Source organism: Coptis chinensis, chromosome 5 (assembly GCF_015680905.1).
Source record: "Coptis chinensis isolate HL-2020 chromosome 5, ASM1568090v1, whole genome shotgun sequence".
Classification (NCBI taxonomy): Eukaryota; Viridiplantae; Streptophyta; class Magnoliopsida; order Ranunculales; family Ranunculaceae; genus Coptis; species Coptis chinensis.
The window spans coordinates 49,390,116-49,462,204 of record NC_141460.1 but is presented as its reverse complement, the minus strand read 5'-3'; the positions used below and the strand labels follow the sequence as shown (position 1 = coordinate 49,462,204).

The window sequence follows — 72,089 nt, the reverse complement described above, 5'->3', positions numbered from 1 at the left end:
GGAGTGAAATGCCAACAATTGGGGGAGGCTGCAATACGTTTAACGCCCAAAAGTTTCTCCATCTCATTAGTATTGAGTGTTTTCATACCACTGGTGTTGCCTAAACTAAGCAATGAACAAAAACAACGATCAATTTCATGGCCGTACAAAAAGCCTTAGGCATTCGTGCCAAGCAAACAACCTTTGGTTACTTTCTTTTCATAATCTTCACCTCTGTCTATAACTTCCACCGTCGCATCCTTTTTGAACCAGTTTTTTTATTATTCTTCACCACAAGAAACTAGTTCCATCCGGCAAAGAGGGGGAGGTGTATGTGCCACCATATCTGCACCCCTATAAACAACCATCGTTGGGTACCATTATAGCACCACTCACTACTAGGCATGATGCCCAAAATTATGGCATGCCAGTGCCACCCAAAATTATGGTATGCTTGCACTGCCCAAAATTATGGCGTGCCTGCACTGCCCAAAATTATGGCGTGCCTGCCCTTCCTAAAATTATGGCGTGCCTACCTCCCCAAAATTATGACACCATAAGCTAGATATAGCAGGTTCAGATTTAGAAAATATATTTGTCAAGATATGCTTCCATATTAAGACTTTACATAATTAGGCGTGCACTCGTCTTTTAAAAATTATGGGTGTGCTGCTTATTTGCCCAAAAAATTATGGCATGCCCCTTTCGCCTAAAATTATGGCGTGGCCTCGCCTACCAAAATTATGGCACCATAAGCTAGATATAGCAGGTTCAGATTTAGAAAACATATTTGTCAAGATATGCTTCCATATTAAGACTTTACATAATTACATAAGATTTTCTAACAATTAAGGAAATGATATTTCTCATTATTATCCTATAAATACCCCATTCCTTTGAAACAAAGAACTACGTTCATTTGAGAGACTTGATTCCAAAGAATGATTTGGATACGTAGGCAGCCATTGAAGGTACAGTCTCAACAATTCTACAACAATCTCCCTAACAAGATCGTTAGTGTGTTCGGGTGAGTTTTTACCCAAACACCACCATCTCGGCTGGAGTGACTGCTTCCATACCATAAACTAGAGTGAATGACTACTCCCTAGTAGCTACCCTTAGAGTTGTTTGATATGCCCATAGCACACTGTTTAATTCATCGGCCCATAAGACTTTCTTGTCCTTTAGTTTCTCTTTGACATTATCCATAATAGTCTTATTTGTCGCCTCAGCTTGCCCATTACTCTGAGCATAATAAGGTGCCGATGTGAAGTGTTTAATCTTATATGATTCTAGAAAAAAATTCACCTTGCCTCCAATTAATTGATGACCATTATCCAATATGATGGGATACGGTAGACTGTATCGACACACCACTCTTTCAAACAGAAAACTGATAATATCTTGTTCTTTGATATGTTGCAAAGCTATCGCCTCTACCCATTTAGTAAAGTAGTCAGTCACAGCAAGCATGAATCTTTTCTTACCTCTTCCAGGTATTAGTGGTCCAACAATATTCATCCCCCATAAAGCAAACGGCCATGGGTTCAATACACAGTGCAGCTCTTCTGCTGGAACATGAATTGCATGTCCATGCTTCTGACACTGGATACACTTCTTTGCATATTGAAGGCAATCTCTTCGCATATGTGGCCAGAAGTATCCTTGCCTCGCTATCTTGTTAGCCAATGATCTCCCCGCCAAATGATTTCCACACTCCCCTTCGTGCATCTCCGCAATAATTTGGCTAGCCTCGGCCGTCGATCTACATTTTAAATGTGGTCCACCACGATTTTTCTGATACAATCCATCCTCAATTAGTAGATATCTTTCAGCTCCTACTTCTACCTTTCTAGCCTCATTTTTATCCTCTGGTAATTCACCTTTAGACAAAAATGAAACATAGCTGCTTAACCATGACGCCCCCAGCGATATCTACTTCCATAACCTCTGAATGTTTTGTATCGATACTTGGGTTTTGCTGAACTCCAATGTGCAACAGACGTCCTTCTATATTTTCAAGCATAGCTGGGACATATGCCAGCACATCTGCATGTCGATTTTCTCCTCGATCGAGGTGCTAAAATTTAATCTTGCTAAAGTTTTTGAGCTTTAATCTAAGAAAGTTCAAATAATCGATCATGTTTTCGCATTTTGCTGAATATCCTCCATTGATATGGCTTACCACTAATTGAGAATCACTTAACATAGATAATTCTTTGACATTTAGTGATTTAGCCATTTCCAATCCTGTTAGAAAAAATTATTGACATGGGTATTGAACTATAGTGGATTTTACATTATGGGTACTGTATTATTTTTTTTGCAAAATAGGGTACTGTATATTTCAAATATTGCTAATATGGGTATCGTATATGTATAATGTGAAGTATGTATATGTATTTGATGATTTGGCAAACAGAATGCGTACACATAGCAAGTCAGTGTCCACGTAAGTAGCGCATGCGCAAAGCATGTGACGTGAGTATCCATCTAATAGACATACTCAATACTCACTACGGCCTAATGAGTCCTCAATTCGGGCCCATTGATTGCACCCATTATCAATTCAGGCCCATTAATTGCACTCAAAATCCCATCTTCATTACCTTCTTCTACATATCAAGATCAGCTATGTATCTCACTTACACCCCAAGCTTCACTTCTTTTTGCTCAAGAGTTGAGTTTAAAACACACCATTTTGAATGCTTTAGCTATTTAGCTTCAAAAGTTTATTATGTTATCTTGTCATAGAAGGATTTTACTTTCTAAGCTTGTTCATTTAGCTACTGATCTTGGGCTGCCACCAAATTTTCGTTCTAGGGTTTTTTTGTAATGATTATCCAGAGATGTTTAAAACTATTGAAACGTCGTATGGTTACGCTCTCGAGCTCGTTTCTTGGGACCCCGACCTTGTGAATCCACTTCCAATGGCTTCAAGTGCAAATCTGCTTCCAATGGCTTCGAGTAATCGTGATTTGATTGTGGACAAGCCATTAAAGTTTAAGCAGTTGAGATTGAGGAAAGGATTGAATGTGAAGAGGAAACATAAGGAGTTTTTGATAAAGTTTGGGTTGTTCAGGCTTCTTCTTCCTCTGCTATTAGTGAAGGTGAATCAGTGTCATTGGAGAGGAATTGTGTCCGAGTGGGCTTTTGGGTTTTATGGAGAGCTCATTGAAATGAGATATAATAAGTGATTTTGTTGTTAAACCTGCTGCTGTTACTACTGCCATTAAAGCCAGACAACAGCTTATTCTTCTGTTTTCTCTCTCTTCTGAAATCTAATCTTTGTGGTGGATTTTGAGGTTGGGTCTAATTTTGTGGTGGATTTTGTTTTTTTGGACATGGACCACTTTATAGGTGCAATCAATGGGCCCAAATTGAGGCCTCATTAGGCCGTATGTGTGTGCATTTTGTTTGCCAAATCATCAAATACGTATACATACTTCACAATATACATATACGGTACCCATATTATCAATATTTAAAATCTACGGTACCCTATTTTGCAAAAATAATAATACAATACCCATAATATAAAATCCCCTATAGTTCAGTACCCATATTAATTTTTTTTTTTTTCATGATGTTTGTCAATGCCTCATATTCTGCTTCGTTGTTCGATGCGTGAAAGCCCAGAGTAACTGCTGACTCCAGTCTCTGATTTTCAGGGGTTATTATAACAGCTCCGATACTACACCCCTTTTGTCCTGATGATCCATCGACAAAAAGTCTCCACCCTTTTGTTCCAACCCATGGATCATCTTCATCCATCACATCATCAGGTTCTTGCAAATTTAAGTAACCATATATCTTCTTCAATCTTCCAATTTTCATCTTCAGCAGGAAAATCCGCAAAGAAATCTGCCAAGACTTGCCTTTTTTCTGAAAACCTATTCCTATATTCAATCCCAAACTCATCAATAAGCACTGACCAGTTCGCCATTCTTCCCGACTTGGCTGTCTTGGCTAAAGTTTGCTTTAAAGGAAGATTCGTCATGACAATTGATAATCATAAAATAAAAGTTTTTACCTAATCTTAACTAATTATGCTAGGAAGAAGTAAACTATACTATTCTATGTTTAGATTAAAGTTATACTCTCGATTATTATGCAAAAACTTGAGTAATAATTCGTTCCACTCCTAGTTGCTTAGAACGTAACAATTTTACTAATTTAAACAATTCAACAATATGATGAGAGTAATAATTCTAATAGAACTAATATGGTGAGAACTAATATTAAAGATATTCTAAATTAAACTATGGCAATTTAATACTAAGATGTGAATATAAAGAAGGAATTATGGAGATAGATTTGATATCCACCTTGAATAATCCCTAACATGCTAGTATAGATTTTCATTGCAACCCTAATCTTTATGTTTTCACACAAGGTTCAATATAAATGTTAGGTCTTTTTATCCCTAATTATTCATGGCATCTCTAACCAACTAATTATTAGCATGAGAGGAAGTTTAAACCCATTCTCATGGTGAATGACCCTACCCTCTAGAATTGAAACTCTTAAATACAATGATTCTATACTAACACATCAAGTATTCATCAAAGCTTCAATCAAACCCCTCTAAGAAAGGTTTAACTATGAATCATGAGACTATCATGGAATAAATAATAGAAAGAAGAAGACATAATGAAAGAACTACTTTATTAAAAATAACTTGAATTGAATTGATGGTGGCTAGGCTAATAAAACATAAACTAGGTTTACTAAAGAGAAAAACTAAGAGACAAAAGGTAGGAGAGGGGAGCTAATTAAAATTAAATTAGTGAGGGTTAGAGGTTAGAGTTTTGCCTTAGTCCTCTTTATATAAGAGAGGGCTAGGTTTACAATTTCGTGCATGGGCTTTGAAGCTATGTTTTGGGCCACTAAATCAAGTCCAAAACCTAATTACTTAAGTCTAAAAAGGGATTCTTTGCTGGAACTTACTGAAACAACATTTTAGTCTATGTTTACTCTTTTGATTGGATCAAGACCTGGACCATTAAAAAGCTCTTTCCGAGCCGGTCATTTTGACATATAGTAGGCCCAATTCTGAGTTATGAGTCCAAAGATACGGTCTACGGAAGTTTTGTTGACTTTTATGCTCTATTTCTACCCGTGTTGACTTTAACTTTTCAGCTTTAACTGAGCTTTAAAAATGCTTTTTCTCCTTAAAACTTGGGCTTTAACCATATAACTTCTTAACAACCAACATTTGCTCCTTTCTTTTGCAAAAGTCCATATTTCTTCACATAATTGATTCCAAAACCTGAAATACACAAAAGTACGTAAACAGTACAAATTCTTATTTATTATCTTATATATAAAGCGGATACCAGATTTTCCAATTAGTTCACATATTCCCGATTTTACACCAAAGTTTTTAATCCAAAGGGTACCGGAAAGTTGGACAACCACTTTTTTTTTATCTTCGCAGAAAGGGTAAAATCATATATACACTTCTCCCTTCCATCACTTAACTTACAATGGAAAAAATACCCAAACAGACGCACCTTTCCATCACTCCATAAATCACAACTCTCCTCATTCAGACTCTAAAAACTAATCTTCGCAGAACAGACACACCATTTGGCCAATTAAAACCCGTTCCTCTTCTTCTCCAAAAAATAAATTAATTATAATAACATTCTGAAACTCTCAGCCATCAATCTATTTTTGGGTTTTCCACCATATTTTCCCAAAAAATTAATAATGATGTTCATTTCTCTCGAACACAACTCTATTCAATCTCGCTTTCCTCATAAAGGTATTTCACTGCTCGATTTTTTTTTTTCTTTTCGGTTTTATTTTTGGTTTCTTTTCCCTCTTTAAGTATTCGCTACTCTGCATGTTACAAGCTTATTGTGTATGGTTGCACGCTTTATTTTCAGTATCATACTCAGAGGTGCGCATTTTTTTTTAAGGGATTGTTTTAATTTAAATAATGCTACAGTTTATCCTAGACTGGCAATCCGCAACTTACTGTTTCAATCTCAGAGTCAAGGTCTTCTCAAGAGTTTAGCATTTAAATGTTGTAGTGTTCTTATTTTTTTAGGGTGTTATTTGGTTGTCATGTGGATACTGACTAATCATAAATTGTGTTTTGATTTTTTTTTTGGGTGTTATTTGGTCGTCATGTGGATTAAAAATAATTGTATTCTCTATAATGGTTCTATGTAATTTTTCTCAAGAGTTGATTTGGGTTTTTGTACCAATTCATTAGGTCCTCACTAACCAAAAGACCAAAATAGGGAAAGGAAAACCTCATTAAAATGAATCATGCCTCACGAACGTGCTATGTGTTGTCCATTACTAATCGATCCATATTAGTAACAACAGTAAGTGGAGAACAACGATCATCAGCAGTTATAGACACTTAGTTTACACTTTTAGGCTATTCTTTATGTTTAATATTCTTTAGTTTCCGCTTAGTTTCCAAATCTTATGTGCAACCGTGGTTTATCGATATGAAGCCCACATAGGTGATGTCACTGCTGTATGATTGAATCAAATTCCTTCATCATGTCTTACCAACTTTTGGTGATGATGTCATTTGATATGCAAGTTTGAAAGTAAATGTTTAATATGGAACACATTTCTTGTAATTTCCTTTTGAGCCGAGAGAGGGAGTGCTAATTGAGTTATTTGCTAATTAGAACTCGCTCACCGGGTTAACCTTTGCTGACTCTCTTTGTGGCTTTAAAAGACATTCAATGAGCAGAATGTCCATATGATATCTTTACAATTTGTTGGGACTAGATTATGAAGCTAAGAAGAATTAAATCAAGTCTTATATATTAAATCAAGTCTTATTGTTCTATTCTAATATATTGGTTGCAATTAGTTTTTTGGTATTATTTTTGTCGTGCTTTGAATTCGTTCTCATAAAGGTTTGGCTTTCTTATTAACAGAGTACCAGAGAACAAGAAATAAGCAAAAGCAGACGATAACGAACGATGCATGATGCTCAACAAGAACAGAATCTTAGGGGATAATCACTATTAAAGAAGAACCTATCAATACATTGTCAATGATCAAGTACAAGTACAAATTTTCTCACCTTATCAATACTTAGTTTACCTTCTTGGTTTTTTTCATTTCCTAAACAAATTCAAGGGTATACTACCCTTGCGAAGACTGAATCAGTAGATGATTAAGAAAGAAAAATGAGTAAGTAGTGACTACTTAAATTCAATTCAATATTCAATTCGATCGATTCCACCTACCATATGCTGATATGCTAATGTATAGGTGTAATAGGAACTAAAACTTTTGTGTAGCAGTTTTGGTAAGCTTTAGAGACTATGCTTAAAAGTTAAGAGCGTTGTGGTACATATTCTTCAGCATGCCTTTCCTTTTTTCCTATATTTCCACACGCCCTGTTGACAAAGTGTGGGGCAATGTATTCGATGCAAATTGGGCATGTATTCTGTTTTTCTTTTTTTGTTTGTCTAAACGAAGCTAACATTGGTCCTTGAGCATTTCCTTATACTGACTTTTTTCAAAAGGTTTGCAGACAGTGAAAGAAAAGTTCATTCGTTGTCTGAAGCGATCAATCAATGGAGACTACTTCATCAGCTTCAGTTTTCAATCCAGCACCAACTTCAAATAAGCACCCGAAAGAACCATTGCATGTCGCAAGCTTGGATCTCATGCCCTCATTGGTCTTCCCTCTACTTATGAAACTCGATTCATTGAAACAGGTGAAGTCCAATCTAAATTTGAGGAGAAAATTTTAGTTGTGGGTCATCGAGGGAACATGCCCCTGTTGCACTTGGTGCTGCATGGGTCAAGTCGGCTGTGGAGGAATCTTATGCACATTGTCACCAAATTCGGCATTTTTTTTTTAAAAAAACGCGTTTAAAACCCAAGATATTGGCAAGGCGTCTGGTTCCAGTTTAAAATTCCATTTTTTCAAAAAAAAAACCCGTTTTAAACGCGTTTTAAACTTAAAAAACGTTTAAAACCCGAGATTTTGAAAATCTCCCGTTTAAAACTTTTTTTTTTTTTTTAATCTAAAAGAAAACACGAGAAGAAAAAGGGGTTTTGGAGTTTACCTTTTTGAAGAGTGGGCGTTAGATTGAGTTATTGAGACAGCTCTATTTTGCTTTGGACTATTAATAGTTAATTGGAAATTTTAAAGTTATTAACTTATTTGTAGAACTTGATTATGCCATTATGGTTGGTAATTAGTAGTATCTTATTTAGAGTCGTGTTTTGGTACTGAATCTAAAACTTCTAGTATTTGGATGAGTAATAATAATTTGATACTTTCATGTATTTGAATTTTCTTTCATTTGTATTATTTTTATTTTTAGTTTATGTGTCTATTCTTTTTTCTACTCTTATAAAAAATCAAATTTCTTATCTATTATATTATTTATCATCGGTTTTTACCATTTATTTTACGTATTATACATTTTAAACCCGTTTTAAATCCGTTTTTTATGCCCACATATTTTTACGTTTTTTTTTCCGTTTTTTAACTAAGTTTTTTTCAAATACACCGTTTTAAACCCGTACCATACTTGGTGACAATGCTTATGCAAGGATATTCTTTAGAAATTCAGTTGCGACTGGTGAAGTCTACCCATTAGAAACAGAGGGGAGGTTGCGGAGAACCTTCTGATTAATCATACTACTGGAAAGGAATATAAGTTGAAGCCCATCGGAGATGCAGGGTCTATTATTGATGCTGGTGGGATTTTTGCTTATGCTAGGAAGACTGGGATGATTTCTTCTGCAGCACCTTCTTAAGATTTTACTAAAGCCCACTGTCTTTGGTTTCTATGGATGTTTACTAATGAGCATGGAAAATATTGGGTTCTATTACTTGCTCATTTTGGTGATGTTCTTTGTTACTCTTTTTAAGCTTTTGTTTAGAGACTCCAAGGGTCATACTTTTTGTAATACTAAGTGTCTTTCATTTCAAAATACAATTTGTTTGTGTTTTTGTATTTTTGGAGTAGATGCATATAATAAATGCATTGGTTTGTATTTGTTCTACCTATGCATTTTTTGGATTACAATTTCTTTGTCTATGTATGTTCTGCGTGTGCATGCATTGTTTCTTCACATTCTTGCCTCTGGGTACTTGGGCTACATATATAAATTATTTCAAGTTTGGGGGATGCAGCTCTTAGTCTATTATTGTTCTGTTGAATATATCAAAATATATTGCCTTAAGTTATCAACATTGTTTAATGATGGAGCAACAATTATACAAATTTTCATTCGATAATATAGAGTAGTTGGAGGTAAAAATAACTCAACTAAGGAGTTCACGTTGGAAATGGAAAACTCAGTTAGGTGAAGTAGTGAATATGTCAATCATTAAGTGAAGTGTCACCCTGTTTCAATTGTGATTCTCTTTGTAATCTTTAACCTGAGTGAAGTTGCATACCTATGCTTTTTGGAATAGAAGTCAATAGGAGCTTAGGATCTCTCCCCATGATGAGTGCAATTCCCTTTCCCTACTGGCCTACCGCCTTACCATACAAAAATCAGATTATGTCCGAGTTGGTGGAGTTTTGGAAGCCTTTGTCAAATAACACGGCTCAGCTGATCCTGCAACTGTCTGTCTGTTTTAGTCAATAATATTTATGAACAAAACCATGCATGATCTTTATGCGTTTTTGCACTCTATACTTCAAAGTCAAACCAATAAGTGGAGTCTCCAGTATTTATATTTCATGCCTCATAAATCTACCTGTCAATATCAGAAGGCATGTCAAAGTTTATGATGAAATTCATTTTGTTCAAAAAATCCCAACCAACAATAAATTCCATAATTGGTGCTCACATCACCCAAAATTGCATACTTTAATTACTAATATTTGTACTCCAAACTGGGGATATAAGGCTATGGAACACACACATCCTCAACAGTTGCAGATAAATCTGTAATCACTGCAGCACATCCCGCATATGCCATGGGAACATTAAGAGGAGTCGCCCCAGGCGCACTCCTTCGACTTGATGTTGGTTTCTTAGCCAACTGGTTTTACAAAATAAACAAAACAAAGCCGGTGAAAAGAAATTATAGAGAGGAAGTATTTAAGAGAAATTTCACAGAAAGAACGACTCTGGAACACATTGTTGAAAAAGGTATGGTGGTTGCCATGTTGCTGGATGGCTGAACTTGGTGGATGAGTACTGGGAGGGAGGGAATCTGTTCGAGAGTCCCAACTCTAGAATTTTATCAATTCGATAATGATAGAATGTAAGTAAGTTTTAAAAAGGATCAAATATGGATGTTACTAAAGTTGATCTCCAAGTACTCGAAGCCTTTTGTTCCAGTTTGGTCAGATGGTGACGCCCCTTGGTTCATTATAGAACTGCCCAGTTTAGCTTCAGCGGAAGCTTACACATTGTAGATGTCAACTGATTTCTGATTCACTTTCAATTTAGAACGGATATGACGTCAACTGCTATTTATCACTGCAAGGATCCAGATTCGGATTGAGGAAAGTACCCTTAGCGTTTTAAACTGCTATGGATGTCACTTAAATTGATCTCCACATCTCTATAATAAATTTGTTTGTCAACCACGTGCAGAGCATTCAATTCACTCCACATATTGTAATATATTCCATAATTTGTTTGTACCACATAGACATCTTCCAGAAAGCTTTTACTTACACATTCAATTAACTCCACATAATATCCGACTTAATAGCTCTATAGAACAACTATCAACAGAGGCCAATGTATTTTTTTCTAATTGTTTCTCAATGTGATCATTTCTCTAAAAAAATTAAAATTAAAATAAAAATAAATGGCATTTGTTAGCTAGCTAGCTACAACTTCTTTCTCTGTCTAAGCTACCTACTTATTTAAACCGACCAAAATATATTATATTTAAAGCTTTTAAATGGTAATCTTGCCACATAGCCATCTTCCGGAAAGCATTTATTTACACATTCAATTCACTCCACATATTATATCCGCCTTAATAGATCTATATATAGAACAAATATTTACAGTGTCCAATGTATTTTTCCTAATTGTTTCTCAATGTTATCATTTCTAAATAAATAAATTGCTTTTGTTAGCTAGCTACAATTTCTTTCTCTGTCCAACCTACCTGCTTATTTAAACTGACCAAAATATTTAAAACAACAAAAAAAAAAAGTTGATGGATTCGCTAGATCATTCTAAAGACAATGATAAAAAAAAGGTTATTCTTCTTGCATTTTTTTTTAGATATTTTATTCTCCAGTGTAGAATAACAATTATGTTGCACACCATGATATAATATTCTTATATCTTACAAATAGTATACTCATATGAATCCAACAATATTCCTCAATCACATATAAATGCTCGACAAGATAATTACACAACCAACAGCACAAAGGTTAACTTCATCAACATAATACCTATTTTTTTGGTAAATTAGTTTGTGGCATATGCACTGATATTGACTAAATTATAAGCGGTTAAATACCTCTTCGAATATATTTATTTGCACCATGGAAGAGCAGCAAAAAACAAATCGGACAAAGAACACAACTAAACTAGCGTATTGAAGTGCTCTTTTCTTATTGAAGTTTTTTGTAAGGCCTCGACCTGTATTAATCTAAAACATATTACATAATATATCCATTCAAACAAATGTAATATGTTACTATTCTAATTTACATGCGTTCATTCCATTGATTTTCTTCACCCCAATTTCCTTTTCTAAAACGTGCAACGCACGTACCCGTTTACTACTAAACATAATTGGTCTATATATAATGTTATTAAGGGGTTAAAACTACAGTTTTGGGTTCTTATCAACAATCACTGAGTGGGATTGGAAATAAGATTTCAACCTTTGAGTATAATAGAAGAGAGCTAATGCATATTTTTCTAGCATCGAATATCGAGTTTCAGCCTCGAGGATGGTTTTGGATTGAAAATAGACAGGTCACTCAACTCCATCTTCTACTTTTACTAGTACTGAACTAATAACAAAGTCAGATACTGCTAGATATAAAAATAAAGTATCACCTTCCTCTGGCTTCATCAAAGTTGGCCCTTCTTGAAGATACTTTTTTAATTCTGAGAATACCAATTCACATTCTTCATCCTATATGAACTTTGTATTATTTTTCAGCAACTTGAATAAGGGTTTGCATCTGTAAGAAGTTCTTGATAGGAACCTAGTCAAAGCTGCAATTCTTCCTGTTAATTTTTGTATCTTCTTCCTAGTATTTGGAGAAGGCATTTGTTGAAAAGCTTAAATTTGATCTGGATTCACATCAATACCTCGATCTCTTTGTGACTATATACCTAAGAATTTCCCTGAACTTACTCCAAAAGTACACTTCTCTGGGTTGAGCTTCATGTTGAATTGTCTGAATATTTGGAACACCGTATCGAGGTCTTTAACATGATCATCTGCCTTCTTTGATTTTATCACCATATCATCGATATATACTTCCACAATATGCTTGATCAAATTTCTGAACATCTTCTCTACTAACCTCTGATACGTTGCTCCTGCATTTTTTAGGCCGAATGACATTCTGATGAAATAGTAAAGACCTCCTTCTACAACGAACGTTGTTTTTAGTTGGTTTAATACTACCATTATAACTTGAAAATATCCTGAATGACCATCACAAAACTTAACAACTCGAACCCAGCTGTTCGATCGACCAACTCATCAATCCTTGGCATCGGATAGTAATCTTTGGGACATTCCTTGTTAACATCTGTAAAATCCACACAGATTCTAACCTTGCCATTCTTCTTTGGGACAAAAACAATATTTGATACCCATTCAGAATTATCGATTTCCCTTATGATTCCACATTTCAGCATCTTCTGAATTTCCTCTTGTACCGCATTCTCATATATCGACCTGATCCTCCTATGTTTCTGATGCACTGGAATTGCTCCTTCTTGCATATTCAGCTTATGAGAACATATAATAGGATTGATACCCGAAAGATCAGCCATCAACCAAGCAAATACATCTTTATTTGTCCTTAGGAATTCTATCAAATCTTGCCTAATTTTTGAACTCATCTCTGTACCAATAAAAGTAAAGCAACTTTCATTATTCTGATCGATATTTACTTTATGTACTTCTTCCATTGTCTTGCTCGGAACCATTTCCACCTCTTTTTTCATCTCCGAGGTGAACCTATAATCCTCTGGTTGTTTACTGGTATCAGATTTTGGAGATGAACTTTCTGCTAGTTGCTATTTGGTGCTCTCCGAGACGCCCCCAGTGTCTACTTTTTTCTCCTTCATCATGCCCTTGACAGTAACAAAATTACATTTCTCAAATTCTGACTGATCACCTCTTATCTCATGTGGCCCATAAACAGTCGGAAATCTGATAACCTAGTAAAACGTACTCGGAACTGCTCTCATAGCATGTATCCACTTTCTTCCCAAAATAGCATTATGATCTGAATGATGCTTTATGACTATAAATTTAGTCATAATTGTCTGTGGACCTACTCTTACTGTCAATTTAATTTCCCCAGCTGGCCTAGTAGAGCTTCCGTTGAAACCAAACAGATTAAACTGTGGTTCTTTCAGATGTGACTTATCAAATCTGATACCCGTATATGCTTTCCAAAATAGAATATTAACTGAACTTCCACAATCAACCAGCACCTTTTGCACATCGATATCCTTAATGTAATCAACAAATCATTATCATGAGGCAACATTACCTTTGATAGATCTTCAGGAACAAACATAATAGCTCCATGTAAGCTTGCTAATACTAGTGAAGGATTCACTGGTATCGGCTCCACGTTCACTTCTAGTACCTCTTTCACTGTTGATATCTTTCGATTTTATCCCTTATAATCTTTTTCTGTGAGATAACCCTCTTATATATCATATTGATTACCCCTAAGGGCTTATCATTTACCATAGCTGTTACTTCCGGTCTAGCATAAGCTCTGAACTCCCGTAGCTTTCCATCTCGCATTAATCTGTCTATTTCTCTGAGCAGTTGCAGACACTTATTTGTCTCATGATTCTTTGCCTTATGGAAATTGCAGAAAGGTTTATCTGCTATTTCCTGAAATTTGTAAGTCAGATACTGAAAATAAGGTTCTTTCCCTACCCTTCTTAAAATGTCTTCCACTGTAGTATTGATGGCGATATAATTACTTGGATCTAACTCCTCTTTCAGTGATCTTTCAAACCTCTTTTTCTATGAAGGTTGATTTTTTGATTTCGGATAAAGATCATCCGACTTCCTCTTATCGGATTTGCTATAGTTCTCCTCCTTGGTAGATTTATTTGATTTCAACACCTGCAACACTGGTTGAACCAATGCTGCTAGAATACCTTCTTCCACTTGCACATCTTTCTCAGTTTTATCATACAACTCTCCCAGAGTTTTAATATCCTTCCGAAGCATATACTTATGCATATCTGAACCTGGAATAAGCCCTGTTTGAAATGCCATCACCGCTATCATTTCTGATTCATATCTAAATGCTTTACGAGCTGCGCCTCTGCCTTGAAATGCGACATGAAGGTTTTAAAAGATTCCTTCATTCCTTGCTTGAGTTGGAACAAAACCGATACTTGCTTTGGTTTTACTCGCTGATGACCATAATTGGTCAGAAACTTTTCCTCAATCTCCCTGAAACATGATATAGATTCGTCTTGCAGAGAACATAACCACTTCAACACCTTCCCCTTCAGACTTGAAGAGAAGGACTTGCATAATAATGAATCTAGATAGGTTATTCCTTGGTATATCCAAAATTGGTGTCGATATCCAAATAGATGATCCATCGGATCCGATGTCCCATCATATTGAGTATATTTAGGAATCTTGAACTTAGGTGGAATGAGCATCATCTCGACATTTTGATGTATCAGATTCCTACTGATATCATCTACCAATTTTCTTATCGATTCTGAAGTTTTTTCAAGAAGCTGGTTCCCTAACTGCTTCTGCATCATCTCTTGTATCATCTCTTTGGTGATGGGTTGTGGTATCGGAATTATAGGTATCGGCAATGCTTCTCTAATTCTTTCGTTTCTTGTCGATATCTTTTCTGTATAGTGACTAACTGACTTTGAACTACAAGCCTCCTCCTTTTCCACATGGAGATCTTTTAAAACCTGACTTGGACTTGCATTCTGATATCCACTTTTTACTACATTAGAGATTGTCTCTCTAATTTGACAAAAGTGCAAATTCAAAGTTTCCTTACTCACAAAATTTCGTGTTCATATAGTTAGAGTAAAGATTCGATCTAACCTAAAGTCTAGGACAACTACAACTTGGTTTTTACTCTTAGGGAACTAGTGAGTAAGTTTAAATATTAATACTAGGTTTCTTTTCTACACAAACATAAAAAAATTAAGTTTCAAGTGAATGCAACTAAAACACAATACGATTTACTAAAAGAAAATATGGAGAGTTAATCCTCCTCATGTGAAGTTAACTTTTGTTGTTGATTTTAATAAGTTTATTTTATTCTTCCTAGAACTCATAGACAATTCTAATAGAAGAAAACTTGATCCCTAACATGAATGGCTCATCTCTAAGCTCATACATGCTAGCAAGTGGAACCAAAGCAATGACTTATCTCTAAGCTCATCACTTTGATCCCTAACTAGACACTACACCAACTATCATTTTGGGATAGGGTGTAGGTCTAGTTGTTCTTCCTAAACAACCCACCAAACCAACAACAAAGATTTTTCCCTCACATGAGTTTGATTAACTCCCCAAGGGGAAGTTAGCTCATGATCCTTGAGATGAAGGATTACAAGTTAGAAAGTACAAAAAGAGAGAGAAAAAGGAAAAAGAAGACTAATTATCTAACTCACTTGCTTTTGATTTTTTTTCAACTAGAAGAAAACCAAAATTTCCTCCATTAAAACTATTACAAGCTTTTCTTACCAAAACAAAACTAAATAATCCAAATGACTAAAGAACTAAAATAATACAAGGTAAGGAAAAAAAGGTCAAGGGAGTAAATGGAGTGTCCCCCCCCCCCCTGTTTTGTTTTCTTCTCCATTTGAGAGGCATCTCATTTCCTCCCATGTGAAACATCAAACCACAGTTACTTCATTTTTATCCACCACATTAAAACAAAGTGACACCTTGCCTTTTTTTTCACTATTAACACCTAATCTAATTAATTACATGCAAGGTGTCAACTTTGTACCAATAATTTGTCATTTTTGTCTTGACATGCTCAATGATTGATGACTCATCCAATCTTGTGGGCCCGCATAGTGGGTCCTTTGTGCAGTCCGGTCTTTGGGCAATTTTACAACTTTCCGCCTATGCTTAAAGTTCATCACCTTGATTGTCTGAGCAGCTCACTTGTCGCATTCGGAGTCCTGGTTCAAGAGGTAGGAGCTTCGAAAGTTTGATGCTTCTATGCAGATTTGGAAAAATTCATATATATGTCGTTCCTCGTGCTTTATCGCATGTTTAAATAATATTTCCATGTTTACTGCGAATACCTACAAAAGTATAAAAACATATTTATTTCATGATTATTAAACACATAATTAACCAAATTTATATGTCTCAATGCCATAATACACTTTTGGATGCTTATCACACTACCCCCAAACAGCACTTTGCTTGTCCTCAAGCAAAGAAGAGACATTAAAACAGATAAGTGGCCAAAAATGTGTAGTCCTAACTAATTCTCATTTTGCAGAGTGCGGTTGCATTGACCATATGCAACAAGGCCTTAAACTACTAGAAATTCCCTAGTGGACGAGTTATAGCCTCGTGAGAGTTTTCCAAAGAAGATACTCACAAACTTCATTTATACTACAAACGACTTCGATGTAAACTTCGTTTCCTAAATTAATCTCAGATATCCATACATCTCCTTAGCAGGGAACGAGGATTGATTTCTTTGAAAGTTAAGTTAATATGTATTCAATAATTAAAACATCTATATATGATCATGCATGCAGTGAACTTTTCATTGAAATGTACTAGCAGTGTTGTTTCTGAATCCTTTGGAGAGTGTACCTAAATAGGTTCTCACAGGTATGTGTCAAAACACAATTTCACTCAAAAAAATTCCAATGAGGTTTTGTTAACTCCGATTAATGCGGTGGGCACACGTTTCCTCACATCTCAATAACGGTCGAGGAGGAGCCGATGTCGATCAATCAATCACTACTACTTATTATCACACACCACCCTACTCCTAATTAAGCTAGAGGTTTTTATTAGGTATTGTGGGACTTAGGTGATAGTGTACAAGAAAATGGAAATGGATAATCAAAATTCTGAGCATGAGAGAATAGGGTCTTCATATATTTACACTAGAGAAATCCTTGAAATCCTTGTTTTCTTTCCCTTGTTCTTAAGCCTCTAATAGATTTATATATTGTTATATATATATATATATATATATATATATATATATATATATATATATATATATATATATATAAGAACATGAACATGATTCTATTTTTCTTTCTCACGAAGCAAATGGCCGACTTTTATTTGGGACAAGTCTTTCTCTTTATTCTTTCCACATTTCATCCTATTTCTCATACTCATCACATAGGTAGGTTCTTTTATTTGGTTTAATAGATGGGTAAGGATTTTTTTTTTTTTTTTTTTTTTGAAAAGTGAAAGGTTTGATGAAAGGTTCAGTGGAGTGACTAGCGGTAAAATTTGTAACAGATAAGAATTTTTAGCTATGTCGATCTAAAGATGGCCTAAATTCTCGCCTTGGGTTCGGGTGGTGATCAAGTAAGTAGATGCGTGATTTTCTCTAATCGGAAAAACTACTCCTCTGTGTCATCACACACAAATCACTCATGTCAAGGTTTTTGGCTAGATTCTCACAGGATTTATAGTTTAAGTAACTAACCGTTGGTTCCAGAAACTTACTGCTATGTACAATCGATGATACTCAATACATGAATGTTCATGAAAAGATGTATAAACTATTGCATACGTATTATTTTAAGTTTCTTAAAAACAAATCCTAATTCGGATACTAATGTGAGATTTCTAGACAATTTTCATCATTGAAAAGGAAACAAGACTTTGTCACTAAGTATAATTATTAACATGAAAATAAAAACTATATACAGGTTACAATTTGCCTAATCTTTGCTACAGGGTTAAAGCACCCCCAACAGAATAATGCTTAGTCCTCGAAGTATCAATAATTAAAGAGAGAAAGTACCTGAGAACCGTGAGCAAAATTAGGGCTAGATTGTTGGAACAGAAAGGTTGGAGAACATAATATATTATTTAAAAAGAACAATAAAATGTTCAATAGCACACTAAACATAGCACACGAAATAATGAAAAACAATAGCATACGAAACATGAAAAACAATAGCACCCCAAACATAAGGTTTAGCTAGATATATGTATAATGGCAAGCTCAAGTTTACCATCCAGCAGGATGTGAAGGTCTGGCGTCCTCTTTAAGGAAATGCATTTCCTTAGCATCGCGCCAAAAGATAATAGTCTGCCAAATTTCTGCCCATTCTTCATCTCCAGATTTCCTCAAATGTTTCTTCATATTTTCATCCTTCGGGTAACAACGAACATGCCTTAAGTACTGAGCGGGACGCTTCCATTGCCGAAACCTCAATGAACGAATGATTCTATTTGCCGGGCACATAGAATCTACCTTGACCCGATCATGAAAAGTAGCCGCAAACCGTGGGAAATGTGTCTTCATGATTCGCAAGCGGTGACCGATAAAAGTATATACCGATCCCGAAAAGTCGCGAGCTCGTTTCAGGTTGGAGATAACACAACCTAAGATGTTAAATAATGTATAACCTTGAGCCCGATTCACTATAATCTGACGGCAGCCTCATTGGCGATGAAAAATGCCAATCTCCCATAATGTTCGAGTACAAATAACATTGCAGATCCCCATGTTCATGGTCATGCTTGCTAATGGAATGGTGATGTCGCCCATGGCACATGGCCATTACCTTCTCGTTTAATCTCAAGACCATCACCATAAGAGTCGCATGGCAGCTTGCCACTAAAAGGAACGGTAAAATTATGATAGATGTAATGCCATGATGCAAAGCCGGGTTAGGTGGTATGGAAGATCCAAAGTTAGGGCAAGTTGTTGTTCGAGAAAAAGATGTGAGATGTGTCACCAACTAGGATTGTGAACCCGTGTAAGTAGAAACCATGCGCATGGTTGAATCTTTGTGTCTTCCATATTAGCATAAAAGTATGCAGCCAAACTCGGAGAATAATAAGTTTGGTCGGGGTTGAAGAATTAGGGAAGACCACCCAATATTTGTAATGTAGTCACGAAAAAGATGGCCATAGGTATTGGAATCCATCATAGACTGAAAGGATTGCTCAGGAATGAGTTTGGGATATACCATGTTTGATGAAGATGTAATTGATAAAGATGCCATAGTGGATGAATTAAAGAAATAGGTAATGACAAAGGCAAACTGGATGGATAAATAAGTATGTAAGAGAATAGACCCTCCTGTAAGCACATGTTAAATTATATTAGTCACAACGCAAATGATGACAATCCTATTAAGCATTTCATACAAAAGAAGACACAAAGGTAAGACAAAATTCATAATACGATGAAAAATGTAATAACATATACGATTATTTATTTATTGACTTAGTAATATTAGAAAATGATGGATTATTATGTTGATCTTGGAGACGCATATCGTGCACCAGACTATTTAGTTCTTCCATTTGTTGGCCGAGCTGCATCTGAATGTCCCCTTGGCTGGCAGAGAGTGTAGTTTGATTTTCCATAAGGAGAGCGTGATTCTGCAAGGACCGAGAATGATTTTACAAGATTTCCTCCTGTTCAACATCATACTTTGCTTGACGTTCTTAGAAATCCTTAAGAGTTGTAATGATGATATTCTGACGAGTGTGTAGTTCCCGCATGCCGTGATGAAGAAATTGAATGCCTTCCATGGGGTTAAAAAACTTTAGCATGGCATTTTCATCAAAGAAACGGTCAGGATTTGAGCTTGGGTCGTTCTGTTCATCTGTCAGAGTATCAGGAGTCCAAAAACCAATGGAGTAATCTGTTTGGAGTACGCTAATATGTGCTCTTTGAAGTGGTGTTTCTGGAGAAATGACTGGATAACCCCAACGCATCATAATTTGTGTGACTAAAGTGGGTAGAGGTAGAGGTGTTGACTTTCTTGTTTTCCTGGTGATCACGTTCCAGAGGTGTTGGATTAGACAAAAATCATCTCTTTGTGTCTGCAAAATCCAAAGTAGGTGAAGTTGAGTCTTTGTGACTTCTAATGATTGAGATGTACTGATCACATTGTGTCCCAACCAGTGGAGCACGACTCGTTGATTCTGTTTCAAAGAGCGCTGAAGAACAACGTGATGTCTATTTCCCACTTCGCCATAAGATATGGTAGCTCTTAGTAAACTTTTGACATAATCAAATGGTGACTCTGGAAAAAGGCACTCCTGGGTATTCATTGGTATTTGAAGTATGTCAAAGATAATTTCCCTAGTCAATTCCAATCATCGTCCATAAGCATTGAAGTAGAATTTTCTATTCTCAGGTTCTATAAATTGGTAGAACATCAAAACCAATTCTTGGGAATAACAAGCTGTTGAATGATATAGAAGAGGCGTCCATCCCCGACGTATTATTTCGGTGTCAAAATAAAGATAAAACCGGTCATCTTCCAAAACTTTTAGGTAGTCTTTCTCGGGCATTATTTTTCTTGGTTGATCCATTGGTAGTATTACTGAGGGAAGGATAGTGAGAATTGTTTGAATGAGAATGGCTGAAAAAAAAAGATTTATAGCCAATCTATGAGTTTGTACCAATCTGGATTCCAAGTGTAGTTAATGACCTATGTGATTATGAACAGCAACAATGGGGATCCATAGTAAGTCTTGTTATGTCAGATTTCCAAAAACAATTAATGAGATGTTTCAATGTTAGAAAATATGGAGGAAAGTTTCACAGGGTAGTTAGACTTACACGTAATTTCAGAAATGATTATCAGACCTTAGTAATAGCATATGGATAGAATAATCGAGCTGCATGTGTGACAAGTGTTATGCGTACCTTGTAGCGTGCGCGGTCTTCTCTGAACAGCATGAGTATCAATTAATTAATTTGGTGAGTTTTGGATGGTCTTTCTTTGTTATGGTTTGTTTATTTATTTATTATTATTATTATTATTTTAGAGAGGAAAAGATAACTAATATACACAAATATTTAATACGAAACTTCTCCATTTAATACGTAACCCGTACAAATGTGTGAGAATTATTTAACATACCATACTAATATACAAAATGAAAGTCAGAAAAAAAAAAGATGGTTACATAGATCTAGATGTTCTGGATCATGTTATGCATGAGTGACAGGAAAATAATGATAAACACTGTTATCACGAATACTGTGATAGCCCATTCGCGTTGCTCCTTTTCCCATCGCTCGATTGGATTCATTATGGTCAAGAAAATGAGAATTTGTGTGTGAAGTGTGAAGAGTGAGAGAAAGGGATGAGTGAAGGTGGAAAAGGAGAGTTGTATTTATAATTGGATTTCTGACCGTTGGGTTTCTGACCGTTTGGCTTTGAGAGTAGGCCCAATGCATCGAGGAACAAACTCACATATTAGAAAGTACAATAATTGTATAACATAAATAATTTCTCATTCAAACCGTCTGGAGATACAAAATTATGAGAAATCAACCGATATATAATATTTTTATCACAAGAAAACTAAAAATGCAATACATAAGGGAAATAAATGACATAGTCATTTCTAAGCCAAGGGAAATAAACATTCTTCGAATCCTCCTCGGGTTAGCGAAGATGAACCGGGTTTTCTCGTCGTCCGGGCCACGAACTTAACTTCTGGTGACCGAAATGCGGAATGTGGCCTATAGACTGTAGCAATTGATCTTGGAATTGCCGCTGATTTGCCATCATCATTCTCTGGAAACGGCCTTGGCGATTGCGCATTTCTTGCTGGAAGTCATTTTGGGAAGTAAGCATCTCTTCCTGATGAAGAAACATCCTGCGCATACTTGTGTTCATGTGTCTCAAGGCTTCCATGGGAGTGTTGATTTGGCGCATGGTAGCCTCATTAAAACAATCGGGTGGTGAAGGGGGAGGAGGAGGTTCGTTATCACGCTCAATATCATCTCTAGTTACTGGGTCCCAGTGGTCCAGAACACAAGTCTCGAAAATTCCAAAATTCTCGAAAGACCTTGTTGGAATGAAAGGAGTAGCGGACTAGAACCCTAAGTTAAGCATAAGTTGAGTAACAAGTACAGCAAGAGGAGTTGACCTGTTTGACGCGGTCGTAAGAATATGGCCCAGGAAATGGACCATACAGAAAGTGTTCTTCTTCTCCTGGAGGATCCACAGCAGGTGCAAGAATGTCTTGTTCACATCAGACGTCTTTGAAGTTCCAATGACGTTGTACGCCAGCCATTGAGTGACGACTAGTTGGTTTCGTCTGAGCGAGTGCTGGTACACGCTGTTCGAGCCATTATTGTACTCTCCCTCGAGAAGCGTGTCAAACATTAAATCCCTCTTAGTCGGATACTCTGACAACAACAGGGTCGGACTATAAGAGTTTATTGGAATCTGTGATGTATTCGATATTAACTCCAGCGTGAGTTCACGTTCCAACCCATCCACCATAATCCAAAATTCATCACCCGGAAACCTCCATTGTCGTAAAATTTCAACACCAAATCTTCGGAATAATCAGCTGGAATTCGATGCAAGAGATATTCCCACTCTCTACTAGCAATTTCCTCATCGAAAAATGGATGAAACATCCCCGAATTGTAGAGATTTTCAAAATTTCTCTCAACTGTGATTCTCTTTCGTGATGCCATAGCAAGGTCTAGATGAATTTTTGAGGGTGGAAATTGCTAGGAGTGATGGAGGAGATGGTGCTGGAGGAAGGGAGTTCGAATTGGTGGAGTTTAGCCCGCGTGCGCGGGTTGAATTCAGGTCTGTCTAGTCGCGTGCACGAGGTGAGTGTGACGGAGACCAAGATCCGGATTTTAAGGGGGCAGAAATGTGAGGGATGGACGCGTGGGTGCCCCGCGTGTGGGTTTTTGTAAACGGGTCCGTGATTTTTGGGTCAGGTCCAATTTTTGGCCCAAACCCAAATGAATTCCAGAAATTCCCCTTATGTCCCGAAGTGTTCCGAAATTTCAAACGTGGAATTTCGATTCGTTTTAACTCCAAATTGAAACAATGATATATCAAAACGATCGGCATTAAAAATGCCATTCACTAGAATATGACAAAATCACATTCAAACCTTTTTATTTATTTATTTTTATTTAGTTAGTTATTTTTTTATTTTTTATTTTTATTTATTTATTATTATTTATTTTTTTTTAGTTTTTATTTATTTACAATTTTTATATACAAATGTACAAGACGAAAGGAACGTGTCAACAACACCAGAAGTCCAAATAAAACAACACATCACAACAGCTTAACTCAGGCAACTTTCATGTCGGGCTCTGCAGGGCGAACCCAATCCAGCCGGTGTGGCTTTAACCTTTTATGTTTTGGGGGCCTAGGGTTCGGGGCGGTACCATCCCCGACCAATGTGCAATGGTCTAATAATAATATTACCCTTAGTACATATGGTATAGCCTCAAACCGCCCCTTGATCTGATCCACATAGAAAACCGATCGGGGTTGGCACTGGTGGAATCCATTGCCCGCATGAACTAGGAAATGTCCGATGTTGCATATCATCGACTCTCTTTGGGCACCATGCTTGGTGCTAAGGAAAAATAAAAACGCAGTATATACATCTTGAGTCTTTTTACGTCGGATCCTCAAGGCGAATCCCAACCTGTGGGAACAACGGACGACGGCACGAAGTTTATCCTCTGAGCTGGTGTCGACAATAATATACCTTATACCAGCTCATCTCGATAGAAGATCAAGACACGGACAAAAAGGAGTTTGGCCGGTTCATACACCACCCTATCCTTTTTAAGCCCGTAAACTTTTCGAGCAAAAAGTACTATGACCATTACCTATTCGAGATGGGTGAGATTTGCACCAAATGATGAGTTGGAGTTAGCGAGGAAGAGAATAGAAAAGGGAGGAGAAAGAAGGAGTTGAAATTTTTGGTACCCATTGTTTTTTTGGAAGGCACGTTTGCTCGATTATCGAGAAGACATTTATACTTTCGGTTAAAGTAGAGTTTTTGTGGACTATGGTTCCGGCGCTTGCAACCACACACTCTAGGGATTTTTAGAAAAGAAAATAGAAGAGGGACCGGCTACCCAAATGGCGTATTTTCTTGTTTAAACACATAGAAAGAAGTACACCATCGAATCTATTAGTCTATGTAGACTGGATCATTGAGAAGAGTCTCTTCGACATCTGGAGAGCGCAACTCATGATAATGTTTAAGGCGTTGGCCATTTACTTGAAATTCGCTATCATCATTTATGTTTTTCAAAGAAATAACCCCATAAGGGGTGACAGCAAAGACGGTGAAAGGACCAGACCATCGAGTTTTTAATTTTCCTGGAAAAATGTGTAATCTTGAGTTGTACAACAAAACTTTTTTACCCACTTTGAAATCTTTTCTCAATATGTACTTGTCATGCACTCTTTTCATGTTGGCCTTTTAGGATTTCGAGAGATCATAGGCATCACTCCGAATTTCCTCAAGCTCATTTAACTGCAATTTTCTCTTCGCGCCTGCCGCGTTAGTATTATAATTGAGGCTTTTGATGGCCCATAGAGCACGGTGCTCAAGTTCAACCGGCAGATGATAAGGTTTTCCAAAAACGAGGCGATAAGGAGACATCCCTATAGGTGTCTTAAAAGTTGTTTTGTATGCCCACAAGGCATCAGATAATTGTAGAGACCAGTCTTTTCTAGATAGATTTACAGTTTTTTCCAAAATGGATTTGATCTCTCTATTAGAGACTTCTACTTGACCACTGGTTTGAGGATGATACGGAGTTGCCACTTTGTGCGTGACTCCATATTTTTTTACTAAAGATTCAAAAAATTTATTGCAGAAATGTTTTCCCCCATCACTAATTATAGCTTTTGGAACACCAAATCGAGAGAAAATATTTTCTTTTACGAACAAAACGACCGTTTTTTTATCATCAGCACGACATGCCAATGCCTCAATCCATTTTGACACATAGTCAACTGCTACTAGTATGTATAGAAAGTCATGTGAATTTGGAAATGGACCCATGAAGTCGATGCCCCATACATCAAAGATTTCCACAATTAAAATGGGATTTATGGGCATCATATTGCGTTGAGTAATGCGTCCTAGTTGCTGGCAGCGATTGCATGCTTTGTAATGCTCATGTGCATCTCTAAACAGTGTTGGCCAATAGAATCCACATTGTAGGACCTTGGCCGCAGTTTTCTTACCACTAAAATGACCACCACAAGATTGTTCATGACAGAAGGATAACACATCATTATGTTCCTAGTTGGGAATGCAACAGCGGATTAGTTGGTCGGAACAATACTTGAAGAGGTAGGGATCATCCCAAAAATAAAATTTCACAGTGGATAAGAACTTTTTTCGGTCATTACGAGACCAAGATGAAGGGACTTCTTCGTAACTAAGTAATTTACTATGTCGGGTACCAAGGGGCGAAAAATAGAGTACAAGTGTTCATCCGAAAGGAATCACGGATAGGTTCGATGATCGATATCAACATCAATCGACAAATCGTGATAAATGATCTGCAACCACATTTTCGCAACCTTTTTTATCTCTAATTTCTAGAGTAAACTCTTGCAAAAGGAGAATCCATCGGATCAACCTTTGTTTTGCATCTTTCTTTGCTAATAGATAACGAAGTGCCGCGTGGTCAGTGTAGACAATAGTTGGAGAACCCACTAGGTAAGGACGAAACTTATCCAAAGCATATACAACGGTGAGAAACTCTTTCTCAGTGGTGGTATAGTTACGTTGAGCTTCATTAAGGATTTTACTCGCATAGTAAATGACAACTGGCTTATCTTCTCGGCGTTGCCCTAGTATAGCTCCAATAGCATAATCGCTCGCGTCACACATTAATTCAAAAGGTTTAGACCAATCAGATGGTTGAATTATGGGAGCGGTAGTTAATGCGGTTTTTAAAATCTCAAAGGCTTGTTTTCAATTGAAACTGAAGTCAAAAATGGCATCTTTAAGCAGGAGATTGGTTAAAGGTCGAGCAACCTTTGAGAAATCTTGAATAAATCTCCTATAGAAACCTGCGTGTCCTAAGAATGCGCGAATGTCTTGAACTGATTTTGGTATAGGAAGTGAAGCAATTTTTTCTATCTTAGCTTTGTCGACTTCGATTCCGTCCTTTGAAACGATATATCCTAAAACTATTCCTTTTGTAACCATGAAATGACATTTTTCCCAATTGAGAACAAGGTTTTTCTCTTCACAACATATAAAAACCTTTTCAAGATTTGATAGACAGCTATCGAAAGAATCTCCATATATTGAGAAGTCATCCATGAATACTTCCATAAAACGTTCAACCATGTCACTGAAAATGTATGCAAATGTACCAAATGGACACGTGAACGTGGTATTTTCTTTATCAGCAGGGTCTATGACTATCTGAAAATAACCTAAATAACCATCAAGAAAACAGTAATATGCATGACCGGCTAAGCGTTCGAGCATCTGATCGATGAATGGAAGTGGAAAGTGATCCTTAAGAGTGACGGCATTAAGTTTGCGATAGTCAATGCATATTCACCATTTCACTAGGATACGAGCGGAAATGCATTCATCTTTATCATTTTGCACAACTGTAATGCCAGATTTCTTGGGAACAATATGTATTGGACTCACCCAAACACTATCAGAGATAGGGTAAATAATACCCGCATCAAGTAATTTTAAAACTTCCTCTCGTACCACATCTTTCATGGTAGGGTTCAGGCAACGTTGTGGTTCACGCGACGTCTTAGCATTTTCTTCAAGGTGTATGCGATGGGTGCACACAGTAGGTTCAATGCCTTTAATGTCATCGAGGGACCATCCAATAGCAGAACGATGTTGTTGAATGACATTAATTAAACGAGCTTCCTGATCGTCAGTCAATTGTGAAGAAATGATAACTGGGTGACGACCATTTGGATCAAGCTCTACGTATTTTAATTCCGAAGGAAGAGGTTTTAAATCAGGGGTGGGCGGAGTGGGTATTAAAGATTCTTGAGGAAAGTCATCATCCATGCAGTAAACAAATTGATGTTCATCCAAGTTACTAGACATCACAGTCGTAGGGTCAAATAATGGTATTGACTCTAATAACTCATTTACTTCCTGTGTATAATCATCGTCCTCAAACTCGGATTCGCTAAAGGAAAGAAATTGGTACACTTCATCTTCTGGAAAAGAGTTTGTTAAATACTCTTGCGTAATGTTATCAACCCTGTTGACCTCACCATCATTGTCAGGCTCTGGGATTTGTTTCATCAACTTGAACACATTCACCTCGATCGATAGATTTCCGAAGGACATGGTCATTGAACCATCCCTACAGTTAATAAGAGCATTAGCAGTTGCTAGGAACGGACGTCCTAAGATGATAGGAATGGAATCACATGCAACTTCTGTATCTAAAATAACAAAGTCTACAGGATAGAAAAAGTCTTGGATTTTTAAGAGGACGTTTTCCACAATTCCTTTTGGATACTTTATGGAACGATCGGCTAACTGTAGAGTCATGGTGGTAGGTTTGAGCTCATGAAGACCTAGTTGTTTAAATAAGTAATATGGAAGTAAGTTCACACTAGCTCTTAGGTCTAGAAGCGCAGTAGCGGTATATTTGTCACCTAATGTACATGGAACTGTTGATCTACCAGGGTCCTTGTATTTGACTATACCATTGTGTTCGGTGATGGAGGGAAACTGTTCGGTGAGGAACGCTTGTTGAGGAACATTAGTTCTCCTTTTTGTGGTGCATATATCTTTCAGAAATTTTGCATGTTTTAGTAATAGTTTTAAGGCATCGAGAAAAGGTAAGTTGATTGTCAAATTTTGAAAAGTCTCTCGAATTTCAGCAAAATTCTCATCAGGTTTATTCTTTGCCAAGCGTGCAGGAAACGGTGCCTTAGGGTGGAATTTGGCAAAGGGCTCTACCTGCTTGTTTCCTACCTTCGGAGATGTTGACTTTGTTGGATCTGGTGAATCCACCGTAGGTTCATTATTGGAAATAGATTCATTTGATCCTTCGAATTCCTTTGGTTGATCATCTGGCATACGTATTTGATTGTCTACAGTTTTTCCAAATCGTAGAGTAGTGATTGCATGCACCTCACCTTGGTTGGGGGTGCTTGTATTAGGTGCATTGGTGAGTTCAAAGGCTGTGTTTGCTGGTTTAGGGTTTAGAACTGCTTGTGCAGGAAACACGCCTTTCTGACTCTTTTCTTGTGCCAATTGTTGAAGTGATTGTTGGATAGATGTTAAAATTTGAGACTGTTGGTTCATGTAAGCCAAGAAAGTCTCGTTTGTCCTATCCGTAACGGGTGGCGCAGGTTGTGCAACAGGTAGTAGTTCTCGATTATTGCTTAGAAGTTGCCGATTATAGTTGGGATCTGGATTAGCCGAACAACAAAGCGGGTTGGTTTGATAATTAGCATTGGAATTATTTTGAAATTGACCTTGTTGGTATTGTTGATTATTTCCTTGGCGGTATGGAATAAAATTGTTGGTAGGTCGAACAGTGGATTAAGCGAAACACGGAGGAGCCCCCATCCGTTGGTTATTTTGGCCAAAGCGAAATTCGGATGTTGTCTCCAAGGTGCATTAGGAATGTTGAATGCACATGCCTCCTCCGACTCGCTGAGAAGGGGAGGCATATAACAAGGACAATAAACATCGGGATGGTCGGGATCGAGACAAAGAACACATGGGGATGTGTCAACGTTCATGATCCGTTTACTTGAGGCATCAACTTTTTTAGTTAGGGATTCTATCAAATTTTTTAATTCGGATCGGGTTTTACCTCAAAAAAATAGATGTGGCCTTTGTAACATTGTCCTTTGATGACCTAGGCGACTCGGTGTTACCCGGTGTACCCTTTTTCGCTTGTTTTTCAAGAAAAGTATATGCTTCAGTAGCTCCTTTGTCCATGAAGCAACCGCCGTTCATTATATCAAGAGTTTCTTTTTGATGATCAGAAAGACCATTAAAGAATGAACGAACAAGGACAGCTTTGTCTAGTTGGTGATGAGGACATTCTAATAGAAGATCAGTAAAACGACTCCATGCTTCCGTAAAGGATTCATGAGGATTTTGACGAAAGAATTGAATTTTCTAAAGCATTTCAGTTGTTTTCTTCTGAGTGTAAAATTGAAGCATGAAAACTTGAACTAGTTTATTCCATGTGTCTATGGACTGTGGCTGTTGTCCTGCTAGCCAAATTGACGCTTTTTATGCTAAAGTGAATGGAAATAGCAGAAGCAAGAGTTGTTCCTTAAAGACTGTTGGATGGTGAAATGTTGTGGCCACTTGTTGCAGCCTACGAAGATGATTGTAAGGCTTTTCGTGATCCAAACCATGATATATAGGTAACAAACTAAAAACGTTTGGCGGGATACGAAAATCACCGACAATGTCCTCAAGTTTGATGCAGGAAGAAGGTCCTTCCTGTAATGCAATATAGAAGTCCGACAGGGGCTTCTCAGCTGGTGGTGGATCGTCGGCCATAATGACAGAAGTTAATGGCGACGAAGGATCGTGATGAAGGTAATTAACAGAAGAAGAACAATTTTTAGGTGATAACTTACGCAATTATTTATCGTATTTTTTTCAACGATAGGTATGTTCAATTTCTTTAGTGGAACCAGACCTTAATCTCATGCAAGCATAAAATTAGATCTAATTTACAGAAGGAATTTAGTAGTACTCGAATTTTATTATTATCTTTAAGCATTAGAGTTGAACAACGTAGGCCTAAGCTGCTGCTAACGTAGCAGTGAAGCTAGGAATACGTGTGCATAAACCAACAGCCAGGTCACAAGAGAGATATGAGGGAGGCTTTCCGTGCGAGCACGGTTCTAATTAAGTAACCTCAATCTTTCAAGTTTCCTAGACACCGTTGGAATATGATTAAGATTTATGGAATTAAAATTTATGCAAAGTCGGTATTAATTTTAATTTAATTTTTTTTTTTTAATTTTTTTTTTAATTTTTTTATTTAAGATTTATGCAAGGGTGAAAATACAAACATGCAAATACAATCTACTCATACAATACTAGGTGCAGTAGCATGTGAAGATACTCTACTCATACGTATACCTATACGAATAGGCCGGCAAGCTTGTGTCATCGATAAATACTTCCATACGTACAGGCAAATATACATCAGTAATACGTATATGTACACTAATTTGTAAATCGATATTACGTAGACGTATATCAACAGTAACAGGCAAATTGTAATCACTCATACGTATCCAAATACATTAGCATGCGAATATAGTATACGTACGCAGATAAATACGACAAAACTAAACATGCAAGGTATTATACAAAAACTAAAATACGACTCTTGTATTGCATAATAATTCGATTTCGACAATACTCATTGAGATTGCGGGTGTCATATAGAGAGCATCTTCACCCCGTAGGGTTTAGAAACAACTTACCCAACTCAAATTTTAACCCTCGTTGGAATGTTCTCCTCTTTCTTGACAAAATCGACTTATTAAACAATACCTTGTACTTATACGTAGAGAAATACTAAACATGCAACAATAGACACTTATACGTAGACAGACATATAACCATGCAAAACAGTACCATTTATATGTATATATACATTGATATGCAATTCATGCCCAGTTAAACGTATATAAATATTTACAGGTGTTTGAACATGATACATGCATATTTCTAGGCTAATACGTAAATAGTAATCCATAAACTAATTTATAATAACTATGTACATGGCATTCATGCAACAAAATAAAAAAAATAAATAAATAAAACTTTGGAACCTGTAGCTTCCCGCTAGTCTGCCAAAGAAATGAAACAGACGTTTCAAATCATCGACGTGATTAATCCCAATAGAATAGTCGAATTTTCAGTTACAGGTCTAGAGAGTGAGGCCTGGATATGGATCAAGATAGATCAGGAGATGCTGGAGGTAAATTATGAGCACCAACAAAGCAAATACACCCGCGGACGCGTGTCCAATACCGCGCACGCGTGTCAATGATGTCACAATGAGTTCAACTTTTCACAGAACCTTTAGAATCGCCTGCAGTGTACTTTCCCAGTCCTAACTTTCAGTACCTGGAAGTACAGAAAAATAAATTTTTAGACAGGTCAATTCGTTTGGTTTTTGACGACAAAGAAATATGAAAAAAAAACGGAAAAATAGGAAAAACAAGGGAGGGTGAGAGGGGTGTTTCCCCTTGGAGTAAAGTCCAAACCGTAGCACTCGTCTTATGCCTTTAGAACGAAGATCGGCCCATTTTGATATCCACTTTTACTCGTTAGAGATTGTCTCTCTAATTTGACAAAAAGTGCAAATTCAAAGTTTCCTTACTCACAAAATTTAAATGTTCATATAGTTGGAGTAAAGATTCGATCTAACCTAAAGTCTAGGACAAACTACAATTTGGTTTTTACTCTTAGGGAACTAGTGAGTAAGTTTAAATACTAATACTAGATTTCTTTTCTACACAAACATAAAAAAAAAAAAATTAAGTTTCAAGTGAATGCAACTAAAACATAATACGATTTACTAAAAGAAAATATGGAGAGTTAATCCTCCTCATGTGAAGTTAACTTTTGTTGTTGATTTTAATAAGTTTATTTTATTCTTCCTAGAACTCATAGACAAGTCTAATAGAAGAAAACTTGATCCCTAACATGTATGGCTCATCTGTAAGCTCATACATGCTAGCAAGTGGAACCAAAGCAATGACTTATCTCTAAGCTCATCACTTTGATCCCTAACTAGACACTACACCAACTATCATTTTGGGATAGGGTGTAGGTCTAGTTGTTCTTCCTAAACAACCCACCAAACCAACAACAAAGATTTTTCCCTCACATGAGTTTGATTAACTCCCCAAGGGGAAGTTAGTTCATGATCCTTGGGATGAAGGATTACAAGTTAGAAAGTACAAAAAGAGAGAGAAAAAAAGGAAAAAGATGACTAATTATCTAACTCAATTGCTTTTGATTTTTTTTCAACTAGAAGAAAACCAAAGTTTCCTCCATTAAAACTATTACAAGCTTTTCTTACCAAAACAAAACTAAATAATCCAAATGACTAAGGAACTAAAATAATACAAGGTAAGGAAAAAAAGTCAAGGGAGTAAATGGAATGTCCCCCTTGTTTTGTTTTCTTCTCCATTTGAGAGACATCTCATTTCCTCCCATGTGAAACATCAAACCACATTTACTTCATTTTTATCCACCACATTAAAACAAAGTGACATCTTGCCTTTTTTTTCACTATTAACACCTAATCTAATTAATTACATGCAAGGTGTCAACTTTGCACTAATAATTTGTCATTTTTTTCTTGACATGCTCCATGATTGATGATCATCTAATCTTTATGGCCCACATAGTGGGTCCTATGTGTAGTCCAATGGCGATCCGGTCTTTGGGCAATTTTATAACTTCTATGCATAGAGTTCATCATACTGATTGTCTGAGCAGCTCACTTGTCGCATTCGGAGTCCTAGATCAAGAGGTAGGAGCTTCGGAAGTTTGATGCTTCTGTGCAGATTTGGAAAAATTCATATATATGTCGTTCCTCGTGCTTTATCGCAGGTTTAAATAATATTTCCATGTTTATCAGAATACACGCAAAAGTATGAAAACATATTTATTTCATGATTATTAAACACATAATTAACCAAATTTATATGTCTCAATGGGGTTTCATAATACACTTTTTAGGTGTTTATCACATTCTTCATCTCTTGATTCTCTTTAAGTAATATAGCATTCTGTTTTTCCACTTCTCTCAACCTCTTCAAGACTTCTTGAAGCGAAACTTCTACTTCAACATTTTCCTCGATACCACTTTACTTACTTAAGCTCTTGTATTCCTTGTTTGTGATTGATTATCATTATCCACTTTCGCTTGCTATTTGCTCTTTTATTTGGAGCCATTATGATTCAATCATCAATTCCCTACTCACTCTTCTTTTACTCTTCTTTCACTTAAACTCGGAATGGAACGACATATTCAAAATCGAAGAAGAAGAAAACTTCACAATTTTCTTGTTCTCGATGCCGCACGACGATGCCAATGTGATGTCTAAGAATAATCTCTCTTAATTGTTCTAAGATCACTGAGATTAAACGATGGTTTGAATGAAATTGAAGTAAGTTGTAAATCTGATATGAAGTAAATGAAACTTTTTTTATTGAACAATCATGAAGGTTTTACAATCACTCTGGATTCTCTCTTTCTCTCTCCTGTTTCTGATAATTTTTGTGGAAATGATCGAATGACCTATCTTTCACTTCATCCAGTCTTTATATAGTGTCCTCAATTAGCTTTGACTTAATTAACTCATGACATATGTCCATTGTCTTCCTCCTTCTTTTCCTGCTCAATACCTGCAAATATTTTGAATAACCACGAAATATACCGAGATATTGACCATCATGTCAATATCTTGAGTTTTGAAATATCTAATAAAAATATTTAAAGGCACGATATTTGCCCACTACACCATACACAACTTGACTTTCAAGAAAAGTTCAAATAACAAGAGTTACATTTTCACAACTAACTGGAAAGAAACTTTTGTAAGAAGAAGGAAATTGAAAAAAGGTGATGTAATTGGCATGTATTGGGATCTTCATAAACCTCATTTTATTTTTAAGGTTCTGACCAAAGAAGCATGCTGAATGGTTTCTTATATATGTTCTTAAGCACAAACACACTTAAATTTTGAGATAATTGGTTAAGTGGCTAACTTTTTTTGAATTTTTTTATTTACAATCTGTGCATTCTTTTCCATGAAACCTTCATGCAAAATTGTAATTTGTAGTGATTTAGCAACTTGGCAGAGTATTGAATTTGGGTAGCTGAATTTTAAGTGGAACAAAGAATAATAATAGAAAGAAAAGAAAAAAGAGGAAAGTGTAGGCTAGTACTAATTTTTAATATCATTTATGTTTTTTACCTAAGTGGAAAGGAACCTGCGAGCAGTACATAACATTAGTAATACTCACTCTACTGCTTTTGTAGTGGTATACTGTTGTGGATAAATAACTGCAGAAACAACGTTATCCACTCTAAATCAATCAACCTTACACAAAGATTGATCATTCTCTCTAGACAAGACTTCAACACTCTCCAAGTACTATCCCAACACTTCTCAATATCAATTAATTAGCATATAAAGTAAAAAGACTAATGCAAAATAAAACAAACCACAAGACATGGATATAACGTGGTTCGGCAATGTACCTACGTCCACCGGCGAGTTCCAAGCTTTACTAGATGTCCAGAGTAATAGATTACAAAAGCTCTCAATTCACTCACAAAAAATGAACACTCAACTCACTAAGAATTATCTCTTACAATCTCTCTCTTTTTCTAGTATTAGTTAGGTTAAGTTTCCAATTAGAAAAACTTAACTCACTAAGAGTTCTCTCTTACAATCTCTCTCTTTTTCTGGTATTAGTTAGGTTAAGTTTTTCCAATTAGAAAAACTTATGTTTTTTTATACTGGACCGAAAAAGAGATCGGTGTCCAGAATACGTAGAAGCCTTGAAGGTAAGGTTTAGTTGAGTAGTTGCGCGCGGCCCTCAAGTATTGTTTCTCGAAAAAGCCAAAAAAATAATAATAACTCCAAACAACACACCCCTGTACCTGAAGGCTGAAGCAGTAAGCCTGGCCAGTGCATGGTCATGTTCATATTAATTTAGGTGTTTACAGTCCTAAGTCACATCGCAGTAAAGGCCTGCCCTGCTGCAGCAGATCAAATTTCAATTGTCCTGTGATAAAGTACTAATTTTCGAAGTATATTGTATCTTGTATGTAGTGTCACCTAAGTTCGTACTTAACAATGCGCATTAAGTAAAGAAGGAGAAAGATAGCCAGAGGTGTATGGCAAAGAACATTTGTTTCAGAGGCTTCAATTTTACTCGCCCTGTTCGTAGGCACCAAGCTGTGAGTCCAGTGCAGGGTCACATTATCCATAAACTACTGTAGAACAATCAAAAATAGTGATTAGAACTGTTCAAAGTGGGAATAGGAATCCTGTGGTCTCTACTCCTTTGAGTAACTCATTCACAGTTCTACCACAGGATAATCCAGTTGGTGGCATTGTTAGTGATGAGATTTAAGAGATCAACTACTAAAGATTTCAGAAGGTTATTGGTAAGTTGTTTTGTGGAAAGTGTTACACCGATATGTAAACTCATGGAAACTGGCCTAAGTAGCATTAGAATGTTCAAAATTCTAAGATCCTGACTTTCTGTTGTAGTTTTTTATCGGAATTATGTTTTAATCTACTTAATGTTTTGAACCTGCCTTGGGAACTAGATGCACACAGGAAATTTTGTGCAAGCCGTTTATGTAGTAGGATCCCGATTATTTATTTTGATAATATGGTTTGACTTTGGAAGTTTGTGCAACAAGAAATTTAGGGCCCTTAAGTCAAACAGAATTTGATAATCGAAAACAATTTATCCCATAAATCATACATATATATTCAACAGAAAACCAGTATATGAATTATGATACCAGTTAATTCAATTATGTCACCATCATTATGTCCATCCACATGGAAAACCAACAAATCATTGAAGAAAAGTTGGACACCATTAGCCTATAAATTAGCATATTTGATGAACTGGTCTAATAATTAGCACATCTTAAGTAGTGATAGACCTTGGGGCCTAATAAACTACAAAGAAAGGAATAAAACAAACAATATGACGGTATTAACAAAGATGCTAACAACCACTTCCTTACACTTTTACTACAAAACAAGAACAGTCCACCCTCGTTAGATACTAAGTATTGGAAATCGCTTAGCCACCATTGAACTCATAAGCTAAATATTTTGTCTCATTTACATTTTCAATTATACACGCTATGTTTCTCTATATAAACATGTTATTGGCACAAGGTAGACACAAAATTTAAACTCCATCCCGGTCTTCTCTAACAAGGGCCTTAGGCACATTTAACATCCCCTTAACTCCTAATCATGGGAAAATCAAATGGAATACCATCTCCAACTTTCCCTACAATTGACCAGTGTGCCTCAATCGGTCGTGAAAAACACACGGTGGTGGCTGACATGGATGGGACCCTACTACGCGGTCGCAGTTCATTCCCCTACTTTGCGCTAGTAGCCTTTGAAGTCGGTGGCATTCTTAGACTTCTTTTTCTTACTTTTGTTATCACCTATAGCTGGATTTTTGTACTACATTGTATCAGAATCAGCAGGAATTCAGGTACTTGTATTTGCAACGTACGCTGGCATGAAGGTGTCAGATATTGAATCTGTTGCGCGAGCTGTATTACCAAAATTCTACTCAACTGATTTACATCCTGAGTCATGGCGTGTTTTTCATCTTGTGGTAAGCGATGTGTACTGACGGCGAATCCAAGGATTATGGTTGAAGCTTTCTTGAAAGATTATTTGGGCGCTGATATGGTTGTTGGGACTGAGATTGGAAGTTATAAAGGTAGAGCAACTGGTTTTATACGTAGTCCAGGAATTCTTGTAGGCAATAACAAGGCTACTGCTCTGAAGAAGGCCTTTGGTGACATTGCCCCTGAAATAGGCCTTGGTGATAGGCAAACGGATTTTCCTTTCATGGCACTATGCCAGGTTTGCACTCTTTACTTCACAAACTAAGATATTCTTACATAGTTGCACAACAGCTTAGCTGAGTTGTTCAAAGTGCACCAGTGCACCACGCTTTTCATGGAGGTCTCTGAGTTCGAGTCTCTTTGGGGACCCCCAGGTTATTTGGGGCTGCTTTCGGCTTGGCGAGAGCGCCTAGCCTACAGACTATGGCCAGTTCCAGCACTGGCCTCCCATGATTCATGTCTCCATCTAGTGTTAGAAATGAAAAAATAGCAGTTCCTAAAACAAACACATTTCACAACGAGAAACTAAGTTAAATATATAGTTTCTAGGCCAACTTGTTTTATTTGGCTCAATCCCGTTTTAAGCCTAGGATAAAATGTTGATCCATAGTAAGAAAGGAGTTGTTTCAGTAATCACATGCCCAAAGTACAAAATTTGGCAAAGCAATAGCTTTCATTTTCTAGTACGTATTATGGATGTTCATGAAGCATGATGCTACATTTCTTTATCAACTTCTCATACAAGTTTTACACAGGAAAGTTATGTTGTTCCGTTCCAGCCCAAAGTTGATGCAGTTAGCCGCGACAAATTACCAAAGCCCATAGTCTTCCATGATGGTCGCCTTGTCACAAAACCCAGCCCTCTCATGGCGTTAATCACCATTCTTTGGATCCCAGTCGGCTTTATCTTAGCCTGTCTACGTATTGCTGCAGGATCACTCCTACCTATGCCACTGGTCTACTACGCCTTTTGGGCACTTTCGGTGTTCGTGTTTATGTCAAAGGAACACCCCTCCACCACCCAAGAAATCCACAGGCCAATCTGGTGTCCTCTTCATATGTTCTCACAGAACCTTACTCGATCCTATCTTCCTCTCCACAGCGCTCGGTCGTCCTATTGCTGCAGTGACCTATTCAGTCTCACGCCTTTCGAAATACTCTCACCTATCAAAACAGTTAGACTAAGTCGAGATCGTGAAAGAGATGCTTCTATGATTAAAAAGTTATTGGAGGAAGGTGACCTTGTTATATGTCCTGAAGGTACCACATGTAGGGAACCATTTTTACTGAGATTTTCGGCGCTGTTTGCAGAATTAACAGATCAAATTGTGCCTGTTGCTATGGCAAATAGAATGAGTATGTTCCATGGAACAACCGCTAGAGGGTGGAAAGGGATGGATCCATTTTACTTTTTCATGAACCCAAGTCCAGCGTATGAAGTGACATTTTGAACAAGTTGCCACATGAACTGACTACAAGTGCAGGGAAGTCTAGTCATGATGTTGCAAATTATATCCAAAGGGTTATTGCAGCAAGTCTTTCTTATGAGTGCACAAGTTTTACTAGGAAGGATAAGTATAGAGCTCTTGCTGGGAATGATGGAACTGTGGAGAAAGCAAAGGTTTCAGTTGATAAGGTCATGGGCTGTTAGAAGTACTCTTTATTTATGTCGTGCAATGTGTTTTTTTTGTGGAATTTAAGGGGATTTTTTACTTTCACTATATATTTCATGTTAGGGTGGAGTATAATATTAGTGAACCTGCACCACAAATATTTTGTTTGAGATGAGAATGAATTGGCATTGCAGTAAAGCGTTCTGTACTGTCTTTCTGTGTAATTGCACAACAATTTGAACAAAAGATTGCATAAAAAATCCCGAATTGAATGCGTATTGTTATTGTTGTTTTCTATAAAATTCTGATATACTTTTTGAACCTGCTATATGAACTCCACTTTATATGAGTTCCATCACCAAAAATGGGTTTATAAGATGAATTCAGGTCTGATTTTTCGATGAAGATAGTCTTCTCATAATAGAGAATCTTCCTACAAAAAATTAGCCTAACCAAAAATGTTTAACCTTGTCAAAAGTTGTTTTGAAATTTAAAAAATTTAGACCGATAATTTTATAATATTGTAAGCAAATTTTGATCGTTTTAGACATCTTCAAATGTGCTGTTTTTTTTTTTTTCTAAAGATAATCTGTATTGTGGGAAGAACATCTCCACCAAAAATCAACATATAATTCATTATTTTTTTCATGGTGGAAATCATGTAAGTGGAGTTCATATAACGGCATGTACTTAGTTTTGTAGATTACACAAAAACAAGGCTAAGTGCTTCACCATGATAGTTTTTAATTTTGAGGCCGAACGGTAAGGTTTTACTTTGAGTCTTTAAGGAATAGGAACAATCATGAATTTTAGGCAAATGATATATGGACTTGCCCGCATACTGCTTTAGGGGTATTGTGGGTTCTCTGATCGACATTTTATGAAATCTATTGATAAGGGTCGTCATTTTGGAATGAGCTAATCGTTTTGAGCATGATGTACATGGCAAAGAGATCATCATTACCATTTTTTTTTTTTTTTGGTTGCTGTGTAAATAAAACAAAAAAAGTTGTTTAGGGAGGCAACAGGCTGTATCTCTAATGTCAAACTCAATCAAACATCCATTACTTCCATTTATAACTATGAGTAAAATACATTTCACTTAAATCTATAGAAAGTTTGGAAAGACCATTCCCATTTGTTAATCCACTCTGGTTTGCCTTCAAAAACAACTCTCTCATTCTCTCAGAAAGTTGCAGCAGTATTTGCCAAGGTGTCAGTAGTGAAATTGTCTTCCCTAAAGATAGTGGTTATCTTAAGTTGATGAGTGGCAGTTGTGCAGTTTGTCCATCTTGCTTGGAGTTGCCATGACACATTACCACTTGTAAAAGCTTTCGAGGCAGCTTCTGAGTCCGTTTCTATCCAAAGCCTAAGTCATCATCTAGATCTTAACTAGGCGGGTGTAAAAGCAGTGCCGGCGGGCTAGCCCGGCCCTCAAACCATGAAACCCGTATGACTTAAGGGTCGGGCCGGCCTGACCCTCTCATGTAATGAGGGCGGCCTATGAGGGCCAATGCTAAAATTGTGATGCCCTAACCTCACCTCACCCTCTCTTTAGAGAATTGAGGGTCGGGGCTAGAAGGCCGGGTTTGATTACTCTCTTAAACTCTTTATTTACAGTATAATCTTGCTAAATTGATACACGATAAATTAATTATCACGTTTAAATAATAGGTTTTTTCAATCTTGACTTTGGTTAATGTACTTAATTAATAATTTAGCTAAAATTTGTAAGATAATAAAATTCAAAAGTTTCGTTCTTAGGTTTGATGTGCCGATGTATTACATGAATCAATAAGAAATTTATAGAAGACCAAAAATATGATGTGGTGTTATAGGTTGTAGAATAATTTGTGTTTGATTAGTTAAGGTTGATTAAAACCTTCATTACCATATACCAAGGATCATATCACATCACTCTTATTTATATTTTATTCTTGTTTACATATAGTGAAGTGACCCGGGTTCATATCCCGACAAGGGAACAATTTGTTATTTTGAACTAGATTTTTTATGTAACGTTAGAGGAGCCTACACAATGCACTAATTTATGTAAAGCATATTTTTTTTTTTTTTATTTAATTTATACAATTACATACTTTTTAACAAAATATAAATAAATAAATAAATAAATATATATATATATATATATATATATATATATATATATATATATATATATATATATATATATATATATAAGTTGTGAGGGCCCTCATGCTTTCACATCTAGGCCCTTTACCCACCCCTCAAACGCGTGAGGGGCAAAACGATCGCCTCTCAAATTGGCGTAAGGGCTTAAATATTAAGGCTTTTTTGGCCCATGGGCTGGCCAATGGGGGCTTGAGGACCTTTTTTTACACCCCTAGATCACGGCCGGTTTCTACACCTTCAAGGATAGCTAAACACTCTACCTAGAAGCTTGTTGCAGTCCCAATACTTTTCCACATTGTCGGCTTGAAGTCTCCCATATTTCCTCTATAAGAAACACCAATACCCAAGTAGGTCTCGATTGCCTCGCCCAAGCACCATCGTATTGGATTTTGATTACATCAGGTTCGAAGGATCCAAATACATGTTTTGATCTTTGGTGCGCCCTTTGCTCTAGGGTTGACATCCCAAAACTGCAGAATTGAGCATTCAAAGCAAGAGTCAGAGCTATGGCTTCTAAGCAGATTTCCTATGATCTTTACTTGAGTCGTTCTAACATAATACTTGAGCTCTACCATATTAGGTCTCTTTTTCTTTAAACAAAACTGTATTCCTTTTGCTTCCATATGCTAGCCAAAACAGCCACCATACATGCATTCCACATTTGCTTAAGTCAAGACTCCATTATCTGTTCAGACTCATAACATCTTCAAGACTCATAACCTGATTCTTCTTGAAAACGTAGAGATCCATTGCCATAGCAGTTGGGAGAAGGAACAGTGCTAGAAAAGGTGGTCATTTGACTCAATTTCATTTATGCACAAGCTCTGACAAGATGCCAAATGCATGCACAATCGACTTTTCGTACTCTTTCATCGCTGGCCACCACTTTTTGCAAAATTTTCCATACCAAAGTAAAGCGTGGTCTCGGGGTGTATATGGCAATTCCAAGGAAATTTGCTCCATGTCACCGAGGGCTTTTTTCGCTTTGATCTCATCATATGCAAACTTTGCAGAAAAATTACCTTTCATGTCGGGGCACCAAACTACATAGTCATAAAAAATAATTGGGCCGGCTTTCGCGATCAGATTCACTCCCACATGAACATTATCCATCAGCTCTTGTAGAATATTAGGAATACTCCATCTGCTTTCTTCTAAAATATCACACACACACTTTTGCTCAATATCCTTTTAGTTCTTGAGAGTTGATATTCAATAATTGCTTCAGGGATTTGTTTCCTAGCCAATTGCTTCTCCACAAATCTGTGTTCTTTCCATCCGCAATCACCCATGGAGATCTTGGAGCCACTTCTTCCAATGCATCCTTGATGCCAGTCCAAATAGAGGTAGGCTTGTGATATGTAATCATTTTGTAACGCCCCAATTTCTATTGCATTCCATAAGGCAAGTCTGAAACACTAAAGAAATGGCACGACAACTGCATTGAGTTCACAAGGCTAAAAGAAAAGCTAGAAAGAGTATTCCATCCTAGAGGAGATGTGTAAAGATGGAAGTTTACAAAACTATCAAAGTTTGATAGTTACAACTAAATCCAAAAATAAAGATTACAAGATCACATCTTAAAATGGATCCAAGGTTTTGCATACATTTGTAAAACAACAAAACAACCAAAAGACATGAACAAGACAAGAACCCACTAAGCTTATCTAAGATGCACTCCATCAACTACGCCGAAGAGATCACCTGCAAAAAGAATTTATATAAAGATGTCAACGCCACGAGCAAACAAATCTATCAACAAGCCCTTAAGATAATTATAATAAGAATTGGAAACAGGGAAAATAAAACACACATAACACAATATACCTTATGATAAATCTCAAATATACTAAGCATCACTTTGCATAACACATAACAAATACCGAGGTCTACATAACGTATAGGTATGTAATACATTCTCATACGTATATGGTACAAATGGTTCTTCGCCATTCACTCAAGGCATCGGTCGCCATGTTTAGTAAATGGGTTCAACATGGTAGTCCCAACTCTACCCGCCACTTTTAACCCATGGGTTCAATATGATCGAAGGTGCCACTTTTGTCAAAGTGGATTTAACGTACGCCCCCCTTGAGCGACCTGGGTTCAATGTGAAGGCCATTTCCATAACCAATAATCACAAATATATATATACATACAGTCCTTCTCTAAAAAGTAGCTACTAGCACTACAAAATGAACGACTTTACCCGACAGGATAATAACTGCCGGCAAGATATACCCGACAGCCAAAAGCCGCAGAAGACCGTCGGAAAACACTTCGGTCGGCATAGGCTTCCGGCAAGTAAAAACAGTCAAAACAGGCCGTGGCGTTTTGGTATCTATGTCGACGGACATTGCGGTATCATAGACCATCGGTATTCTTTGCGGACTAACCGTCGAAAATTCGTTGTCAAAGACCGGTTGGATATGGCTATTGTCAATGACCGTCGGGTATTGTAGCTGTTCAAGACCATCGGTTATTGCTTCTACTCGACAGCCTTTGTCCGTCGGATATTAGTTTTTGTAATTAAAAAATATATATATTTTAATAAAAGTTCCCAACATCACATTCTTTTTCAGACCAACATCACAATTATTCAGGCCAACTTGTTCTTTCAGTAATGAAATAATCTCCTGCCATGTGCATACATAGTTAAACTTGCATAGGAAACTCTAGTGTCAAACTTAGCAAAACAAATAAATACTCCTTTTGACGTTTCTCTCAACCAAAATGTACTAGGCAAGCTGATAGCATCTCATAATATAGCACAGCGAGAAGGTTTCAGCTTCTCTGCGTTGAAGCTCCGCCAATTATTCATTTAACTCCTAACTCTTAGGGATTTTACAAGTCAATCCGGTTGAGAGTGTGGCTGAAGGAAAGTCTATTGACCTGCCTATATCAAATAATAATGTTGATAATCTACAAGGGAGTGATAGCTCTTATGTCCATAAACTTGAGGAGATCGATGCGGGAAGTCGCTCTCTCACTGCGATCTTCGCGACATGGATTCATCAAGAGATAATCATTCCTATGATGGCTCCAAACATTTCTCTCACCTTTTGCGGGGATTGGATTATCTGGTGCCGATCCCCACAAGGTGCTTGGAATTAAGAGCAAAGCGACTCTTTCAATCTCCCCGATGATACCGCGCTTTTTCGAGCGATTGCTTCCGATGGTCCTCCTTGGGAAACTATGATGAAATAGGGAGTATGTTGATCGACATGGATTCACTCCCCAAGTACACAAGCCCGGATAATGGATTTAGCTTCGGTAAAGGGGTTCAAAATATCGCAACGATCTTAGGGATCGGTTTATGGTATGAATGAAGCTCGGGACCAAGTCTTCATAGCCTCCTTTGCTAATGGATACCTCGCCATGGAGGATTCTTATGAAGACTTGCTTGCCCCATTATCCGAAACCGATAATGGCTTTGATGGAGTCTTTGAAAAGAGTATTGGATTAAATCCCGTCGTTATTTCACAGAGAGCCGGAATTGAATGATCGATTCGGAGATAGAGTGCACAGTTAACTGTCATGATTTCATTGAAATCAAGCAATCAGATTGGGAGCTAGAGTGAACTGTTATCGTCTCTCCCAATTGTGCGGTTGGGAACCTTAATCCATTCGTCGAAATCATTTATTTTCCTCGATTTTTGTATGTTTTTGTTTGCTCTTACATGTTCTATATTCAATTGTTGTAGACTGAATCAGAGCCAATTGTCGATGGAGCATTATGTAAGACACTAGTGAGGATACGGGTTCCCACATCCCAAAACATGACAGAATGCTTACTTCCTCCAAAAACAGCCTTCATACCAGGGCTATGAGCATATTGGGTGTCCCGGCAATGATCAGACATCTGGACCTTACCCATACCGCAATGGAAGCTCCATAACACCTTGGAACTCACAAGGTCAAGTGCGTTACCACCGGCTCACACCAAGGCCTACACTTTTGGAAAAGGGGTAATATCGGTTTTCTTTCTTAATTTGTTTTGGCTTTTCACTCATTTTTTACCAATCAACAAAGTAAAAGAAACAAACATCTAGGAATCTCTTTTTTCACTTTTTATTTTCTGCCACCAATTTATTGGACGTGCTATCCAAAGAGTAATTATAAAGATTTTAACTCGATCAATACTTTAACTTTTAAGTTTGTGGGAGCCACATAAAGTTATGCTCATCTATCTTACTGCTTTTATATCTAATTGCATTAAGTTTATTCAAATTCAATGGCTGTAGTAAAAGGTGGTGACATCATTAGTATAATGGATATGACTCGTGAGTCTGCAGTGAGACTTTCTGGGAGCAATCATGAACTTCAATCGCCCAAATAAGCCATCTGGAAGGCTACTATATGTACAGGTTTATGTTTTAGGGATAAATGCTATATTTTCGGATGGTTCTCTTTCTTCGGAAAGGTGGGCTTAGGTTATTTGAAATTGTTGTTAGTTTGTCACTTGCTTATATGAGAACTTCGCACCTTTTAGTATCTGTAAAGGAGTCGCTAGCTTCATTTGCTCTCAACTCCGCTAATGAAACTTTTGGCTTTATGTTAACTTGGGTTACCAATTATCAGCACCACAGTTCCACAAACAACACCATAATTAAGGAGAAGAAAATCAATCAAATGTGAAGGAATAAGTACATGCGAGTCCTAAGAAGTTAGCTGTAGAGGATCTAAATGTTGTCAATAATCAATAGTCTTACCACATTACTTGATAGCTAAATCTCTAGCTTGATTATTACATGTCGCGTGAACCGGCTCAAAAATAATCGTTCAATCATTTGAATTACCTAGGCTCCAAAGTGTTGCAGGTGCATGAAACAATTTCCATTATGCAGCCTTCCCAATTTGTTAAAGTTTTACACAATTGCATTGTTTGTAGACTCATATAGAAGAAGTATGATAGGTATTTTACGTTTAATTTCTAAATCGTAATGCGGTCATGTATATTTCAAAAATTTTGATTTTGTGATGCATCTTTTCTCTGTTTAGAGCAAAAAGCAATGGCGTGATGGAGATTGGATGTGCACAAACTGCAGCAACCACAACTATTCATCACGGCCGCAGCGCAATAATAGGTATGTGTCCGTTCTTCTCTATTTGTCCTCTGGTCTCTACAACTAAGTTACTCATTCATCTCTCCATGACTCCATGATTATCCGAGGTTTTGTCAAGGAAAATGTCTGCCTCTAGCAAAGTTGAATGTTACGTGTTGTTCTCTCAAACTCATAGACGAATCTCTACTAACTTATATATGATATGTAAGGTCTCGTTTGGTAAGTTGGACAAAACTTATGGTCTTTTGCGCCTGTGTTTGAAAAAGGAAAACCCCTTGCTTCTAAGTTTTCTTAAAATGCTCCAATAAAAAGTGCACAAATTTCATGCCACGTGGTGAAAATATATACTTCTCCATCCTCGATAAACTCGCCATGAATATGGCGGATGAAGTTATGGCGGCGCAAAAATAACATGCCGACTGAAAAAATACATTGAGATTTCGAAGAAATCTTTACTTTTCCAATCAAAGTCAAGCTAAACTTCTGGTTCGAAAGATCAACCTCTGGATTTACCATCAATATCACATCATGTTCGTTGATTGTGCCCGACCGAGCCATAGTTTTGTATGTTTTATGCTTTCTAAGTCTGTGTTCTTTTTTCAAATATTTATTCCTAAATCTTTTTGGTTCTTTCCAGTTCCCTCGATTACAATTACAATTTAGAATTAGGTAGTAGCTGATTGTTTAATGCATTCCACTCTGCGGTGTAAAGATCGAAAGATCTGGTCAATCAATCATTAGTGCTGTGTTTTTGACTCATCGGATAACAAATTTAGAACTGAAGGAGACATACACGCATAAGATGAACTTGACGTGTTCGACTTGATATTATTTAGTTCATCCAGAAAATGGGGTGTTTGGTTTCGGAAGCCGAATGAGGATGAGTTTTAGCTATGTTCGGACCCCTCCAGTTTAATTTATGAAAAGAAATTTGAAGTTTGTTTTCTTAGTACACTTAAAAAATTAATGGAAGTTTTTTTTTATTATTATTATCTTTTTTTGCAATGTTTGATAGTTTATTGTACATTTTGGAATTTGTTGGGAAGATGGAAATGTTGTATGTAGGCAGGCTGTGTAAATTTTGTTATGCAGGTTCGGTTTTTAAGTGGAAGACTGTTAGCTAGCATTATTATATATATACCACGGTATTATAACACATACACTAATATAAACCACGGTTTTAATAGCTTATATGTCACGGTTCTGTTGACAATCGTGGTATATAATGGGCATACAAACCACAGTTCTTTGAAAAACCGTGGTATCCGTTAAGCATATATACTACAGTTTTGCTATTATTATATACCACACCACCTATTGTCACGGTTGTATAACAATGGTAAATATATTTATACCACACTTAAAAACAGTGGTATAAGTGTTATTCTGTAGTAGTGTTGGTAGGTCGAACAGGTGGATTAGCGAAACCTGGAGGATCCCCCATCTGTTGGTTATTTTGGCGCCAAGCGAAATTCGGATGTTGTCTCCAAGGTGCATTAGGAATGTTGAATGCACATGCCTCCTCCGACTGTTGAGAAGGGGAGGCATATAACAAGGGACAATAAACATCAGGATGGTCAGGACTGAGACAAAGAACACATGGGGATGTGTCAACGTTCATGAACTGTAAGGGCATCAACTTTTTTAGTTAGGGATTCTATCAAATTTTTTAATTCGGGATCGGGTTTTACCTCAAAAATAGATGTGGCCTTTGTAACATTGTCCTTTGATGACCTAGGCGACTCGATGTTACCCCCAATGTACCTTTTTTTTTTTTTCAGCTTGTTTTCAGAAAAGTATATGCTTCAAGAGCTCCTTTGTCCATGAAGCAACCGCCGCTCATTATATCAAGAGTTTCTTTTTGATGATCGAAAAGACCATTAAAGAATGAACGAACAAGGACAGCTTTGTCTAGTTGGTGATGAGGACATTCTAATAGAAGATCGATAAAACGCGACTCCATGCTTCCGTAAAAGGATTCATGAGGATTTTGAAAAGAATTGAATTTTCTAAAGCATTTCAGTTGTTTTCTTAAGTGTAAAATTGAAGCATGAAAACTTGAACTAGTTTATTCCATGTGTCTATGGATCGTGGCTGTTGTCCCGCTAGCCAAATTGACGCTTTTTATGCTAAAGTGAATGGAAATAAAAAAGAGTTGTTCCTTAAAAGACCGTTGGATGGTGAAATGTTGTGGCCACTTGTTGCAGCCCTCACGAAGATGATTGTAAGGCTTTTCGTGATCCAAACCATGATATATAGGTAACAAACTAAAAACGTTTACGGATAATAAAATCACCGACAATGTCCTCAAGTTTGATGCAGGAAGAAGGTCCTTCCCGTAATGCAATATAGAAGTCCGACAGGGGCTTCTCACATTAATTGGATCGTCGGCCATAATGACAGAAGTTAATGGCGACGAAGGATCGTGATGAAGGTAATTAACAGAAGAAGAACAATTTTTAGGTGATAACTTACGCAATTATTTATCGTATTTTTTTCAACGATAGGTATGTTCAATTTCTTTAGTGGAACCAGACCTTAATCTCATGCAAGCATAAAATTAGATCTAATTTACAGAAGGAATTTAGTAGTACTCGAATTTTATTATTATCTTTAAGCATTAGAGTTGAACAACGTAGGCCTAAGCTGCTGCTAACGTAGCAGTGAAGCTAGGAATACGTGTGCATAAACCAACAGCCAGGTCACAAGAGAGATATGAGGGAGGCTTTCCGTGCGAGCACGGTTCTAATTAAGTAACCTCAATCTTTCAAGTTTCCTAAACACCGTTGGAATATGATTAAGATTTATGGAATTAAAATTTATGCAAAGTCGGTATTAATTTTAATTTAATTTTTTTTTTTTAATTTTTTTTTTAATCTTTTTTATTTAAGATTTATGCAAGGGTGAAAATACAAACATGCAAATACGATCTACTCATACAATACTAGGTGCGCAGTAGCATGTGAAGATACTCTACTCATAATGATACCTATACGAATAGGCGGCAAGCTTGTGTCATCGATAAATACTTCCATACGTCTGAGGCAAATATACATCGAATATGTATATGTACACTAATTTGTAAATCGATATTACGTAGGCGATATATCAACGATGAATGTGCAAATTGTAATCACTCATACGATATCCAAATACATTAGCATCAAATATAGTATCATTATGCAGATAAATCATGACAAAACTAAACATGCAAGGTATTATACAAAAACTAAAATCGACTCTTGTATTGCATAATAATTCGATTTCGACAATACTCATTGAGATTGGGGTGTCATATAGAGAGCATCTTCACCCCGTAGGTTTAGAAACAACTTACCCAACTCAGATTTTAACCCTCGTTGGAATGTTCTCCTCTTTCTTGACAAAATCGACTTATTAAACAATACCTTGTAATTATAATCGAGAAATACTAAACATGCAACAATAGACACTTATCGTGAGACGGACATATAACCATGCAAAAGCGATTACCATTTATATGTATATATACATTGATATGCAATTCATGCCCAGTTAAACGTATATAAATATTTACAGGTGTTTGAACATGATACATGCATATTTCTAGGCTAATACGTAAATAGTAATCCATAAACTAATTTATAATAACTATGTACATGGCATTCATGCAACAAAAAAAAAAAAAAAAAACTTTGGAACCTGTAGCTTCCCGCTAGTCTGCCAAAGAAATGAAACAGACGTTTCAAATCATCGACGTGATTAATCCCAATAGAATAGTCGAATTTTCAGTTACAGGTCTAGAGAGTGAGGCCTGGATATGGATCAAGATAGATCAGGAGATGCTGGAGGTAAATTATGAGCACCAACAAAGCAAATACACCGGACGGGTTAAACCTCTTGGTAGGTGTCAATACCACAAGACGCTGTCAATGATGTCACAATGAGTTCAACTTTTCACGTAACCTTTAGAATGCGCTGCGAGTACTTACTTTCCAAATCCTAACTTTCGATTACTGAAGTACAGAAAAATAAATTTTTAGACAAAATCAATTCGTTTGGTTTTGGCGACGAAGAAATAAGAAAAAAAAACGGAAAAATAGGAAAAACAAGGGAGGGTGAGAGGGGTGTTTCCCCTTGGAGTAAAGTCCAAACCGTAGCAGTCTTTCGTCCTATGCCTTTAGAACAGCATCGGCGCCATTTTGATATCCACTTTTTACTACGTTAGAGATTGTCTCTCTAATTTGACAAAAGTGCAAATTCAAAGTTTCCTTACTCACAAAATTTCGTGTTCATATAGTTGGAGTAAAGATTCGATCTAACCTAAAGTCTAGGACAACTACAACTTGGTTTTTACTCTTAGGGAACTAGTGAGTAAGTTTAAATATTAATACTAGATTTCTTTTCTACACAAACATAAAAAAATTAAGTTTCAAGTGAATGCAACTAAAACATAATACGGTTTACTAAAAGAAAATATGGAGAGTTAATCCTCCTCATGTGAAGTTAACTTTTGTTGTTGATTTTAATAAGTTTATTTTATTCTTCCTAGAACTCATAGACAAGTCTAATAGAAGAAAACTTGATCCCTAACATGAATGGCTCATCTCTAAGCTCATACATGCTAGCAAGTGGAACCAAAGCAATGACTTATCTCTAAGCTCATCACTTTGATCCCTAACTAGACACTACACCAACTATCATTTTGGGATAGGGTGTAGGTCTAGTTGTTCTTCCTAAACAACCCACCAAACCAACAACAAAGATTTTTCCCTCACATGAGTTTGATTAACTCCCCAAGGGGAAGTTAGTTCATGATCCTTGGGATGAAGGATTACAAGTTAGAAAGTACAAAAAGAGAGAGAAAAAAAGGAAAAAGATGACTAATTATCTAACTCAATTGCTTTTGATTTTTTTTCAACTAGAAGAAAACCAAAGTTTCCTCCATTAAAACTATTACAAGCTTTTCTTACCAAAACAAAACTAAATAATCCAAATGACTAAGGAACTAAAATAATACAAGGTAAGGAAAAAAAGTCAAGGGAGTAAATGGAATGTTCCCCTTGTTTTGTTTTCTTCTCCATTTGAGAGACATCTCATTTCCTCCCATGTGAAACATCAAACCACATTTACTTCATTTTTATCCACCATATTAAAACAAAGTGACATCTTGCCTTTTTTTTTCACTATTAACACCTAATCTAATTAATTACATGCAAGGTGTCAACTTTGCACTAATAATTTGTCATTTTTGTCTTGACATGCTCCATGATTGATGACTCATCTAATCTTGCGGGCCCACATAGTGGGTCCTATGTGTAGTCCAATGGCGGTCCGGTCTTTGGGCAATTTTATAACTTCCGCCTATGCATAGAGTTCATCGCCCTGATTGTCTGAGCAGCTCACTTGTCGCATTCGGAGTCCTAGTTCAAGAGGTAGGAGCTTCGGAAGTTTGATGCTTCTGTGCAGATTTGGAAAAATTCATATATATGTCGTTCCTCGTGCTTTATCGCAGGTTTAAATAATATTTCCATGTTTACTGCGAATACCTGCAAAAGTATGAAAACATATTTATTTCATGATTATTAAACACATAATTAACCAAATTTATATGTCTCAATGGGGTTTCATAATACACTTTTGGGTGTTTATCACATTCTTCATCTCTTGATTCTCTTTAAGTAATATAGCATTCTGTTTTTCCACTTCTCTCAACCTCTTCAAGACTTCTTGAAGCGAAACTTCTACTTCAACATTTTCCTCCTGATACCACTTACTTACTTAAGCTCTTGTATTCCTTGTTTGTGATTGATTATCATTATCCACTCGCTTGCTATTTGCTCTTTTATTTGGAGCCATTATGATTCAATCATCAATTCCCTACTCACTCTTCTTTTACTCTTCTTTCACTTAAACTCGGAATGGAACGACATATTCAAAATCGAAGAAGAAGAAAACTTCACAATTTTCTTGTTCTCGATGCACAGACGATGCCAATGTGATGTCTAAGAATAATCTCTCTTAATTGTTCTAAGATCACTGAGATTAAACGATGGTTTGAATGAAATTGAAGTAAGTTGTAAATCTGATATGAAGTAAATGAAACTTTTTTTATTGAACAATCATGAAGGTTTTACAATCACTCTGGATTCTCTCTTTCTCTCTCCTGTTTCTGATAATTTTTGTGGAAATGATCGAATGACCTATCTTTCACTTCATCCAGTCTTTATATAGTGTCCTCAATTAGCTTTGACTTAATTAACTCATGACATATGTCCATTGTCTTCCCTCCTTCTTTTCTGCCTTTCTCAATACACGCAAATATTTTGAATAACCACGAAAATATACCGAGATATTGACCATCATGTCAATATCTTGAGTTTTGAAATATCTAATAAAAATATTTAAAGGCACGATATTTGCCCACTACACCATACACAACTTGACTTTCAAGAAAAGTTCAAATAACAAGAGTTACATTTTCACAACTAACTGGAAAGAAACTTTTGTAAGAAGAAGGAAATTGAAAAAAGGTGATGTAATTGGCATGTATTGGGATCTTCATAAACCTCATTTTATTTTTAAGGTTCTAACCAAAGAAGCATGCTGAATGGTTTCTTATATATGTTCTTAAGCACAAACACAGCTTAATTTTGAGATAATTGGTTAAGTGGCTAACTTTTTGAATTTTTTTATTTACAACTGTGCATTCTTTTCCATGACGAACCTTCTTGCAAAAATTGTAATTTGTAGTGATTTAGCAACTTGGCAGAGTATTGAATTTGGGTAGCTGAATTTTAAGTGGAACAAAGAATAATAATAGAAAGAAAAGAAAAAAGAGGAAAGTGTAGGCTAGTACTAATTTTTAATATCATTTATGTTTTTTACCTAAGTGGAAAGGAACCTGCGAGCAGTACATAACATTAGTAATACTCACTCTACTGCTTTTGTAGTGGCATACTGTTGTGGATAAATAACTGCAGAAACAACGTTATCCACTCCAAATCAATCAACCCTACACAAAGATTGATCCTTCTCTCTAGACAAGACTTCAACACTCTCCAAGTACTATCCCAACACTTCTCAATATCAATTAATTAGCATATAAAGTAAAAAGACTAATGCAAAATAAAACAAACCACAAGACATGGATATAACGTGGTTCGGCAATGTACCTACGTCCACCGGCGAGTTCCAAGCTTTACTAGATGTCCAGAGTAATAGATTACAAAAGCTCTCAATTCACTCACAAAAAATGAACACTCAACTCACTAAGAATTATCTCTTACAATCTCTCTCTTTTTCTAGTATTAGTTAGGTTAAGTTTCCAATTAGAAAAACTTAACTCACTAAGAGTTCTCTCTTACAATCTCTCTCTTTTTCTGGTATTAGTTAGGTTAAGTTTTTCCAATTAGAAAAACTTATGTTTTTTTATACTGGACCGAAAAAGAGATCGGTGTCTGAGAATACGGTGAGAGATGCTTGTATTGGAGGTAAGGTTTAGTTGGTAGGCGTCTTCTCAGTCTTGTTTCAGCGAAAAGCCAAAAAAATAATAATAACTCCAAACAACACACCCTGTACCTGAAGGCTGAAGCAGTAAGCCTGGCCAGTGCATGGTCATGTTCATATTAATTTAGGTGTTTACAGTCCTAAGTCACATCGCAGTAAAGGCCTGCCCTGCTGCAGCAGATCAAATTTCAATTGTCCTGTGATAAAGTACTAATTTTCGAAGTATATTGTATCTTGTATGTAGTGTCACCTAAGTTCGTACTTAACAATGCGCATTAAGTAAAGAAGGAGAAAGATAGCCAGAGGTGTATGGCAAAGAACATTTGTTTCAGAGGCTTCAATTTTACTCGTCCTGTTCGTAGGCACCAAGCTGTGAGTCCAGTGCAGGGTCACATTATCCATAAACTACTGTAGAACAATCAAAAATAGTGATTAGAACTGTTCAAAGTGGGAATAGGAATCCTGTGGTCTCTACTCCTTTGAGTAACTCATTCACAGTTCTACCACAGGATAATCCAGTTGGTGGCATTGTTAGTGATGAGATTTAAGAGATCAACTAATAAAGATTTCAGAAGGTTATTGGTAAGTTGTTTTGTGGAAAGTGTTACACCGATATGTAAACTCATGGAAACTGGCCTAAGTAGCATTAGAATGTTCAAAATTCTAAGATCCTGACTTTCTATTGTAGTTTTTTATCGGAATTATGTTTTAATCTACTTAATGTTTTGAACCTGCCTTGGGAACTAGATGCACACAGGAAATTTTGTGCAAGCCGTTTATGTAGTAGGATCCCGATTATTTATTTTGATAATATGGTTTGACTTTGGAAGTTTGTGCAACAAGAAATTTAGGGCCCTTAAGTCAAACAGAATTTGATAATCGAAAACAATTTATCCCATAAATCATACATATATATTCAACAGAAAACCAGTATATGAATTATGATACCAGTTAATTCAATTATGTCACCATCATTATGTCCATCCACATGGAAAACCAACAAATCATTGAAGAAAAGTTGCACACCATTAGCCTATAAATTAGCATATTTGATGAACTGGTCTAATAATTAGCACATCTTAAGTAGTGATAGACCTTGGGGCCTAATAAACTACAAAGAAAGGAATAAAACAAACAATATGACGGTATTAACAAAGATGCTAACAACCACTTCCTTACACTTTTACTACAAAAACAAGAACAGTCCACCCTCGTTAGATACTAAGTATTGGAAATCGCTTAGCCACCATTGAACTCATAAGCTAAATATTTTGTCTCATTTACATTTTCAATTATACACGCTATGTTTCTCTATATAAACATGTTATTGGCACAAGGTAGACACAAAATTTAAACTCCATCCCGGTCTTCTCTAACAAGGGCCTTAGGCACATCTAACATCCCCTTAACTCCTAATCATGGGAAAATCAAATGGAATACCATCTCCAACTTTCCCTACAATTGACCAGTGTGCCTCAATCGGTCGTGAAAAACACACGGTGGTGGCTGACATGGATGGGACCCTACTACGCGGTCGCAGTTCATTCCCCTACTTTGCGCTAGTAGCCTTTGAAGTCGGTGGCATTCTTAGACTTCTTTTCTTACTTTTGTTATCACCTATAGCTGGATTTTTGTACTACATTGTATCAGAATCAGCAGGAATTCAGGTACTTGTATTTGCAACGTACGCTGGCATGAAGGTGTCAGATATTGAATCTGTTGCGCGAGCTGTATTACCAAAATTCTACTCAACTGATTTACATCCTGAGTCATGGCGTGTTTTTTCATCTTGTGGTAAGCGATGTGTACTGACGGCGAATCCAAGGATTATGGTTGAAGCTTTCTTGAAAGATTATTTGGGCGCTGATATGGTTGTTGGGACTGAGATTGGAAGTTATAAAGGTAGAGCAACTGGTTTTATACGTAGTCCAGGAATTCTTGTAGGCAATAACAAGGCTACTGCTCTGAAGAAGGCCTTTGGTGACATTGCCCCTGAAATAGGCCTTGGTGATAGGCAAACGGATTTTCCTTTCATGGCACTATGCCAGGTTTGCACTCTTTTACTTCACAAACTAAGATATTCTTACATAGTTGCACAACAGCTTAGCTGAGTTGTTCAAAGTGCACCAGTGCACCACGCTTTTCATGGAGGTCTCTGAGTTCGAGTCTCTTTGGGGACCCCAGGTTATTTGGGGGCTGCTCGCTTAGCGAGGCGCCTAGCCTACAGACTATGGCCAGTTCCAGCACTGGCCTCCCATGATTCATGTCTCCATCTAGTGTTAGAAATGAAAAAATAGCAGTTCCTAAAACAAACACATTTCACAACGAGAAACTAAGTTAAATATATAGTTTCTAGGCCAACTTGTTTTATTTGGCTCAATCCCGTTTTAAGCCTAGGATAAAATGTTGATCCATAGTAAGAAAGGAGTTGTTTCAGTAATCACATGCCCAAAGTACAAAATTTGGCAAAGCAATAGCTTTCATTTTCTAGTACGTATTATGGATGTTCATGAAGCATGATGCTACATTTCTTTATCAACTTCTCATACAAGTTTTACACAGGAAAGTTATGTTGTTCCGTTCCAGCCCAAAGTTGATGCAGTTAGCCGCGACAAATTACCAAAGCCCATAGTCTTCCATGATGGTCGCCTTGTCACAAAACCCAGCCCTCTCATGGCGTTAATCACCATTCTTTGGATCCCAGTCGGCTTTATCTTAGCCTGTCTACGTATTGCTGCAGGATCACTCCTACCTATGCCACTGGTCTACTACGCCTTTTGGGCACTCGGTGTTCGTGTTTATGTCAAAGGAACACCCCCTCCACCACCCAAGAAATCCACAGGCCAATCTGGTGTCCTCTTCATATGTTCTCACAGAACCTTACTCGATCCTATCTTCCTCTCCACAGCGCTCGGTCGTCCTATTGCTGCAGTGACCTATTCAGTCTCACGCCTTTCCGAAATACTCTCACCTATCAAAACAGTTAGACTAAGTCGAGATCGTGAAAGAGATGCTTCTATGATTAAAAAGTTATTGGAGGAAGGTGACCTTGTTATATGTCCTGAAGGTACCACATGTAGGGAACCATTTTTACTGAGATTTTCGGCGCTGTTTGCAGAATTAACAGATCAAATTGTGCCTGTTGCTATGGCAAATAGAATGAGTATGTTCCATGGAACAACCGCTAGAGGGTGGAAAGGGATGGATCCATTTTACTTTTTCATGAACCCAAGTCCAGCGTATGAAGTGACATTTTTGAACAAGTTGCCACATGAACTGACTACAAGTGCAGGGAAGTCTAGTCATGATGTTGCAAATTATATCCAAAGGGTTATTGCAGCAAGTCTTTCTTATGAGTGCACAAGTTTTACTAGGAAGGATAAGTATAGAGCTCTTGCTGGGAATGATGGAACTGTGGAGAAAGCAAAGGTTTCAGTTGATAAGGTCATGGGCTGTTAGAAGTACTCTTTATTTATGTCGTGCAATGTGTGTTTCTTTGTGGAATTTAAGGGGGGATTTTTACTTTCACTATATATTTCATGTTAGGGTGGAGTATAATATTAGTGAACCTGCACCACAAATATTTTGTTTGAGATGAGAATGAATTGGCATTGCAGTAAAGCGTTCTGTACTGTCTTTCTGTGTAATTGCACAACAATTTGAACAAAAGATTGCATAAAAATTCCGAATTGAATGCGTATTGTTATTGTTGTTTTCTATAAAATTCTGATATACTTTTGAACCTGCTATATGAACTCCACTTTATATGAGTTCCATCACCAAAAATGGGTTTATAAGATGAATTCAGGTCTGATTTTCGATGAAGATAGTCTTCTCATAATAGAGAATCTTCCTACAAAAAATTAGCCTAACCAAAAATATTTAACCTTGTCAAAAGTTGTTTTGAAATTTAAAAAATTTAGACCGATAATTTTATAATATTGTAAGCAAATTTTGATACGTTTAGACATCTTCAAATGTGCTGTTTTTTTTTTTTCTAAAGATAATCTGTATTGTGGGAAGAACATCTCCACCAAAAATCAACATATAATTCATTATTTTTCATGGTGGAAATCATGTAAGTGGAGTTCATATAACGGGCATGTACTTAGTTTTGTAGATTACACAAAAAACAAGGCTAAGTGCTTCACCATGATAGTTTTTAATTTTGAGGCCGAACGGTAAGGTTTTACTTTGAGTCTTTAAGGAATAGGAACAATCATGAATTTTAGGCAAATGATATATGGACTTGCCCGCATACTGCTTTAGGGGTATTGTGGGTTCTCTGATCGACATTTTATGAAATCTATTGATAAGGGTCGTCATTTTGGAATGAGCTAATCGTTTTGAGCATGATGTACATGGCAAAGAGATCATCATTACCATTTTTTTTTTTTTTTTTGTTTGCTGTGTAAATAAAACAAAAAAAGTTGTTTAGGGAGGCAACAGGCTGTATCTCTAATGTCAAACTCAATCAAACATCCATTACTTCCATTTATAACTATGAGTAAAATACATTTCACTTAAATCTATAGAAAGTTTGGAAAGACCCTTCCCATTTGTTAATCCACTCTGGTTTGCCTTCAAAAACAACTCTCTCATTCTCTCAGAAAGTTGCAGCAGTATTTGCCAAGGTGTCAGTAGTGAATTGTCTTCCCTAAAGATAGTGGTTATCTTAAGTTGATGAGTGGCAGTTGTGCAGTTTGTCCATCTTGCTTGGAGTTGCCATGACACATTACCACTTGTAAAAGCTTTCGAGGCAGCTTCTGAGTCCGTTTCTATCCAAAGCCTAAGTCATCATCTAGATACGACTAGCTAGGCCGGGGTGTAAAACAAGTCTGGCCGGGCTAGCCCGGCCCTCAAACCATGAAACCCGTATGACTTAAGGGTCGGGCCGGCCTGACCCTCTCATGTAGTGAGGGGTGGGCCTATGAGGGCCAATGCTAAAATTGTGATGCCCTAACCCTCACCTCAGCCCTCTCTTTAGAGAATTGAGGGTCGGGCTAGAAGGCCGGGTTTGATTACTCTCTTAAACTCTTTATTTACAGTATAATCTTGCTAAATTGATACACGATAAATTAATTATCACGTTTAAATAATAGGTTTTCTCAATCTTGACTTTGGTTAATGTACTTAATTAATAATTTAGCTAAAATTTGTAAGATAATAAAATTCAAAAGTTTCGTTCTTAGGTTTGATGTGCCGATGTATTACATGAATCAATAAGAAATTTATAGAAGACCAAAAATATGATGTGGTGTTATAGGTTGTAGAATAATTTGTGTTTGATTAGTTAAGGTTGATTAAAACCTTCATTACCATATACCAAGGATCATATCACATCACTCTTATTTATATTTTATTCTTGTTTACATATAGTGAAGTGACCCGGGTTCATATCCCGACAAGGGAACAATTTGTTATTTTGAACTAGATTTTTTATGTAACGTTAGAGGAGCCTACACAATGCACTAATTTATGTAAAGCATATTTTTTTATTTTTTTATTTAATTTATACAATTACATACTTTTTAACAAAATATAAATAAATAAATAAATAAATATATATATATATATATATATATATATATATATATATATATATATATATATATATATATATATAATATATATATATATATATATATAAGTTGTGAGGGCCCTCATGCTTTCACATCTAGGCCCTTACCCACCCCTCAAAACGTGAGGGCCAGCCCGGTGCGCCTCTCAAATTGCGTAAGGGCTTAAATATTAAGGCTTTTTTGGCCCATGGGCCGGGCTGGGCTGGGGGCTTGAGGACCTTTTTTACACCCCTAGATACGACAGTTTCTACACCTTCAAGGATAGCTAAACACTCTACCTAGAAGCTTGTTGCAGTCCCAATACTTTTCCACATTGTCAGCTTGAAGTCTCCCATATTTCCTCTATAAGAAACACCAATACCCGCAGGGTCTGGATTGCCCGGCGCCGCACCATCTGTATTCAGTTTGATTACATCAGGTTCTGGAAGGATCCAAATACATGTTTTGATCTTTGGTGCGCCCTTTGCTCTAGGGTTGACATCCCAAAACTGCAGAATTGAGCATTCAAAGCAAGAGCTGTAGCTATGGCTTCTAGGCAGATTTCCTATGATCTTTACTTGAGTCGTTCTAACATAATACTTGAGCTCTACCATATTAGGTCTCTTTTCTTCAAACAAAACTGTATTCCTTTGCTTCCATATGCTAGCCAAAACAGCCACCATACATGCATTCCACATTTGCTTAAGTCGAAGACTCCATTATCTGTTCGTACTCATAACATCTTCAAGACTCATAACTGGATTCTTCTTGAAAACTGTAGAGATCCATTGCCATAGCAGTTGGGAGAAGGAACAGTGCTAGAAAAGGTGGTCATTTGACTCAATTTCATTTATGCACAAGCTACAACAAGATGCCAAATGCATGCACACTGACTTTTCGTACTCTTTCATCAGTGGCCACCACTTTTTGCAAAATTTTCCATACCAAAGCAGCAGGGTCTCGGGTGTATATGGCAATTCCAAGGAAATTTGCTCCATGTCACCGAGGGCTTTTTCGTTTTGATCTCATCATATGCAAACTTTGCAGAAAAATTACCTTTCATGTCAGGGCACCAAACTACATAGTCATAAAAAATAATTGGACAGCACTTCTGCACTGTATTCACTCCCACATGAACATTATCCATCAGCTCTTGTAGAATATTAGGAATACTCCATCTGCTTTCTTCTAAAATATCACACACACACTTTTGCTCGATATCCTTTTAGTTCTTGAGAGTTGATATTCAATAATTGCTTCAGGGATTTGTTTCCTAGCCAATTGCTTCTCCACAAATCTGTGTTCTTTCCATCCGCAATCACCCATGGAGATCTTGGAGCCACTTCTTCCAATGCATCCTTGATGCCAGTCCAAATAGAGGTAGGCTTGTGATATGTAATCATTTTGTAACGTCCCAATTTCTATTGCATTCCATAAGGCAAGTCTGAAACACTAAAGAAATGGCACGACAACTGCATTGAGTTCACAAGGCTAAAAGAAAAGCTAGAAAGAGTATTCCATCCTCCTAGGAGATGTGTAAAGATGGAAGTTTACAAAACTATCAAAGTTTGATAGTTACAACTAAATCCAAAAATAAAGATTACAAGATCACATCTTAAAATGGATCCAAGGTTTTGCATACATTTGTAAAACAACAAAACAACCAAAAGACATGAACAAGACAAGAACCCACTAAGCTTATCTAAGATGCACTCCATCAACTACGTAGATCACCTGCAAAAGAATTTATATAAAGATGTCAACGCGCCGAGCAAACAAATCTATCAACAAGCCCTTAAGATAATTATAATAAGAATTGGAAACAGGGAAAATAAAACACACATAACACAATATACCTTATGATAAATCTCAAATATACTAAGCATCACTTTGCATAACACATAACAAATACCGAGGTCTACATAACGTATAGGTATGTAATACATTCTCATACGTATATGGTACAAATGGTTCTTCGCCATTCACTCAAGGCATCGATCGCCATGTTTAGCAGTGGGTTCAACATGGTAGTCCCAACTCTACCGCCACTCTAACCCATGGGTTCAATATGATCGAAGGTGCCACTTTTGTCAAAGTGGATTTAACGTACGCCCCCCTTGAGCGACCTGGGTTCAATGTGAAGGCCATTTCCATAACCAATAATCACAAATATATATATACATACAGTCCTTCTCTAAAAAGTAGCTACTAGCACTACAAAATGAACGACTTTACCCGACAGACAATAACTGTCGGCAAAGATATTACCCGACAGCCAAAAACTGTCGCAAGACCGTCGGAAAACACTCGGTCAGCATAGGCTTCCGACAGTAAAAAACAGTCAAAACAGGCCGTCGGCGTTTGGTATCTATGTCGACGGACATTGCAGCTGTCATAGACCATCGGTATTGCTGCAGACACTAACCGTCGAAAATTACTGTTGTCAAAGACCGTTGGATATGGCTATTGTCAATGACCGTCGGGTATTGTAGCTGTTCAAGACCATCGGTTATTGCTTCTACTCGACAGCCTTTGTCCGTCGGATATTAGTTTTTGTAATTAAAAAATATATATATTTTAATAAAAGTTCCCAACATCACATTCTTTTTCAGACCAACATCACAATTATTCAGGCCAACTTGTTCTTTCAGTAATGAAATAATCTACTGCCATGTGCATACATAGTTAAACTTGCATAGGAAACTCTAGTGTCAAACTTAGCAAAACAAATAAATACTCCTTTTGACGTTTCTCTCAACCAAAATGTACTAGGCAAGCTGATAGCATCTCATAATATAGCACATGAACTGTGTTCGGCTTTCTGGTGAAATGCTTCAGTTTCCCTTTCGGCTCTTTGCAAGCGCTACCTCAATCAGTGAATTTCATCATGCGATTTAGTTTGAGTTGCTTCTGCTACGTTAATTGCCTTTAGCCGTGCAATTCAACATGCATGGTCTCATGCTAATTGTTGGTCAAGCTTCCTTGTGGTTTATGTAAGCTTTGAGTTCAACCTAAGAGATTATACATATAATACATATAGTCATTAGCAAAAGGTCCAATGCCTTGTATTAAAACAACCAATGAGAAGAAAATAGGAAACTTCTAAACTAGTGTGTTTAATCATAAACATAAAAACTCAATCTTCCTTCACGGTTCACAGTGGCAATTTATCTTTTCCAGAACATATCAATTTCATGAGACAATTTTGATTAGGACTACAACCGAATGTTTTCTTTGCTTCAAAGACATGACAACGTTCATGTGCTATCTGAAGTTTTTTTTAATAACTTAGCATGGGAACACCTCTACCACAAAAGTTTTTTGTACTATTCTTAAAATAAGGTTAGGGGAGGGGGCCAGGGAGCAAACAGTACCTACTAGTCACCATTACTAATGTTTATCAATACTTACAGAGTTACTAATATTGGCAAAAAAAAGATATTTGTGCTTATATGCAAAGCACAAGGTTTGGTACTTCTATGAGGCATCTCTGTGTCATTGTAATACACCAAAAACAGAACGAGAAAACTTTCTACAAGCCTTTTGGTATCTATGTAATTTTTTTTAATGAAATTATCAGACAACTGATTCTATCATTGAAACAAAAAAAGACAAACCTAACATGGTAAACTAAACCCCTTGATCCTAAAAACATTAGCAAGTCAATGGATGCCTTTTAATTTGGTTAAAAAGATGAAGTTGAGATGTCAGGTTAGACCAAAAAACACAGAGTAAACAGATTGGGGAAAAAGTAACGGAGCGACAAACATTAATATAATGCAAGGGAAATCAGAATTTATCATCTTAGTTATTCGGTTGAGCTGGTCTTCATACGACTTGTGCATATTTTCCGTCAGTTCGGATATCTCATGTTTTGAGTAACCCTTAAAAGACTCAACCTGTACTCTGTGATCTTGCAGTGTGCATCGCTTCGATCTCCTCTCTGTCAGACAAGTGTTTAATTAAATAACTATAAGCTTTTGAAGTTAAATGTATCTATAAGGCAGCTATGTAAACTAAACCATCTTTTACTCTTCTGTTATTCAGAAGCAAGGGAGTCAGTACTTAAAGGTGAGCAATCCTAACTATTTTCGAGTAAGTAATTAGACAATACTTGTTCACTTTTCCACACTCATTTCAATATGCTTGGAGCATGAAAAGTTGTTTTTCAAATGTTAAGAGAGAATGAGTTCAAATCTATGGAGGGCACACTTATCTTCGTCAATGTAACAAAAATGAATCGATAAAATTATAAAATAAAAGCAACCACCACAAGTTCAACTCAAATGCTTATGAACAGTCTTACATGAATTTGCTAACATTGCATATAAAATATAATACATACCATCATATCAAAACAAAAACTTTGAGCGGAAGGGTTGTTAACAAAGCGTACTACCAACTTGAACTTCAGGTAAAGAACTAGAAAAAAATAATAATAAAATAAATAAATAAATAAAAATATATATATATATATATATATATATATATATATATATATATATATATATATATATATATATATATATATATATATATATATATATAAGGAGAATGTGGTAACTTGAACTAGGAGGAAACCACATTGTCCACGAGTTTGTGTTCAAGGTGCTTGCTAAGATGTGTGGTAAAGTTCACTGTTCTTGAGTGTGTTGCATGTCTGCATTATATTATTAAGTGTTTGTTGGACGGTAGGGTAGGGTGGGCAGTCACTATTTCAGCATATAAAATAAATTGTAGATTAAAAACAAGATTATCCAACACTAAAAGAAAGCTATTGAAATGGCAGTAACACGGTGAAAAGTAAACATCGGTGCTAAATTTTGCACAGGTAAATCTTCAAGGTTGCTACAAGGAAATAGATTGCTAAAAAAAGTCAGAAATTGATGACATTATATTACTATGATATCGTGACAAACAATATATCTTTGATCATCAGAAGAAATGCTTCAACGTCTAAATTCCAGCCTTCTCAACTCTGCACATTCAGTAAGTATTTGAAGCTTAAATCAAATGGAAATTGAAAAGTGAAAGTGAAAGTGAATCAGGTTAGCTACAATGACCCAATGCAAGGCAATAAGATGAGTATCGGTTAAAAGCTAAGTCCCATTATTAGAAAAAACAGATGAAAAATTTAAAAGCTAGTAGTAATTACAAAGTTCTCATTTACAAACTCAATATCCTACTAAACAACATTAAAACCCATTGTAACATGTACACTATGTACTTTGATCAAATGGAAAAGGGGGGTATTAGGGTATACCTTGTGACCACACCATGGCAAGAAAAACTACAAGCAGTGTAAATTCTATCATTGCGATCCAGATATAACAAGAAAGACGAGAATATTGCTTGCCTCTTCAACCAACAATTATCATAAGTGCACTCCTTCCCTTCATATCTTCCTAAAACCAAATCAACTTCCTTTGCATAAACAATCAATTACAATATAATTGTGATGTTAGAGCAAAATCCTAAATACAATAAGCTTCTATTACAATTGACTATCTAGAATTACCAAAGTAACTATAATTAGGTGTTAACCTATATCCTAAATCAAGAATGAACTTTCAATCTACTCACCAATACATACAAGGAAATGAGAACATACTAGAAACCTCATAAGCAGTGGCACCATTAATCTCAATAGGACTAACCATAAGCGTCTCAAAAAGCGACATCGAGTGACCCGAAACCGATAGATCACTGCATCAAATCAATAGCAACTCAAAACCCAAAATACTAAAAACAAATAAAATCAAACAAAACATAAGAAAACCCATGATTGAGGAGCGCAGACATGAACATTAAAAAGCCCCACTCTAACCAATGCCTCGACAAGAACAGTAAGTCCAATAGCACCGATACCATCACCATTAGTAACTAAAACAATCAGTTTGGAACAATCATTTTCAGAATTAACACTAACATCATTTGTAGTAGAAATAGTATAAACATTAGGCAATAAAAAACGAAAATAATAACCGTACCAGTTCTTATCTTCAATTTCCTGGACTGAAATCGTGTACCGAGTCTCATCTTCACAAATGTAAACCATTTTCACAAATTCGAAGCTCAGAACGGAAATTTTCAAAAATCAATTTCAATATCAAAATTTTCTAAGAAATTTGGATTGAAATGAACGGAAATTACCCGAAACAAAAATAAAAGGGGTGATAACCCTCGATTTCTGAAAAATAATGAATATAATTTCATATGTCAGATGGCCAATTGGAGGGGAGGGAGAATTATTGACGTTTTGAGATTGGATAGAGTGGGTGTACCTTTTTGGAGTGGGAAAGAGAGAGACAATGAAGCGGCTACAACAAGCGTGAGTGAGTGAGAGAGGGATAACAATTTTAGGGGTTTTTTTTTTGTTATTTTAGTTTTACCAAATATTTTAGGTAGGAAGTGAAATTAGTTTGGGCAGGCCTGGTGTTTGGAAGAGATATGCCAACAGTTAATAACTATCGTAGAACCATCGGGTACCCAGGGAGATGGCCAGATTATACCCAACAAATGGCCAGATTAAACCCGACAAACAAAATGCGTAGGGAACTTCCTACACACAAAAGCTGTCGGTTATTCTATATGGTGTCTGTCGAGTAAACCCGTTTTTTTGGTAGTGTAGTACGTAAGTAAAACTTCACTGAGAAAAAGAGTTCAACCCTAATATTTTGTAGTTATGAAGCACTCATCATAAAGATTATCTCCACAAAATTTTAACACATTTGGAAACCTCTAACATAAATAAAAATTGTTGTTATTTTTAAAAAGAAATCTAATAGTCCAAAAATCTAGATTTTTTGCAATCATTTTTTGCCAATGTTAAAGATTTCCAAATGAGCTGAAATTTTGTGGAGATGATCTTAATGTTAAGTATATCATATCCACAAAAAATTAGGATTGAATTCATTTTCTAGGTGAAGTTTTTACTTACGTACTTATTTTAAGTTAACTTAAGTAGCTACTTTTTAGAGAATTATTGTATATTTATATATATATCCAACACTTAGATAATAAAATCAATTCCACCCCAAATAATGTCAATGCGAAAGTGGAACATAATTTAATATACCAATTCTTGAGAAAAGACATCATCCTATCGTCATGGATTAGTATATTACTACTGTCTAAACACTATCATATAATAGGAATGTCTAACAAGCTTATCATACATCATTTCTTCCTTCACACAATAACCATACCAGCTAACACTTATCGCTCGACATTCAATAATAAGAAAAATCACTTCATAAAGAACAATTATTACTCTCCTAAATAATTCGAAATATAACTAATCATAATCAAAGCATAAATACTCTCTAATTTATAGATATAAAAGCTATAACACCAATTGTTAACAATACAATATATTTCTACTCATTTTCAACCACAAACTCCAATTAAACTTAAGGATTTGAAAGTAGAGTCACTTGCCTCGACTCCTTTAGCTCCTAAATAAGATCAAACCCACGAAATACCTTTGATTTAGCTCCAAATCTGACACCCCACCAAAACCCTACTTTGTTTATTATAGCAATTGTGAAAAAGATTGATTAGAAGGTCTTTAGCCACTCAACTAGCTGGGAAAAGTGCATATACTTGCCCCCACAACAAAACCTTAACCTAGCTCTTGTAGAGACATTGAGAAAAGAAAGATCGAGATGAAGTCGAGTCGAAATCGAATAAAGTGTACGCACTATTTTTCCCTTTTTGTGGCTTTTCTTCATGGGTTAGAAGGTATTGGGTTATTATTGGGCCCAACACAAAAAAGCCCTACTACTCTATATAAGGTTTGGGGTTTTACACATTTCACCATCTTTGTTAAAGTATTTAGCTCTCATAAAAATGCTCAAATCACTCTCACCATCAAGAACTTCAATTCCCATGCCATTTTCATGAGCATAGCTTTGTTCATGTCTTTAAGCTTTCTTATTCCATGCCCGCCTTCAGCAAGTGGTTTACACACTCTGTCCCAACTCACAGTTACTCCTTTTCTAGTAGTAGGATCTCCTGACCAAAGAAAATTTCTCATAACTGCTTCGGCTTTGATTACAGACGTAGGCCATTTGTATATGGCCATGTTGTAAATAGAAATGCTGCAAAGAACGTATTTGAAATATTTTACCTTGCCTAAAGAGAGGCTGAAGATTTTGGTAAAAATTGATGGGAGTAAACGATTAAATTTACTGAAAAATGCACAAGGTACATTTGGCTATGCCATAAATTCAAATATAATCGAGCTGGTTTTCTAGTGTGATGATATCCACGGTGTCGAGGACTTAGTTGTTTGATATAAGCATTGCTTTTATGCTTTTGACTCAAACTATAAGTCGAAGGTTAGAAACACTCTATTGTTCTAAACTTCACCTATTAAACAAACTCGAGATCATCTGGGTCTTGGCCATTTACTCAGCTTAATCGTCCCCACTATACAAGTGCAAAAGAGCCCCGATTTACCCGCGACATTAACTACTATCATCCTACTATATGTTAGGTGGTGGAAGAAAAGGAACAAAAAAGCCCAGTGGCGACTAAGAATCTACTGTTCCATACTTTGGTGGTAGAAATAAATGAACTATGATTCCAGCATAACAGTCGATCTCCATCCAATTGATAGACAATAATAGTTAGACCAAATCAATAGAAAGCATAATATATTTCAAAATATAAGAAACATTATACTGTATCAAGGAAACATGCAAAATTTGCCTAAGAATTACTCTGTTAATATTGAAAATTTGAAATACTATCCTACTGGGTGTTATATTACAGTAAAGAGATGGATTGAAACTTGTAGTTAAAGATTTAAGACTTCCGAATGTTCTCCGTTTCTAAATAATTAAATTAGTGTCATTCAAATGCTATAAATCATACATATGAACGGGGAAAAATTGAAAAATGAAAAATAAAAAATAAAAAGATTAACAAAGATAAGGTTACTCGGAGACGCCAAATAATATGCAGACTATGTGAATTTGAATCTGTAGAGAAAAAAGACGTTTTTGTCTTTCTGTTGTTGTTGAGGGCGCGACCCGCTCTCTATTTATGCCTGGACAAGGCGCATGGCGCGCTCATGCCTTTGGCGACCTCCAGTGATTTAAGCGCGACCCGCGCACCACCGTATTTTAGCAAAAATGACTATTTTGGAAGTTTTTTCTGAAACAGTATAAATATAGGTTTTTTCTGTAGAAACCTAACTTAACCAAAACCAAGAAAGAGAGAGATTATAAGTGAGCAATTCTGTGTGAGTTGAGTGTTCATTCTTTGTGAGTGAATTGAGAGACTTGTAATCTGTTACTCCGAACATCTAGTAAAGCTTGAAACTCGTAGTATGGACGTAGGTAAATTGCCGAAGCATGATATATCTCGTCTTGTGGTTTGTTCTTTGATAATAGCAGATTTACGTAGACTAACTATCTATGAGTAAACACAAATAGTCAATAAACATAAACAAGTGCTTACATCAATATTCCTACTCTCAATTCATTATGCAATATAGAGAGTCAGGATTCGTTCCACTCATAAACTATCAAGACATAAATAGAATTCAACTAATCAAACACAAAGAAACAATGGTGAGAGTAATGTGTGATGTGAAATTTCTATTCTACGATTATACTATGGATTCAAATAAATCTAAATTAACTAAACTAATAAAAATAGGGTTTTGATGGAAGAGAAAGTTATACAGAAGAGTAATCAATCCACCTAATAACTAGTTTCATGCAAGAATCGAATTATTCATTGAAAAGATATCATATTTAGGTTTTTACGTAACGATTCAACCTAAAGTCTCAACCTTTATCATCCCTAGTAACAACCTACATCTCTATAGTCATTATTACTAGCATGTATGATTATTATAACCAAGTCTCTCGACTTAATTACAACAATCCCTAGTTTAATTTATCATATGCTTATTTTGGAAGTCATACAATAAACTAAACTTATTGAAATACATACATGAAATAATTCTACTAAGCAATCTATTCCTTATTAGGTTTCATAATCACTCTCTCTAATGGGGGGATTACCCTAATATCATTATACTATTATTTCCAAAACAAGAGCAATAAGAACAAGTCATGATTGAATAAGTGATTTTATTTATAAATCTAATTGAACAATAAGATAATATTCAACATGAATTAAAACTGAAATTAAAACTAATGTAAAACTAAGATTATGAATAACTAATTATAAATTTAAGACAAACTAAATCTATGAATTCAAAATTAAATTATAAATTAAAATTTGAAATATAAACTAAGTATTTTATTCTAAAACTCAAATCTTGTTCTAACAACTAATTAGATTAATCTATAAAAACTAATTTAATGCAATAAAACTAAGTATTTTTCATCATTCACTAATTAAAAACTAACTAAAAACTAATTAACTAAGTAAAAACTAAGTTTAAAACTAATTAATTTTCTGATCTAGAACTAGGTATCTTAAGAGCTAAGCTTTTGTCTGTTGATATAGAAGAGACCAGATCCACAATTTCGTGTATGGGCTTGGAGCCATGTTTTGGGCCTGAAAATCGAGTCCAAAACCTCATTATTTCAGTCTAATCACATAATTGGTCTAAAAGTAATAATATTAAGCGGTTAAAACTATAGTTTTGGACTCATATCATTCTTCTTTTACATTAATTGTTTTACTTTAGATACTTGTTTATTTGATATTAAGAAGTGTTGGGATTACTTTGGAGGGTGTTGAAGTCTTGTCTAGTAAGATAATCGATCTTTGTGTAGGATTGATCTATTTGTTGTGGGTAATGTTGTTTTCGTATTGTCCTATTCACAACAATTTGTATCAGAGCGTAGGTTTAATTTATGACCTAAGATTTTAAGTTTTGGTAAAGAACTATAGTGCTCGAAATTTGTGTAGACAAGGTGTTCGATAAAACTCCGAAGTGAAATTATTTTTTGGGTTATTGTGTGTAACTTGAAAAATGGCTCCCAAGATGTCAAATGCTAAGCTTAAAGTAAAGAAGTTTAATGGGAAGAATAATTTTAGGATTTGGATGATCCAAGTTAGGGACATCCTCATCCAACAAGATTTGTATAAGGCTTTAAAGGGGATTAACTCAAAGGCTACGAGTATGAGTAATAATGATTGGGAAGAGTTCGATCTTCAGGCTTGTTCATCAATCTGGTTGTGTCTTACTAATGAGGCCATGTATAGTGTGATGGGAGAAAATACCGCCGGTATTTGGCTCAAGCTAGAGTCTATGTATATGACCAAGAGCATGACGAAGAAGATGTACCTTAAGAAGCGTCTTTATCGGTACATGATGGTCAATGGTTCAACGATGCAAGAGCACGTTAGTGAGTTTCGTCGACGTCTAGCGGATTATTTGAATGTTGGCATGAAGATGGATGATGAGGATCAAGCGACATGTTTAATATTCTCCTTGCCAGAAAGCTATGAGCATCTAATGACTACATTTATGAACAGAGAAGATGTTCATCTTGATGAAGTTCAAAGTGCACTTCTTTCTTATGAGTTGATGAAGAAAACACATATAAAGAATAGCATTGATGTAGGTCAGGGGCTAGTGGCAAGAGGAAAGTCGCATGAAAAGGCTTCTACAAGCAATGAGAAGTCTAGGTCCAAGTCAAAGAAGCCTTTCACACATGTGAAGTGCTACAATTGCGATGAAAAGGGACATTACGCAAGTAATTGTCCTCACCCGAAGAAAGAGAACAAGAGAGATGGTAAGGCAAAAATTGAGGGAAGTTATGCTTCAGGTTCTGAAGGGGACGAGTTGAGTCTCTGTGTGTCCACACAAGACTATATGGCCGAAAGGTGGATTTTTGATTCCGGATGTTCCTACCATATGTGCCCGAATAAATTGAAAGTGGTTTACTTCTTATGAGAGCATTGATGGTGGTTTAATTTTGATGGGTAATGACGTTGCTTGTAAGATGGTAAGGATTGGAACTATACGAGTCAAGATGCATGATTGTATAGTAAGGACTTTAATTGATGTGAGACATGTTCTTGAGCTAAAAAAACCCTTATTTCTCTTGGTACCTTGGATTCCAAATGCCACAAGTTTGTGGGCGAAGATGGAGTCCTAAAGATTGTCAGTGGCTCTTTAGTTGTAATGAAGGGTCAAAGATATGGAACCTTGTATACTTTGACAGGTAGTACGGTGATAGGCGATGTAGTAGTGGTTACATGTAGTGATGATTCTGAGTGCACTAAGATGTAGCTTATGTGACTAGGGCATATGAGTGAAAAAGTTTGTCTGAGTTGTGCAAGTGAGGGTTCTTAAAGGACTTGAAGAAGCCAAGTATGGGGTTATGTGAGCATTGCATCTATGGGAAGCAGTGCAGAGTCAAGTTCAAGTCAAGCAAGCACACGACAACAGGCATCCTTGACTATGTGCATACAGATATTTGGGGACCCTCCAGAGTGGCTTCTAAAGGAGGTAACTGTTATTATGTCTCATTCATAGATGATCATACCCGCTATGTGTGGGTGTATATGATGAAAATGAAAGATGAAGTGTTTGAGACATTGAAGAAGTAGAAGGCAATGGTTGAGAATCGCATAGATAGGAAGGTACAGACACTACGATCTGACAATGGTACTAAGTATACCTATGGACCTTTCCAAGGGTTTTGTGCACAACAGGGAATTGCTAGACACTGGACAGTCAGGGGCACGCCTCAGCATAATGGAATGGCAGAGAGGACGAATAGAACCTTGCTTTAAAGTGCGAGATGTTTTTTGTCTAATGTCAGTCTAGGCAAAGAGTATTGGGCAGATGCAGTGTCCATGGCGTGTTACCTGTATAATAGGTCACCAGTTCCAGCTATAGATTGCAAGACACCTTATGAGGTGTGGTCAGGTAACCCAGCTGATTATAGTAATTTGCGAGTGTTTGGATCGACTTCTTACTACCATGTGAGGGAGAGCAAGCTAGATCCTAGAGCTAAGAAAGCAATATTCTTAGGCTTTGCAAATGGGGTAAAGGGATACAGATTATGGTGTTAAGAAGATCACAAGTTCCTGGTCAGCAGAGATGTTACCTTTGATGAGACTTCCGTGTTATCTTTTAGTAAGCCGGAAGGAGTTGGGCAGAATAGTGAGTCTATAGAAGTTTAAGCCACTGAGCTTGAGTTGTCTGATGCAACAGATGACTGGTTGGTTCATGATGAGGTACTAAATCATGGAACCACACAGCAATAGAAAGAAGAGCAAGAGCATCCGCAACTTGTAGTGGCTGACTCTAGGCCAAAGAAACAAGTTAAAGAAGTGCACAAGTATGGGCACGAGAAGTCAGTGAAACACTATGGTCAGGTGGATTTAGTGGCATATGTACTGAATATCGAAGATGATGAGCCAGATAGCTTCAAGGAAGCTGTTAGAGATGCTCATTATAGAGATTGGTTGGTTTCTATGCAAGAAGAGATGGAGTCTCTTGATAAAAATCACACATGGGACCTAGTTTTATTGCCAAATGGCAAAAGAACTATCAGCAGTAAATGGGTGTTCAGAAAGAAAGAGGTCCTTCCTGAGCCCAACAGTACTGGGTACAAGGCAAAAGTGGTAGCAAAGGGTTTCTCATAGAAGGAAGGAGTCGACTACAATGAGGTATTTTCCCCGGTGGTCAAACATACTTCTATTCGTGTGCTATTGAGTTTA

At 36.5% G+C, this 72,089-nt stretch overlaps 1 protein-coding gene and 1 pseudogene across 2 annotated transcripts; both read left to right on the top strand.

The window, feature by feature from the left end:
- The first annotated feature begins 36,071 nt into the window (after nt 1-36,071).
- Nucleotides 36,072-38,234, top strand: LOC147497774 (glycerol-3-phosphate acyltransferase RAM2-like; annotated as a pseudogene). Its single transcript, XR_015195233.1, has 2 exons — nt 36,072-36,777; nt 37,295-38,234. The product of XR_015195233.1 is annotated as a glycerol-3-phosphate acyltransferase RAM2-like (transcript).
- Nucleotides 38,235-54,111: 15,877 nt separating this feature from the next.
- On the top strand, nt 54,112-56,558 carry LOC147497773 (glycerol-3-phosphate acyltransferase RAM2-like). Its single transcript, XM_086560092.1, has 2 exons — nt 54,112-54,908; nt 55,423-56,558. The coding sequence occupies exons 1-2, from the start codon at nt 54,279-54,281 to the stop codon at nt 56,317-56,319; spliced, it is 1,527 nt and encodes a 508-aa protein (XP_086416218.1). The 5' UTR covers nt 54,112-54,278; the 3' UTR covers nt 56,320-56,558.
- Nucleotides 56,559-72,089: the final 15,531 nt, after the last annotated feature.

What these genes read in the sequence shown, in the direction of transcription:
- LOC147497773 (XM_086560092.1), top strand. Translation starts at nt 54,279, where the DNA reads ATGGGAAAATCAAATGGAATACCATCTCCAACTTTCCCTACAATTGAC. An exon ending in CTTTCATGGCACTATGCCAG is followed by an intron (nt 54,909 to 55,422) that starts GTTTGCACTCTT and finishes AGTTTTACACAG; the next exon opens with GAAAGTTATGTTGTTCCGTT.